The 71,698-nt window shown below is 37.3% G+C and overlaps 1 protein-coding gene across 1 annotated transcript; it reads right to left on the minus strand.

Annotated features, from left to right (window-relative positions):
- Window positions 1–4,069: 4,069 nt before the first annotated feature.
- FRK (fyn related Src family tyrosine kinase) lies at window positions 4,070–57,556 on the minus strand. Its single transcript, XM_085309119.1, has 8 exons — window positions 56,520–57,556; window positions 35,885–36,006; window positions 27,376–27,539; window positions 26,590–26,758; window positions 14,140–14,298; window positions 9,073–9,254; window positions 6,726–6,891; window positions 4,070–4,592 (listed from the first exon to the last, which is right to left on the minus strand). Exons 1-8 carry the CDS (start codon window positions 56,948–56,950, stop codon window positions 4,378–4,380), a joined length of 1,608 nt encoding a protein of 535 aa, XP_085165245.1. The 5' UTR covers window positions 56,951–57,556; the 3' UTR covers window positions 4,070–4,377.
- Window positions 57,557–71,698: the final 14,142 nt, after the last annotated feature.

Consider the following 71,698-nt stretch of genomic DNA (forward strand, 5'->3'; position numbering starts at 1 on the left):
CCTTTCTGATTGGACATTTTTAAGCTATGGCAAAATCATCTTTTGTAGGACCACATAAAATGATWTAGTTCTCAAAGAATAACTGAATTACATAAATAAAACATTATATAAAGGATGTCTCAGTACAATTTATGTGAAGTGAATTTCACAAGAACAGGTCTATTGTAGAAAAATTCARCTTATCTCTTCCTGATCCTTTTATTCTATCTAAACATAGAAATTTATGTCAGTTCAAAAAAATCTATTACAGTTTCTCATAACTGAATCTATTATTTTCCCTCCATGATCCATCAGGTAAAAACAAGTGCAATAGATAGCTCTAGCAGAACCTTGAACATAAAAGGCCTCAAGAATAGAATGAGATAAGTTAAACCCATCTTACTGTGCACTATAACTGGAAATGATAACCTTGCTCTTTAATTTAAATCAAGTCATAGCAAAGGCTTCTGACAATAATCGTTATCTAGCATATAAATAAAATTATTATAAAATGGATTGGACTTGGAAAGGTATAGTTTTTCTTGTGGCATTGCCTGTAAGCAAATTGAATTCTATCAAGGTTATCACCCTTTGTTGCCTTCTTCCTCCAGGCTTTCCCAGTAATGGATCTTTTTGACTGCAAATATACAAAGAAGGAAAGAACTGAGAACAAATATTTAATTTTCCATATTAGTCTTTATTTCCATTGCTTTGCTGATTCCATTCCTTTGCTGACTTTTCTCTTCTTTGTCAGGGGAGACAAACCCAAGGAAAAAGAGATCCAAAATCCAAGTTCAATTAGAGTGGCATCATCTAACTGGTATAATAAGGACTGGTTTTACAAACAAGCAAAAACAAGGAAGCAAGTGTATAGATTTATGCTAGAAAGAGTAACCATTGGCTCTCATAACAACGTCTGCGCTTTCAAACATGGCCTCTTGTTGATAGTGGCAAAGGGACTCTGCCAGGCACCAGCCTTTCTCCCAGCAGCTCCATGTGAGAAAAAAGAAACATCCTGCCCCACAACCTACCTGATTTCCTGACTGTCCTTGCTTTCAGCTTCTGCTAAGAAAGGAGACTGTGCACACACTAAGGAAATGATATAAGACTTGGAAGACAAGGGCTGGCTGCACCCCTTTACCTTCTCCGATGACTGACACTACATTGCCTCGGGGAAGCCAAACACATGCCTTCAACCCAGATTGGACAGAGCAGCTGCAATCAGAGAGCAAGATGTCCCAGCTGCCAGCTGTTGAGACTGGGGAGATCTTCTGGTCGTGGTGCTCCACGATGCCTCAGGGAGGCAGTAGCCTCAAAAATGATGACAAAATAAGCTAATTTAGTTGATGTAGTGCTGAGAATGAGAGCCACCAAAGTGAATCTGCATCATGTTGACACGCAGCCCTGCTACTTGCCCCCCATTCTGGGCCAGCACATACTTGAGGCAGCTGGAAGGTCCCTGCTCCATTAACCTGCTACATCTGTGCAAGTGCGCTGTGTAAAAGAGCAAGAGGAAAAATGGCATGATGCAGCAGCGGGGCAGCAGATGCTGCCAACCGCCAGCAGCATGCCAGGCCCCGTCACCTGCAGCTCGGCAGACAGCAGCGCCTGCTCCTCGCACAGCCCAGCGGGCTTCTGCTCACCTACAGCTTCTGGTATTTTCAGCTACATGGAGACAGATCTCAAGGCCATGTTTGGTAGAGGGAGCTTGAGATGACTATCTGAGTGTAGAACAAGTGGGTTAYTCTCATCCTCTCAACTGAGGCTCATCTCTTCTGGCTACCTTTACACTCAGCAGGCAGAAGGATGTCTGCTGGGATGATTAAGAGAAGAAATGTAATTTTGGTGCACTGATTCACCTTCTAAAAGAGCTTTATTTCTCTCTCTTTTGACTATCGGAGAAATTAAGGCGACAAGCCACCCAATCCAAGCAGGATGAAGAGCCTTTCTTTTCCCTATATGTTGTCTTAGGAAGATGTTTCCTATACAGACACACTWTCTTCAGAATTATTGGTGTTTCTTCAGTAGAGGCATTTAAGGGTCCTACAAGATCCAGTTTACTTCTACCCAAAGGCAGACAGCAGCACAGAGCAGTTTGGACCACTTGGTATAATTTGGAGTTCTGATTACTTTGCTATTTCCTTAATGCAGATTTTGTCTTGGCAACTCATCTTTGGGAGAAAAAAAAAAAAAAAAAAAAAAGACATAGACTTCTCTTAGTTGCACACCTCTCTGCTTTTTAAGCTTTTACGTCTTTTATCAGCATTTTTTTATTTAAATAACCAAATTCAACTTTTATTTACAACACTCTAAATGTTTTCAGTCTGAAAAATCATCCTGGAAATAGTTCCTGAACATAAAGATTAAAAGTTTGATGCAGAGATTTTTCTGAAAAATACCAACATTCCTATTCTTATTACATACAATTATTCCGTGAAATTTGCTAACCTCATAATGGTGCTAACATAGCTACTAGCCAGAACAGAGACACATGGATTGATGGAGGCTGGATAATCATAAATAACATCTTGTTGGGGCCATGAGCCAGTAGTTAGCATGAGCCTCAAAACAAACAGGGATGGTATTACAGCACGAGACTCTCCTTGGGAGCAAAGTTCATTCCAAGCCAAGTTCATTCCAAGCCAATTCTTATCAGGATGGGTTTGGCCAAGGTATTTAACCTCTTCTTTTAGAACGGATGGTGACTTTCCAAAATCACATGGATGTTATGACAGCTAATTAATTATTGCTGTATTATGCTTTACAAATGTAATTAGTATAGAGAGTGCTACCAGGGAGAAACATTACACATAAAATGAAGGTGAATAGAAATAGAACACTGGAGAGAATATAGGGATAGTAAGGTAGAAAGAGGAGAAAATAAATAAGGAATGGAGTTCTGAACAGATATTACATAAGACCTGTGTATGGAGGGAGGAGAAGGGGAAAAAAGAGAGGGAAAAAAAAAAGGTGTGCAGCCTTCCAAAAGTAGAGGGAAAAAGGAAATTAAAAAATAGAAGCAAGGCACTGAGATGAATGGATTTAAAGTATAAAAGGAAAAAAAGGAAATAATAAAGAACAGAAGTAATAAAAGTGACCCCACCTTTAAAGTAATGAATCTTTTCATTTATTTATACCTTTTTTAGACCATAGGCATAGACAACACACATTACTGATATTAGAAGAAAATGACAGCACACTTATACTGAGCACATGCGATGTGAACACAGCTATTAATTCCTGGATTTTGTTAAATAAACTGATGATTCATAAGTAAATAAGTGAAACTTGGTTCTCTAATTTCAAATTTTAGCTGATCTGTTATTTTACTTAATTTGAAGAGCTGGAAAAAAAAACTTCTAAAATCTGTAACTGTATATACAGAAGCAGAAGCATCTGGCCTCCATTTCCCAATGAAACAAAGTAAGTTGGATCATCTATTATTTAAATCTACTRTATTAAAGTTACATTTGGAGAAGATGGAAGCATGAATTGCTGATTCTTCTGCAAAATACCTAGACCTGCTCCAGGCCTTGTACTGGAGAAGGCTGGCAATTTGGGCAACAGAGTGGGAGGAAGTTCACTCCAAGATGTGAAGGCAGTCTTGATTTCATTAAAAAAATATATCTTTTCCTCCAACATTTCTCAACTTAATGAACTATAAAACAAATCCTTACACTTCAGTGGACAATAACTCATCTGTTGCATAACACTATTTGATATTCAGTATTAAGAATTTAATAATTTTTGTGTTCATTTTTGTAAGACAGACACAGTAGTCTAATAAAAAATAATTCTTTGCAACCACAAAACAAAAAATTTCCTTTTTTTTTACAACAAATGCATTTTATTTTCTTACATAGCAAAGGCACACATACTGCAGGTCTAAGCAAGGCAATTAATCTGGGTTTTGCCATCATCACAGTCACAAGGTTTTCCTTTTTTTAAAAAAGAAAAGTCTCAAAGCACAGATCCTGCTGTGCACAGAGCAATCAAATTCCTTCATAAGAACAAACTGATAGGAATCAAAAATCTAAGGAACAAAAAAAATTATTCTAATAAAGAAATTATGAAATGTTACAATGCTTACTGAACAACATTCATTGCATTTGTTCATTCTTGTGATCTGTTATTCAAAAAATAAATAGAAGAGAGTTTATATTTTAGAAGCCCCCACCCCTCCAGCCTTCTGATACTTAGTCTTGCAAAATACTTACCAGCAGCAAAAATCTGATGTATCTTTGAGTATTGACACAGGCATGAAAATGTACCAAATTCATTAATTTTATCTAATAACCTCTCGTTCTACATTTGAGGTTAAATTGATTTCACAGTGACCCTTCCAGTCAGGTTCATTGAAGTGATCATTAGTTTTTTCTTCAGTCCCTGCCTCAGGGTTCATTTTAAAATAGTATGTGTATCTGCATAGGATGAATCACCCACTTCAAAATAGTCTTCCAGCTGCCAGTGCAAGGTTTCGAACGTGGGCCGTTCTTTGGCCTCTGCCTTCCAGCACTGCAGCATGATATCGTAGAGCAGCTTTGGGCAGTTGTCTGGCTGAGGAAGTCTGTACCCCTTATCCAGCATCTGGATCACTTGGTGTCCTGTCATACCTGCAATCATTTTCAAGATAGAACGAATTTATTGGAATATTTAGGGACTACTTAGGCACACACGAAGTTGCATGTCCCTATCTCGGATGGATACGAGGTGATCAACATCCCACCTGTAAGGCATACACACATACAGGCAGAGTTGARAACAATTTCATGAAAAAATGACATGGAAATCAATAAAAGTTCCCAAATAAGCTGTTAAATAGCATGTCCAGCACTTTCCAATCCCCTCACTCTTCACTGCTGACTCGACGTCACCCAAGAAGCCTGTCAAATGGGTTTGTCTCAGTGAGAGCTTTCCTTCCACCACCCAGGCTTTGCCTAAATTATTCTGACATCTGTTTCACTTAAGCTGCTTCTTAGGCACTCTACTCCCATTGGCTCCAAATTCTCCTGAAACAATCTGTTCCTTTTTCCTGCTGATTTTTCCTCACACTTAAAAAGTTTTCCCTAGCATCAGCCCTAAGTTTTCTCTGATGTAGTTATCCTATAACATCATGCCCTGTCACCACCAGCCACGGAGAAACTATTCCTTTCTTTTTGCTGCATCTTTTATACACTAAGGCCATTGTTGTGTTTTCTTTCATTTTTCTACTCTTTAAACTAAATTTTAAACCATGTAATCTTTCCTTCCTTTTTTTAGATCTCTGAATGATATTTCCACTGAAATCTTTGAACCACATTGTCCAAACTGCAAATGTTGTTCCAGCTGAGACCTTTGCAGTTTATATAGTAGCAAACAATACTTTTTGACACATCCTAACAGAATTTTTGTTTTGTTTTGTTTCCACAGCCACTGTGTGCTTTTGGAAATTAATGCGACAATAAATGAAGCTCTATTAAGAYAATCAATGGAAAACACCTGATTTATATTCCAGCGTTCAAGGCCCACAGGCTACCGGAACTTGAACTTTCAGCTGTGATTCAACATAACCTTTTCTCTTAACTGATTACTGAGAACAGACTGCTAGAAGTGATATCAAAAAACCAAACAACCTTGGAACAAGGACATTGTCTACTGCAAAGTTACAGGCAAATTGTGCCTTTACAAGGTTAAATGTATTTTATATATAGCTGAGCATACTATCAACAACACAGAGAAGCATAGCATTACATATAACTTATATTTGAAAAGCTTATTTATCTATCTATATATGTGAGTATATTTACACACACATATGTATAAGTTTATGTAAGAAACTGTTGAGGATTTTTTGCTTTTGTTTATTTCTTCGAAATGATTTTACAGGAGGGAAGGGTGGGAATCAAAAAAAATTCTTTTTTTCCTTTAATGTGAAATGATGCTAGTTTGGGACCCTTTGAAATGTATTTTATGGTGAATGTACCAGCCTTCAGGCCTAAATGGATGCAGCTTTCTTCGTGTCAGTTTTTCCCTTGGGTTCTCCCCACCAGCACAAAATGAGTCACAGTCAATCATTTCATTGATATATTATTGGAGCCACAGTTCCTTGAACAATTTTTCAGACTGCTAAGAATACTAGCTACTCTCACACTATTTAATCTACTTTTTTGAGGTTAATGAAATTTTATGCCTAATTCTGGTGATCCTTCTCTTTATGAAGGGTCTTCACTACAATAGTCAAATATGAGAGAAAGAGGGGAAATCAGCCTGCTTCATTTTTTAGAGTTTTGCTTCCTGAAAAGCCTGTACAGCARTCCACACATAATATTCTGTCCTTCTATATGATATCCTAAAACAAAAAAGACAAATCAAGAAAACCTCAGCCTCCATCCCACAAAAAACAAAACAAAACAAAAAGAAATTAAAACCTCCGGGTGAGAAAAACCATCCTCTTTTCCACATACCMGCAGTTGGCATCTTTGCTCTGGTGCCTGAACGATATAGCCAGTTGGCTTAGGTGTCTGTGAAATGCAGGCTGATTCCAGCCAGACAAAACTTGAATGGCTGGTAATCACAGGCTTTGGAAAGCTTCCAGGGAGCCTGGGGCAGCCAGAAGGTCTGACCCACTAAATGGGCCTCATTTGGACACTTTTAATTCTCTATTTACATATTTAACCCTTTGGCTCTAGTTCAACATTCAATTTTTTTTTTTATCTCTTTTAAAGGAAAAAGTCATTAGAAATCATTCTTTAGGTAAAAATACTTACCAGCATAGGGCATCTTCCCATAAGTGATTATTTCAAATAGAAGTATTCCAAATGACCACACATCTGACTTAATGCTGAATTTATTCAAGCGGATTGCCTCAGGGGCTGTCCATTTCACTGGGAGTTTTGTTTCATGCTTAGCTTCATATATATTTTCATTTTCTACCTGTCATGGATAAAACAAAGCAAGCTTGACTTAAGATCTTGTTCAGCAAAACACTTAAGCCCCCCACCACCACACATGCACATACACRCATATCAAGCTAAGCAGGTGCTTAAACTTACCCTTTTTTAGTCAAGTGCTTGCATTTAAGAGTATTAAAGCAGGCATTTAATGAAGTCTTTTGTTGAATTGAAGCTTATAGCTGAGAAATATTGCTGTTCATAAGACACTTTTCTAAAGCATTTATCATTTCAAGTAAGCACATAGTGTTGGAATAGYTTGTGATTAATTATGACCTGCTACTGTGAATTCTGAATCTTGCAYGCAGAATTTCAAAAGTCTGCCAGAAGTGGCAGCGTAAGCATCCTGCTGACACTAGAGACCAAATAGCTTCATGTCTGGGCTTCGATAAATGGAGAAGGCAAGAGCAAGAGCTAATGAATTTTGGAACCGTTTTGTGATTTATTGCAGTGTTGAAGGGCCATTGACTTTGTAACAATCACTTAAGCAAGTTTCAAGACCAGAGAACAAACTCCAAGTGATTTAAATTAATATATTAGCTTACAGTGGCTTCAATTAATTCATGCAAAGTGAAGATGACAAACATATAGAAAATTATTTACTTTCATTTTGAGTTAATTTTCCTTAACCCATAGTCTCATGTCCTTAAAGCTTTATAGCACAGATATTCAAACTTTTTTATATCTCTGACTTCTAAATGTAGCTTACTGTACACCATTCACATCTAACCCTTGGTCAGGTTTTTCACATGTAAATGCAGACAAATGTGTACAGGTATTTTATTTTGTTTTATTTTAAATACAGAATGTATTCTTTACTAACTATAGTGTCCTATCCTACACTCTAAATAAGATCGTGACTGTTGATGTCTTGTACCTACGTACTGATACAGCTGGTATCATAATACTCTTCTCTGAGAACAAGGAAGGATRTGAATTAATGTTCTGTTTTACACTTCTCTCACCTACTACTTTGGGATCTTTGCATATGATAACATTAATATTTTGGCTTAGGAGTCGTAACATTCCCAAGGAAGTCTACCAAGATGACTCTATGACAGAGCATTTTGGAAAAGTTCCATTTAACAAGAAATGTCAACAACTAACTTGGCACCTCTCTAATGAGGACAGTAAGCATTGCAAGCATAGTTTGTTTAAGAGATATATTTTCCATATTAACAAAATGTGCAATCTTACATTTATGCATAAATACAAGAAYGAAAATTAAGCAAAAAGCAGTTTCAAAGTCCCTTGATGCCATCATCAAGTCATTATTTTATACTTCAATATATAATAAATCTAAGTCTGTTATGAGCCTCAATTTCTGCTTCTTGAATTGAAAAAAAAAACTACAAGGAAATGGCTTTCTTCTCAGTTTTTTCCTCTCATTACAATACCATAAATCAACAAAAATAATAATAAGACCTCAAAAATTACAGACTGCATGCTGAAATCCATAAAATATGGTAAGCCAAATCTTTCCAACTCTGTTCAAATCTTTTGAAGAAGTAGGAAATCTCATTTCTACACTGCAGCTATCTCAGTCATTACTTGGTATTCCCGATCCTGAAAGGCTAAAGAAAAATAAAAACCRTGCAATGGCAAAGAATTTGAAACTGCATCAGATTTAAATGACTGAGAGCTCACCTTATGAGCTCTGCTGTTGGCTGTGCAGAGGAATAAGATCTTTTTATAATGGCAATATGCATTCCCAGGCACCACTGAGGAAGTGAGGAATGGTTAAGGAAGGAATAGCTGTCAATATATTCTTAAATGCTTTCCTTTACCAGCTCAAAAATATTTGCCATAATTCCTGCTATCTTTCTCCACATGCCAGACACTGTCATTGTGGAAAAAGGTTGTGCAGCAAAGGGTATGAGCCTACCAGGTTCCTCTCTTGGTGCTTGAGTGGGAAGCAGACACTGGACTGCTGTTTAGCGGCTAGCGCAAAGGYGCAGGCCAGCTTCTGAACTTGCACTGGGTAATGCAAGAAGAGGATAGAAGGGAACACTATGGGAGCTCCTTTTAATTCCACTGGACATRCCTTTTGCTTGATACCAGCAATTCAGAGTTTACAGTTCATACTTCAGCTAATCTTTTCTATTTTTCCCCCAGAGCAGGAGTGCAGGAGTTCCAACTGCCAATTCATCTTCTCACCACCCACCTTAAAAACTCTTGCAAGTCCAAAATCTGCTACTTTGTAAATATTGTGTTCCCCAACAAGGACATTCCTGGCTGCCAGATCCCGATGAATATAGTTTTGAGATTCAAGGTAAGCCATCCCTGAAGCCACTTGAGCAGCCATATCTATTTGATGTGACAGATAGATCTGGGAGCCCGCATCATCTGTTTAAAAAAAGACAAGGATAACGTAACACTTATGGTATTCAGCTATAAATAATATGACAATTAGTTGGTCAAAATAGCCAACATACCTGAGAAGACCAAGCAATGCAATACAAAGAGCCCAATCAAATGCTAGCAACTGAGTAAATGATACTACATAAAGTCATGTAGCTAGTTTCATTACAATTGAGTAACAGTGACTCTCCCATCTCGTATGAAAGGGTAGATACTAAATTCAGCAGTTGATTTAGGCCTAGAAGAAGCTGTTGAAACATTCCAGAGAAAGTTGCATTTATCTACTGATAGTAATGCATGTTTTTGCCTTTCTAACAAGTGCACAACCTGTTCCAAAATGTGATTAAGAGCTAATGTCAGTACTTCCTGAGCATAGCCAAAGCTGACTGAAGAGGAAAAGCATGAAATGAGCCCTGCTCCCTGTTCTCCAATGATTCTTACCAGGAAATACATCACCAGCTGTCAAGCGTAACTCTCATTTTCACTTTCAAGTCCACTTAACTGCTTCACACTGCTGTCTCTGTTGCTGCCCCTCAATACTAATTCCTTCAGCTGCTTTCAAGCTGCCTGCTTCTTTTGTAGAACTTTCCAAAACAACGTGCATGCCGTAAGATCAGCAAGTCCCAGAAACAGAGACTTTGCAATCAGAGATAGGCTGTTCAGACGGAGCAGTAAAAGAGCTTTGAGCAGAACAAGTTCCACAAAYGAAGGAAAGAGCCTTAGGGCCATGAAAAACTGCAGCCATAAATAGTATGACGGATACCAAAAAATGTCATTAGAGTATAACATATTAGAATTCAGGGCCTTTATGGCACTTTGGGGGCAGATGAACTCATCATAGCAGAGAGAAGAATTCATACAGTTAGGCAATCTAGGTAAGCCAAATCAGTGTTACATTCAGGCATCAGCCATCCAAACCCAGAGCCTGMAGCACTGAAGCGTAAGTGTCAACCACTATAGCCTCTAATACTCAGAACAGCTTCAACTCTCTATTTCAAAATCTTCCCAATACCAAAAAGCTGTATTTGCTGCTGTATTCATTGGCAGTTCTCCTTTCTCACTGATGATAGTGAATGTTCCTTAGYGCCCCTGGGTTAAAGAAATAAATCATTCGTAGCTGGCAGCTTTCTGCTGCTTATTTTGAATTGATTTGTATTGAAAGTGTGTTAGCATTGTTTTGCATARCCTCCTTCAGTTCTGGCATTTTATCTGACCTAACCTTGCAATCACCCCTTATGAAGAGTGTGAAATTCTATTGTTTACTAATCTATTCTGCAATCTCCAGGCTTTGAATTTCCTGCTCATCTGGATGTTCTGAAATGAATAGGTAAAAGAAATGAATTTCAGATGATTAAATTTGCCCTGTGTATGTATTGTCCTACTTCCTTTTCGAGGTTAAACTCATTGTCATGATAATCCAGTACTGAGATTATTTACTTCTATTATTGACTCAGAAATTCTTTTCCTCCCCCATACATATGCTTAATAGCAGCCTTGACCTTTAAGAGAAGGAGAAAAATCAGGCTATGCGACAAACTATGACTTAACCATCAAGAAAACCCAGCATCAGGTCACAGAATAATGATAATTGGCAGGCATTTACTATTCAGATTGCTGAACAGAGATAAATCCATGAATGAAGTGTATGTTGCAYTTAATCAGAAGGTAACTAAAGATGTGCAATACCTATGAGAGGGTACATGAGTTTTGGAAAGAAGCTTATGTGACTCCCAGTTAAAACCTTCCCACCATGTGCCTTTCACACTGCTGCTTCATTTGCGCAAACTGAAATACTTCTTGGTGAGAGCAGACAAGGAGCAGACAGACTCAAGCACAGGTTCATCCAACCTCTGGCTGTGCTCAAGCCCACGCGCAGCTGTGCTGACCTGACACATGCTTGCTCCAAACAGGAACCCAAAAGATACCTTTGGCATGGCCGAAGGGTGACTCATAAGCCTTATGTTTAACAAGTTGTTTAAGTGCAGAGCARAAGAACACACAGAGGCACTGTGTTAAAGAGCAGGGATTCACCTCTAAAGGTGAAGTTGCAGCTGAAAGTCTGTTTCTTTGGATGAGGCCTGTTTGGGATCCCAGATCAGGCTGAACAGCTGCTTTTAGCATGTGGGCTGAGGGAGCCGGTCCCACTGCTAGAGTATTTCTGCTCTCCCAGGCCTGATTCTGAGCCACTGACATCCTGGGGCTAAGGAATGGAAAACTGGGGGGAAGATCATCAGCAGATCAGGAGGTGCAAGCTGTGCAGCAAGATAGAGGATGAAAGCATGAGTGAACGCACGAATCACGTACTGTTCTCATATAAATATTCCTAAAATACTCCTCTGACATCCYGGGATGTCTGGCCACCTAAACTACGCAAGTTCAAGCACAACACTGCATTAATASAGCTACAGACATTTCCAGAGCAGAGCTAGTTCTCATCTAGCTTGTTCAGAGCAGGGAAGAGCTTACATCTGCATTCATCTGAGTATATTATGCATGTTTGTTTCAAAGTGTTCTTGGGAGGAAAATCTACAACAAAACGGTACCTTCTGCTTAAATGCAACATACACTTCATTCATGGATTTATATCTCTGTTAACATAACTTCCACACTCAAAACCAGGCACTACTGATGAATTTATAAAAGCTTCCCATGACTTGTTYTTTATCATATAAAGAAAATGTAGCATCTCTATGTCATTTTTTACTAATATTTTTTGGCAAAACYATCTCCCTTATATGAAAAATTTAAAAATTATTACAGAAAATGTTAAAGAAGGCTCAGGTCTGCACCTTGTTCTAATCAATCAATCAGAATATTTCATTTAGAAAAAGACAGGTAAACATTCTCATTGGCAGACACTTGACAAAAAAGAGAAAAAGAAATTAAACAATACTTTCCCCTGTTGAGAACATTGCCTTGGTAATAATTCACCAAATTTCAAGACTGTGTCCCTGCTAGAACAAGCCCAAGGTCTATTACAATAAAAACATGCATACATTTATGATGACTTCATTCACATCCAACAGTGAAGAAAGTTTTCAGTTACATTTTTTCATACTGGTGGCACCTCAAGTGCCATGTGTAGCTGTGGTCATCARGAAGTATATTCACAGAGTATTCTGGGGAGTCACATGCCTATTACCATTACACAGCTGACTCTCTGTTGGAATATGATAGTCACCATGCACGAAACATTAACTTACCGTAGTGTTACCTTATATCACTTTTTCCAGTTCACCATATTCACCCATAGTGCAAACAGAATTAGCAGGAACTGTTTTCCTGGTCTTTGAGGTAGCTGAATCTCAGGAATGTCTATGAGGAGCTCTCCAGAAAATACAGATCATATCCAGATACAGAACTCTACACAAGCTTCAGATCTGTTTACTTATTGAGTAATAAGTAATAATTGATGACACTGGCTTTTCTCCACCAATATCTATTAGAACACCTGCACTTCTGCCTCCATCTCTTAGCTCTGTTTATCACCTTGTCCATAGGTCATCAGACAAAGAGAGATACCACTAGGCTGCTTTCAACCCGCCATTTTTACTGTTGTCTTGATGGCTGTCTAGACTGACTTTTCACAGTCAGTCTGTCGCAGGACTATAGCAATCAGTGCCTGGTACCAGATCAATCTGCATACGTGCCCTAGTTATGGCAGGGCCAGCTGCTGTGCATAGGCTAGCAACTGATCTACACATGGGCTGCAACACTGAGGTGTCCTGGATATGTTGGACTCTGTGCAAAAATAGAGGCCAATTATCACTTTTTCAGTAGCTTGATTCATACTGTCTTTCTCAGAGCTTTAACTTTCAAATAATAAATGTTTTCATGCATGGCAATCATTTTCTTGATGTGCTGGGCTCCTTCAACCAGATAAGCAGCACTCCGCTCACAAAGGCCCCAAAGATCAGAAGTTTAAGGAAATTTAAGTGCCTCACTACCTCTTGGCCATTAAATACCTACAAAACTTTACATGAGCTGGCCAAGTTCCTTGTAGCCTCTGTCCCCATAGTTCCTAACAGCCTCTGTCCCTCTAATGGATATTTCTTTAGTTGTAATTGTCCCTGGACTGAGCCTCCCTTAAGAAATAGTTCCACAGAGAGGATGGGGGAAGCTGTGTGTTAAGATAGATCCTGTCTATGGTATTTCACAGGGCTTTGTCTTATGTCTTCCTTCATCGAGGAAGAGAAGAAACTTGCCAAGGGAACTGGAGTGAACATTTTATCTTCAAAAGATCATTTTAGAGACATTTAGGATTTCAAAGACATTTGATAAACTGAAAATGGAGAACAGCACTAGGATTAAGATTTTCTCAATAGCTGGGATGAACTCAAAGTGCAATCATTATGCTAGTCTGTTCCAGGTTGTACAACTTTATTTTTAACTGTTATTTTCCTTCAAAGGAGCAATTTGAAGCCCTGCTGAGATAAGAGCCCTGATGTGAAAGGCAAGGGACAAACATAGAACAAAATCTTTCTCTGCCTTGTAATAGATTTCAAAGCTGTAAGTACATTTTGTGGAAATGTCTCCATCGCACGTCAAATATGATGTTCTTCCTTTCTGTATGCTTATCTTTTTATTCTATGCATGTAAGTTCCTACCTACTCATAGAACTGGGCAGAAAAATGTGGGTCATTATGAGGCACAAATCAAACTGTGAAAGCGATTCTCTCCTACATCTTCTAAAATAATTTGGTATGTCAAAAATTCATAACCCTTTTTCTTTTTTCCTCTCCCCAACCCCAGCAAATACTGCCACTTCTACATTAAACCAGAGTGTTGTACTTCTATCTTTTATGTTAGTTCATTTACTAAACTGAAAGCTGTGGCACCCCTTGAAAAGAGTTTATAGTTATTTGCTTACTTTGAAGGTATTCTAGAAGACTTCCATATCTCATCAGCTCAGTAACAATATAAATTGGATCCTCTAAAGTACAAACAGCATAAAGCTGTATTAGCTTTGGATGTCTCAAGTTCTTCATCATTTGTGCTTCCCTCAGAAAGTCCTTTGGATCCATTGAACCTGAAAGAACAACGTATAACAAAAGATAAGCTAAAGCTATTAAAGCCTTTCCTACCTGCTTGGCAGTCTTAAGGGAATAAATGAGAGTACTTTTGTCTCTGCAGGTACATTAGCATCTCAAATCTTCACAGTTCCTAGAGAAAACAGACAGTGCAGCTGCAATAAACAACTAACAAGTGAAATATGACATTGCACAGGCATAGAAAACATATGTGGTCTAGTCACCAGGTATATAAAGGTTAAAACTGTTTTTTTCAAGGTTGAAAAAAAGTGAGGCTAGAATGTTAGCTGATAAAACTTAAGCAAAAAACTTTGTTATTTCTGATTAACAAAATGCCCAGAAACAGAGGTAAGAATATCCAGATAATAAATATAAAACTTCTGACAAAAAAAATAGTGCTGCAATAAAAATTTGTGGAATTTTTCTTTTCAGCTTCAATCATCAAGACCKGAAAGCACTGAAATCATTTTAGCATATAAGGAGTACACGTGCGCATTTTTATATATGTAAATATAAATAAATGTTTATAATATATAATATATATACTGTATAATATATATGTTATAACATACAACTTTGTATAGAAGTGCCACAGAGTGGTAAAGTCAGTGGCAGTTAGGATTAAAACTTGCATATCCTGAATAGGTGGATTGATTTGAAAAAAAAAACACAAATAAAGAATAAAAGCTTTCTCTGTGGGTGATCCAGGAGCAAGCAGATATCATCAGTGCTTTGATGAACATAATTAAAATAAAAAAATATACAGTATTTCTTTACACCATATAAAAGTTGACTTGTCTTCATCATCAAGGATTACCTACAAGAAATCTGTCAGTTTAATCATTCTATAGATTTCTTCCAACTTGAAACCAAACTTTTTTCTTTAATTTATGATCTACTAAAAAAGTTATACTAGCTGAATAACTCTTTAAAGTATATGTATAAATTTCACAGAATCACACAGAATGGCTGAGGTTGGAAGGGACCTCTGGAGATCATCTAGTCCAACTGCCCTGCTCAACAGGGTCACCTAGAGCATGTTAGACAGGGTTGCATCCAGGCGGGCCTTGAAGATCTCCAGAGAAGCAGACTCCACAACCTCGCTGGGCAACCTGTGCCAGGGCTCCGTCATCCTCACAGGAAAGTTTTTCCTCGTATTCAGGCGGAACTTCCTGTGCTTCGTTTGTGCCTGCTGCTTATTGCCCTGTCACTGGGTATCTCTGAAAAGAGTTTGTCCCCATCCCCTTGACACCCTCCCTTCAGGTACTTGTACACATTGATRAGATCCCCCCTCAGTCTTCTCTTCCCCAGGCTGAAGAGGCCCAGCCCTCGCAGCCGTTCCTCATAGGGCAGGTGCTCCAAGCCCGTAATCATTTTTGTAACCCTATGCTGGACTCTCTCCAGTAGCTCCATGTCTCTCTTGTACTGGGGAGCCCAGAACTGGACACAGGACTCGAGATGAGGCCTCAGCAGGGCTTAGTAGAGGGGCAGGATCACCTTCCTCCACCTGCTGGCAACACTCTTCCCAATGTACCCCAGGATACCATTGGCCTTCCTGGCCACAAGGGCACATTGCTGGCTCACAATTGTGGCACATTGTGGTGCACCCGGATTCCCAAGTTCTTCTCCACAGAATTGCTGTCCAGCAGGTCAGCCCGCAACCTGTACTAGGGCATGCGGTTATTCCTCCTAGACGCAGGACCCTGCACTTGCCTTTGTTGAACTTCATGACCACTCCTCGCAGCTTGGTATCATCAGCAAACTTGCTGGTGGTGCCCTCTGTCCCTTCATCCAGGGGACAGTTGTGAATAAGCTGAACAAGACTGATCTCAATACTGAGCCTTGGGGAATGCCACTAGCCACACGCCTCCAAGTAGACTCCATGCCACTGATCACAACTCTGCCATTCAGCCAGTTCTCAGTCCACCTCACTGTCCACTCATCTAACCCACACTTCCGAGCTTCTCTAGGAGGATGTTATGGGAGACAGTGTTGAAAGCCTTGCTGAAGTCAAGGTACACAACGTCCACTGCTCTCCCCTCACCTACCCAGCCAGTCATTCCATCAGAGAAGGCTCTCAGATTGGTTAAGCAGGATTTCTCCTTGGTGAATCCATGCTGACTACTTCTGATCTCCTCCTTGTCCCCCACATGCTTAGAGATGACATCCAGAATGAGCTGTTCCATCACCTTTCCAGAGATGGAGTTGAAGCTGACTGGCCTGTAATTTCCTGGATCCTCCTTCTTGCCCTTTTGAAGACTGGAGTGACATTGGCTTTCTTCCAGTCCTCAGGCACCTCTCCAGTTCTCCAGGACCTTTCAAAGATGATGGAGAGCGGCCTGGCAATAACATCCACCTTCTCCCTCAGCACTCATGTGTGCATCCCATCAGGGCCCATGGATTTGTGGGTGTCAAGTTTGCTTAAATGATCTCTAATCCAATCCTCCTCGACCAACAGAAAGTCTTCCTTTCTCCAGACTTTCTCCCTTGTCTCCAGGCTCTGAGAWTCCTGAGGGCTGGCCTTAGCAGTAAAGACTGAAGCAAAGACTGTATCCTATATTATCCTTCATTACCAGGGCACCCASTCTATTCAGCAGTGGGCTCACATTTTCTCTAGTCTTGCTACTGATGTAGTTGAAGAAGACCTTCTTTTTGTTCTTGACATCTCTTGCCATATTTAATTCCAAATGGTCTTTAGCTTTCCTCATTGCATCCCTGCATACTCTGACAGTGTTCCTATATTCCTCCCAAGTGRCCTGTCCCTTCTTCTATACTGTGTACTTTCTTCTTCTGTTTCAGGTTTGCCAGGAGCTCCTTGCTCATCCATGCAGGTCTCCTACCCGCCTCGCTTGATTTCTTACTCATAGGAATGCACCACTCTTGAGCTTGGAGGAAGTGATGCTTGAATRTTAACCAGCTCTCTCAGACTCCTCTTCCTTCAAGGGCCCTAACCCATGGGATTCCTCCAAGTAGGTCCCTGAAAAGGCCAAAGTTTGCTGTCCTGAAGTCCAGGGTTTTGATCCTACTTATTGCCCTTCCATGGCAATACTACTACTACTACTACTATTACTTTTTCCATGCAGAATCCTGAACTCCACTGTCTCATGGCCACTGCAGCCAAGGCTGCCCCTATCTTTCACACCTCCAACCAGTCTTTCTTTGTTGCTTAGTACAAGGTCCAGCAGCACACTTCTCAGTGGCTCCTCCACCACCTGCATCAAAAAGTCATCATCAATGTCTTTCTAGATGAAGGTGGTTGAAGTCCCCCATGAGAACCAGGGCCTGTGATCATGAGACTACTTCTAGCTGTCTGTAGAAGGCCTCATAAAGTCCATTCGGTTTTACTTACTTGAAAAAAAAATTACTTTTACTCACACACACACACAAAGGAATCTGTCCTTATCAATAAAAATGTGAGGTTGGGTTTTAGCAACCAGATAAACAAAGATAAAAAAAAAAAAAAAAAAAGACAAATGACCATTCCCGTTACAAATCAATTAGATAAAACCTGTTACAATAGTGGCAAAGAAGTTACATTTATTTTAGGAAGTTTATATAAATGAAATATATAAAATATATACCATGTGGGGTTTAAACTCAATTCTTTTTTTAGTTTGCCGTTAAACACATGTGTTTTTAATGAAGTAGAATTTTTTAGCTTTTAATAGTAAACGTAGTACAAACAGCAGATTATTATAGGTAGAAATCAGGTGGCCAAAAAATTTACTAGTTAACATAAACCTTTATTATAATAAACATTTGTGTAAGAAACCAGTTTGGGAGTAAATTGAAAGAAAATATGGTTTTGATTTTTTTTGGGGGGGGCAACAAGTGAGTAAATGCTAAAGTCTTGTTTAAAAACAAAAATAATATTGATAGGTGTCAATAAGCAGCCGCTTTTCTCCTTCCCCTCCTCCCCTACTAGAAATCACTTCTAATTTAAGCCTACTGAAAGCATGCATATTAGCACTAATTACTTCCTTTCAGGAAGTATTTCCTAGAAGAATTGAGGAAGCTTCATATTGTAAGAAAAGCACAGATAATTTGGAAATGAGTTAGAGAGAAAGCTTAATTGTTTCTACCTAGTTTCCATTGGCCTAAGTGGTCCTTAAATATTTGATAAGCCTCTCTGGAGGACAGTCTGTTTGAAACTTTTGATAAACCTTCACAAATGACTTCAAAGTAGCCTTGTCTTCCGAATAAGTTTAGGCACAATGTATGGAGTACACTTGTTAGTGAACTTCAGAAATGATTTATTTGTAAAGGAACAACATTAAAAGGTGCAAGTTCTTAGTAACACAAGAGGTCGTTTGAGTGTAAACTGTTCATAATAATAGGAGAATGATTTGGGTATTTGACAGTGCTCAAGCAACTTTCTCACACACAAGTTAACTTATAAGTTAGTGTTAGGTACTGAACCAAAAGAAATAAAATAATCTCTTTGTTCTGATGAATTTCCCGAATGCAAAGCTGTTTATGCCACATATGTAGCAGAGATTAAATATTCAAGAACTGAAAATATCATTAAAATATCTGATAACTGTACCAAACCAAAGTTTATTATGAGAATACTGTCTCCTAAATAAAAACTGCTTTGGCAGTTTCCATGCAAAACAAATAAATTTGGGAGATGCCTTACAAAATAATAATGACAAATGCATTTGTCAGCTTGAACAGGTTGAAGGAATTTTCTTAGATAGGATTAATTGGTGATGATAGATGTCTACTTTATGTGCTGACAGTTGGAGAAACAAGCCAACCTAAACAATATTTTCCAGAGAATCCATCACATTCAGCCTAGGACAAAGTGCAAATCCTTGCTGCAACAATTTCCACTTAAACAGAAAAAAAAAGCCTCAATGAAAAAATAAAAACACAAATGTATAGTGACATGCTCAGCGACCTACAGCAAGACAGAGCTGTACAGATTCAAGAACAAAAATAGCAGTTTCTGCCTTCTAGCATTCATTTTTCTACCTGCTGATCCCTATATCTCTCTGATAATTGTGAGTCAACAATTCAACAAGTCAGAAAAGATGTTCCTCAAGGGAAAGACATTCTTGTGTTTTGTTTTGTTTTGTTTTGTCATTCACACATTCTTCACTATGTTTTCACCTTGGAAAAATGTCACAGATTTTTCCAAAGCAGAAATATCAATAAACAAATAAGACAATAATCTGAATGAAGGCATCGTGTTTCTACTGCTTTTTGTTTTGTCACAGTGATCATCAGATTGTTTAACGAGATCGATGGTTCTGAGCCTTCTGGCCTAGAAGTCAGTCATTTTAGTCACTGTAGCTTGGAAATATTAACGTTCTTCCAAGAAACTTTAATTTCCAGCCATGATGTCCTCAATGAGCTGTCAAAACATTAGAGCAACTCACTGCCAAAAGCTTAAACAAGGCTGCCAGTGACTCATGTAATGAAATTCTTCAATGTAAGATGGTTCATGACTATGCATTTGCAAATTCCCTATGGAAACTGTGTTCTTCACAGTGCAGCGGACACAGTGGCAAACCTGCACTGGTCAAACTTTTCACCTGAAGCCTAAAGTAATTGTGTTTTCAGTCACTCCCCTATAAAGTTATGTAGCTTCTGTTGCCTTTGACATTAGGATGACTGCATAAGACAAGTTTTATAGGTATTTTAAAATGTTCCCATGAGATTTTCATAGGAAAGAGTTTATATTATTTTTAATATAAAGACTATTTTGGAACAGGATWTAGGACAGCCTTAAAAGAAGTCTGCATAATCAAAGAGTAGATAGAGATGGAAGTCCATCATGGGCACCCGGTTCTCAGGAGCACCAGTTAGATAAAATATAAGCTCTTCAGCTTCTCCCAATACACCCAGGAATTAATCCTGAGAAGTGCTTTCGACTTTTGTCAACAGGAGTCCCTTAAAAAAACAAAAACAAAAAAAAAAAAAAMCACTCTCTTGCTGCACCATTGACATTTTAGCAGAGATAAGTCCTAGCTTGGGTATAGCAAGGACTAGTGTATGACTGAACAATTGGACAGCAGAGCAGAGAAGATGGACACTCAAATCCCTGGCTATTTATGATAGTTGCAGAAAGGGTGCAAGCAGCTCCCATGGCTGATAGGCTGCCTTATCAGTACTGGGAGCTTCTCTTCCCATGCCATTCTCTCCTGGTTGCTTGAGGGAGTAACAATAAGGTGGTGATGGGGAACAATATTGCCTGAAAATGAAGGGGTAGAGGTRGGAATATAAGAGAAGTCAAAAGAGAAACAAAGAGGGGGAGGTGGAAGGACATGATCACCATCCACATCCTCCACCATGGAGGGTACCTCAGGGCACAGAATGCTCTAATGCAACCTCTGAACAAAACACCAGGAAGTGTGGAGATGACACAACAGGATTGGTATTAATTAGCAGATCAACAGTTAAGATTTTTTAGCGTAATGAGAGCCTGTCTCACATTAACAAATGACATTTAGAATAACAAAAAGTTCTAAATATTGATATATTAATAAAAGATTTTAGAGATATTTTACAGGACTTGATATTAGTTTAATCAAAAGTCTCTAGTTTAATTATGAGTCTTGTGACTCCTCCTGCAAGGTTAATGGAAAACTTGTCTAAATATAAAGACCACGGACTAATCATTCTGACATTTTGAAGGGCTCCACAATCCACCACTGGCTCTGAAAAAAAGTCTTTAAAAAGTCAGGGGGAAAAAATGATTCTAGATCAATATAGATTTCATCTTCTGAGGCTTTCAGTAGGAAGTGTTAAACATTTTCTTTAGAGATGGAAACAAGCTTACAAAAGAAACAGGAAATCGTTGAAAAATACTGGTTCATTAAATCTGAAAATATCTCAGATTGAGCACTCTCTCTTACAAAATCTCCTCCATGGTCCTGGAGGGCTGTGTCTGGACCCCCACTTCCAAAGCCAGTGGGCCCGCACCCTGGAACTAGTTAACATTACATAACATTACATAATCATAAATGCAGGAGGGGTAACAACACTCCACATGGTTCAGTGGAGGAGAGCCACTTTCCATGACATCCTCACAAGTCCCAGCCCATCTGCAGTTCTGGGTCAGAGGGCTTTCAAGTTGCCCAACTTAAGATCTCAGAGGCTGCAGTAACTTGACATTTTTCTCAGTTTTGTCACTGATGTAAATTCCATGGAATTAGAAAACACTGCTGGTGGATGAATTCATTTCATCAACTGTAGGCAATTATTCAGACACCTAGGTCTGAGTTAGTTGTCTAGACTTTATAGTCAAATAAAAGAAACATGCATTAATGGCATATTCTTCTCTCACTGTAATGCAAATTTCTATTCTAGAGTCTGATTTATCTGACATGTAGGTACCTGTTTTTTTCCATTGGTTATAAAGAAAGATATCTAAGATTTAGATGCCTAAAAATAAGAAAATGTATCTATTATGCTAGGCATCAACATTTCTGGAAGGATGCACTTGTGAAATTTCCAGTTTATATGCAATATCAAAAAAATTGTCTCTTGCTTCAAATTGTAATGGAAACAGATTTCTGAACATTGTAGTTACTCATAAACCAGAAATTGCACATTTTTATCAAGTGGAAATTGYTTCAGAGAAAAGTCCATCACTGCCATCTCACTAGAATTCTAGGAGCTGGTTTTCTCCTATAGATTGGAAGTCCATCTACCTACGCGCAATCCATTTTAGGCCTTTTAACAGTAATAGCTAGAAATTAGAGGAAGTCCAGAAAAAACAACTTTAGAAATGAAGAAACKACCATACACCAAGAAAATATATCAAGTGTTTCTAAAGACAATTGAAAAATGATTTAACTCAGTTTATAAGTATCATCAGAAGGGAAAGAAAAAGATATTACATMCCAGGGAGCTTTCAATTTAACATAAGAAGACACAAGAATCAAAGAGCAGATGTCAGATAAATACAGATGACAAATTAACCCTACATTCTCACAGGCAAAGGTGATATACGATTGAAACAAATTGTTAAAGAAAGCAGAGGCACCTTTTCTCTGTACCTCTATCTCAGGACAAGAAAACTTCTAGCTATTTTCCAGTTAAGCACAAGCTGTATTTTGATTAAATCTAAATATTTTTTTCTAGGATGGAGGTGAAATATAATGACATATAACAGCAAAACATTCAGAATATGCATAAGCTAGGATAGATAGGCATTGAAAAAATGAAGCTCAGCCTGAAAACACCTATGCTAGCAGAATCCTTTCTGGGCTTCAGTGCTAGAAATCTACAAGGTGCTGGTTTGCCTTATGCTCTTCTATGTTGTTTGATATATCATAGGACTAATCTGCTCCTGTTAGAAATGAGGGCATAGTTCCATGCCACAATGTCTCTGGTTGTGAAGCCATTTATGAAGGAGTCAGTCTACTTCCATCTCCTATATTTGCCAGATTGCTTGTCCTGTCCACTCTACCTTCCAGTTTCCTGTGGATCTACACAGCAAAACAGTCCAGGAAAAAGACCTTGCTTTAAAATACCCCCATTCAACCCAATTTGAGGGCAATTTGGTTTAGATCAGTGAGGTAAGCATCAGGAGAAGAGAATTGTATAGTGTGTAGTATGTGAAGCCTGAGATGTTGGCTATGTGAATATTGGAAGCTTCAATCACCAGCATGTTACATGATGCATTTCTTTATTTCTCAGGAACTACCACACTTTCCATTCACTTATCACCTCTGTACTGAGATGAATGGAATCACCAGACTTAACCTTTATTTTAATTTTATTTGTAATAAGCTAAGCATTTATTACTTAGATTAGAGTGAGGGGACTTTGGGTTTTTTTTTCTTTAGTTATTGAAATGCTATTACTCATGCACAATGATAAAAGTAAGCTTTGGAAAGCTCATGTGCGTAACCGATTAAAATAAGGTACTCCAAGTGGAGAAGAACTTTGTATGGAAAAGAATAATTGCCTAGAAAAGTATATTGCAAGGTTAAATACTGTCACTTGAAACTGATCTACTTCTGTAAAGAAGCTAAATATTTCACAAAGTATGCTGATGAGAGGATCAGTAATACCTGTATAATTTATCAAGATGACTTCGAGGATCAAAGCCTGCACTTGAGCAACACGAGGTGTAATGCTCCCCTTCTTCATCATAGTATACAATCACAGCCTCCAAGCTACCCAGACATCACATCTAGGGGAAGCTTGTGTGTGCCGTAATTCAATATAACCCACCGTGAAATCAATGAGACTACTACTGTTGACCTCAACAGGAGGCAGATGGGAGTGAACAAAATAAAAATAGGAAAGGTATTGCTTAATCCACTCCTTTTTTCCAGCCAAAGTATACAAAGAATAACAAAGTTGGAGGGGCCTTCCCTCTGAAACATGCTAGACTGTGTTTAGTAGCAACATGTTTGCAGCAAATATTATCCATGATTGTTTATTCCACTGTAAAATTTTCGTTGTTAGCTAATATACCTACTGAAGAAGTTTGTGTGACCATTTTTGTTGTTTTATACTCTGAGTGCATCCTTAGAACATCCTATTAATATGGAAACTGAAAAATCTTCTTTTCCTGCTTACGTTGGTGTGGCAGTATTATACTCTCTGTGCTGTATCAGCAAGGCATTGAAAAGGTAATGAATTGAGCAACAATCAAAAAAAGGATCTCTATGGAGCAGACTGGCTTTAAAAACCCATTAAGACCCATTTCAGATACAAAATTTGATTTCACATTTTTGCTTTTCTTGAGGTGGAGTATTAGTATAAGCCAGTCAGCTGAGCAACATCAAAAAGAGAATAAAGGAGTCAAATTTCAGCTAAAATTCAACCCTCTTAACCCATACTGAGTAGTCTTTTCAGTTCTGCTTGTGTCCATTACTAAATTCAAAGCTTGTTTCTTAGAAAACAGATAATATGTACTGTCTCAACTGTGCAGAAGGAGAAGTTGAAGCAGAGTTTTGAAAAGAGTTATGAAAAGAGGGAAATAACTTTCCATTCTGAATATGCAATACCAGATAAATGTTAGTTTCACTTTTCCCCTACAGAAAACAGGTAGAAGTGTGTGTGTTACAATTTGGTACAAACTCAAATTATTTTGTTTGATGAGAAACAAATCTTTTTTAGAGTTCTAGTTATCACATACTTTATTAAAGAAGAAAGAAAAAGACAACCACTAAAAGAAAAATTAATGTCACAGAAACTTAAGATAGCTGGATTTTGATTCCAGTTTTATTTAAGTTCTTCCTTTAAATACTGTTTTAAGAGAATTCATAGTATAGGAAGAACACTTCAGCATCTTGCAATAAAACAGACTTATCCAGATGTTGCACTAAATCATTAAAGGAAGGTAAATTCAGATGGACAAATTAGATCCTTGTCTTATGGAGAAGAAAGGCAAGCAGCATATTGGGCTGTTTAAATAGAAGCCTGTAAGAAGTGAAGCTATTCCTTTTTTTTTCACTTGGTGAAGTGATGGTCACCACAGACTTGGTGAAGTCGCAGCTGGACACTGGTGAAGCTGCTTCCTTTTATCATCACACTTGAAAAAAAATGGTTGCCAGCTAGAAACAGCCTAGAGAATGTATTCTGAAAATGATGTGACTTCTAAAACACTTTAGATAGGTAAAGAAGAGAAGACTGAAAAGGAATGTAATAATAGTTTTCTAGTTTGTAAAGAGGAAGAGAATAATATGTACCCCATAACCATGGTGGATAAGGCAAGAAGTAATGGGTTTGTACTGCCAAATGAAAGATTCAGGTCAAATATGAGGGGAAAAAGCCATTTTTGATAGGAGTGATAATAACAATTGAACAAGAACACTTGGAGAGACTGTGGAGCTGCAGGAGTTGCTGGTTTCAGAAGTCTTTAAAAATAGGTCTTTCAAGTTTTTTAAAGAAAGTCTTAAAAAATAGGTTTTCCTCTCAGGAAAGGCATAGCCTTAGTTGTTCCTCTCTTAGGATAGAGAAATGGACAAAGAGATTTCAAGATGATTTCTGTGATTACTAGGGCAAAAGGGATCATATCAGTTCCTTGGAAAAGTATGCTGTCGAAAAGTATGTTATCTTTCACAAAAATTATCGATGGCCTTAAGTCTTAACAGTTCTTCCGCTTTGAGTTCAGCAAAGAAAAAAGTTTCGTATCTACTTTCAATTTGCAAGTCCCCAGATGCATACAGTATTCTTATATAAGATAGCCCTAAAATGTTTGCTTAAATTCCTCCCTATTCAACAGAGAATTCAGATAGGACTCAGCATATTTAGGTGATCCTCTGACCGGATAATCTGAATCTATTTTGCTTCCTGCAATATGATCATTCATAGAATCATAGAATCAGTAGGGTTGGAAGGGACCTCTGGAGATCATCTAGTCCAACCTCTCTGCTCAGCAGGGTCACCTAGAGCATGTTAGACAGGGTTGCATCCAGGCGGGCCTGGAAGATCTCCAGAGAAGGAGACTCCACAACCTCTCTGGGCAACCTGGTCCAGTGCTCCGTCACTCTCACAGGGAAGAAATTCCCCCTCACAGTCAGGCGGAACTTCCTGTGCTTCAATTTCTGCCCATTGCCTCTTGTCCTGTCACACGGGACAACTGAATTATTAATGCCCAACACAAGCTTTTTCAATTAACCATAACATATTACAATGTTTTCTCAATTCAAAAATATGTATATCATCCAGGCTATCCTTCCTATCTATGAGATTCTTGCCATCTGCTGGCAGACATTTTATGTTTTTGTTTTAAAATGACCAAGTTACTTTAAATTAATCAAAAATAAACAAGAAAAAATTAAAATCTGTATCGGTCACAAACGTGCACTGTAGGCAAATTTGAGGAATGAATGTTGTGGATCAAAAGCATATATTCAACCATTATTAGGATTAAAACACTTCYTAAATACAAGATTAATATAGTACATATCCTATGTTAACACAGGCATCATTATAACATAGCATCTAGCCACTAGAAGTTCTGCAGACTACTAATCAGTAGTAAATAGATTACTTCAGCTACAAATGAAACAGTTATTCAACTCCACACAAGCAATGTTCTACAAAAGGGATGGCCTTGCTGAAGTTGTGCTTTTATGTAGTAACTATCAGACAAGAATGTATTCAGCTGATAAAGAAACAGAGAATTGTATAAAATTATAATTCAAAATAGTAAAGTATTTCAAGATCCTGAGCTTTGCTAGACTATTTTTTTAAGTGCATATATTTTAAGAATGATTATGTTTAGGATTAGGCTATATTTACAATATATTTTTAAAAAATAAAGGAGTAACTTGCCAACATTTGACTTTATTAACATTTAAAAGTAATGCACATACCTGGTTTTAATGTTTTGATTGCCACAGGAGTGGTATTATTCCACAGTCCTTCCCACACCTCACCAAACTGACCAGATCCTAATTTTTTCAAGAATTTCAGAGAGTTTCGGTCTATCTCCCACTGATCCACAGTTTTATAAGACAAATCAAAAGTAGTAGGAATTTGTACCTGGTATAAGAGAAGAAACAATACAGTAATTTAAATTTTTTATACTTTTAATATAGAAGTCATTGTTAACCATGTCACATAAAGTTGTAACTGAGTTTCTTGAGAGCACAGATATATGATAAGGTGTGTTGGGTACATGAAGTACAGCCGCATCTTGGGTGCCTTTTGTTACTGAATTATTATTTAAGTCTAAAGAAAACATCCTGCCATTAAAAAATAAAAATTAGAAAACATCCCTCTAGCAAGCTCTTCTGAACAATGACGTATTGCTTGCCTGAACTTAGTGGTTTTGTCTCAGTAATTACTTATAGACAGCTAGAGTTATGAAGTTGGTGATTTCATCTCCATATCCATTTACAAAAAGGTATTCATAAATCATGGTTTGGCATATTTTCTCCTACAGTCACATGATGATTTGTTCAAAATGCCATGGTATTTTATTATTAATGTGTCAGCTTCAAGAATGAAACTGTAATGCTATCCATGACTTCCTGAAAATAAGCAGGTCATCACCACTTTGAAATGGTGGAAACAGTTATGAGGCTAACACCTTATAACAGATACCTGGAGAATTACCTTATAAAAAGTACATTGCACGATGTAGCATCCATTCTTACCTTTAGACATGGCTTCCTAAGTGTCACGCAGAGGCCATCACTGTTCTTACTGTAATAGTCAACAAACTCATTCAGAGTTTTAAAAGTTTTCCGTTTGCTTAGGAAAAAGCCTCCTTCATCCAGCTTTCTGATCCTGTAGTGCTTCACAGATTCACCATCAAAAACTAAAATGATTTAAATATATTAAGTTTCTGAGTATTATAGCAGTAGTACAGTATAGCTTATGATCAGCAGTTTCAAGCAAGTTTAAGAGATGTTAGGTTTCTGAGTGTGTTTGTAAGGACCTTAAAAATAGATTGTAAACACTTAAAACAAATTAGTTATTTTCAAAGAGAGTAATTACACAAAATCTCTTTCAAACCAAAGGCCGCTTTTAGATAGTTTAACATATCTAGTCTACTAGTCTTTAACTATTCAGGTCTGGAGATTCTTACACTATAACATTTGGTGCAAAAGTACATAAAAATACCTTGCTGCCTGAGCAGCTCATATTTTCCATCTTTTAGGACACCAAAACCAACCAGAATCATCTAATTTAATTTAATTTAATCAATTCTTAATATTTCATTATCAATATTAACATACCAAATAGTAGCTTCTAGATTGGCAGGCATTGTAGAGAAAACAAATACACACACCATACAGCCATGATCTTCTGAGGAGCACTCACATCTTCCATAAATTTTGAGTTTTATGAGTACTTGGAATATGTAAAAGTCTGGCCAATAATGCTCTGTTTTGAGTAGCTGATGGCTCCCTTTCTACCGAAACATCTTTTATTCTTATCTATTCTTTCTTAATCAAGAAGATATTTATCTCCTCACCTCCTCTAGGTTATTTAGGTGCACGTCAAGACACTAAGAGAGCCCTTGTCTATGACACTCAGAGCACTGTTTGGCAGTGTCAGAAAGTAGACTGAGCCTCTCTTTTCTGCGGCTAGTGAATGGGAGGATTAGCAGCAGACCAAAGATGGAGAAAAATTCACTGTCACCCACCTAGTCCATTATTTAGGGAGGACAAACCCTGTAATTGCAGTTTCCTGCTGGTCTGTCACATATGACTTAGAGAGGTCCTCTGCAAAGGAATATTAGAGGTTGCAATGGTTATAATATCTGAGTGGTAGCAGGAAGGCCGTTCTAAAGAGCTGGAAAGAAGTCTAGTCTCACATGTGGGGCAACATTTAGAGTGACACTCCATTACTGCGACCAATGGGCTTTCAGTGGGCAGTGGAGAGTTTATGTTACATCCTGAAGGATAACTAGTTTARCTCCTACAAATACCACAGCTCTCAGCTCTAATATTAACAGTGTTCTGTAATAAACCCAGCTGCTAATGAGGAATCCTGACTGTACAGAGCATTACTTAAGAGGGAAGAGGTTTAAGCAGTAGAATAATTTTTTTGCAGCTCAAATAACAAGATATATGCTTCCATGGAAGGAAGTTCTCTGATCCTGAGAGTTTCAAGCTGAAAATGTTCAAAGTTCAAGGAATGCTACCAAACTGTAATGAGATTAAGGGAGAGATAGTATCTGAAAGTATGAGAAACTTGGCTTGGATTTTTTCTACCCCCACTTGTTAGAACTAGTGTTGGAGCAAGCTGAAGGGACGCAGGTAGGCTGCCAGATTTAAGAGGGTCAGTGAGAGAATCAAGCCAAAAAGGAGAATGGGAATCATCTAGTGGTGAATTTGGGAAATGGCCATGAGAGGAAACAGTGGATAATGACCCAAATGTGAAAGATTAATTGAAAAAGAAGGTAGTAGCAACAGGTAAAAGATAAGGAGGAAAACTCAGGGTTTTATCACATCCTGCCGTTTCATGAAACGACACAGTGTTTTTCCACAACGAGTGGAGAGAGAACTGCAAAGGGGAGGAGGAAGTTCCATTTACCATCCCGGTCCTGGTCACCCACCRTTGCACCTTTTCCAGCGGGTCAGGTGCCTTCTTCCCCACCTATTTATTTAGGAGATCATTGGTGTAATCTTCTCAGAGCTCTCGCACAACACTAAGCTTTGAAAAGCAAAAGGGAGGCGTAGGGAAAAGGCCTTCTGCTGCTTGTACCTTCAGTATACCTTTCAGTAATCGAAATTCCAGCAAACTTATTTAATTCAGTCATGTTATTAGTGGCTACTCTTGGTTAYGTAATTAATTTAATAACAATGTGTTTCAATCTTACTAGCAGCCTCAGTCTGATACTCATATTTGAAAATCTAGCAAATTTATTATTGTTCTCCCCTGGAATTATCCCCACTGAAACATCCTTGATGTTGTAGCACTTCACTTTTCACTCTGCATACACAGAGTATGTGTTTAACTTTTATAAATTATTCTAAGAATTCAGGAACATATATCATTGGTCTTGAGTTAATTTTAGAAAGTAAAGGGGCAGCCCTTTCAGGTATCATACTAACAGAAGAATTCATAGCAACATGTGTGTACCAAATTACTAGTCACATATACAGTATAATCTCTCTCACCATTGCCTTATTAAATTCAAATGAAAATCTTCCTTCCTTAAATGCTTTAATGCCTSATCAGATGTTTTCCTACTGTAYTTTGCAATTGTCATCCCCGACCACCAGAGGGCATATAGGGGCTGTTGAAAATCTGAGGGAATTTTATAACTGCCACAGGTAATATTTTTAGGGAGAAGAATTGCCAATATACAATTCTGCATGAGTATCAAACAARAATATTTGTAACTATAACTTCAGAGTATAAAAATAACAACATCAACTACTTTTCAAATGTCATTTCCTTTCAATTTAACACATAATTGATATTTTTCAATTATAAAAAGAATGTAAATGCTTGTAATGTATGATTACTTAAAAAGTAATTCAGCAACAACACACAATGAAAATTCATTGGTTTTTCCAAAGTTTAAAGCAAAGTGTGTCTGGCCAAAAGAATATAAGGCAAACAGGATGATTGCATTAATCYAGTCTCATTTATATATCACAAGTGATATAGCTTGAGTATCTGATTTATTTATTAGCAATATTACAATTATTATTTGTAAAGTAGCTAATCTTTATGTAAGAGTTGGTTTAAAAGGTGAGTTCTAATTTCTTAAATGAGCTTTACACGAAACCCTGTGGCTGGCAGTATATAGGTTGGATGACATCAGCACAGACTCCTGACCGTATGTTTATAAAGTCTATGAGTAATGGTTTCTTCATTGTTCTGTAGAGATTCCAGTTGATACTGTAATTTGAAGCTACCAAATACTTTATCTCGATTCATGGTACTTTGCTGCTATTCAGGTTGTATTTTGCAATTTTGCATTAAGCCATGACTCAAACACTGTTTTTGATATCAAATTGAAATGAAACAGTGTTTGCAGACCAGCTGATCTAATCTCCTTATCACAGCCCAGCAGTGTGACTTGAGCAAGGAAATAATAAATGAAAAACAGTAGTTTCTCTGTAGTATTTACATCTTACCAGGCAGAACATTTCCTGGGGTTGTGGAGGAGAATGAYGGTTTAGCTACTGTATGATACTTTCATTGGCTTCTTATTTCTGTAAGATAACATTGCTATTTTATGATACTTTTATAGCTTTTTCTTCCYTCTAGATGAAGCTGGAATGTATGTGGAAAACCTGTAGATTTCTGCACAGATATAGCTTTTGCCTGTGATAAGSAGCTCAGGGGAGGATTAATTCAGTGTTTGATAATGGAGCATTGACTTTTTTTTTAAAAAAAAAAAAAAGGTTTTGTTTCGATTTGTACCACCTTGCCTTGTGAAGGATGGAGTCTGGCTGTACAAGTRCTGCACTGCACACATGCAGAGTTAGAACATGGTGCAACTCCTCCTCACACACATGAAGCAGGGTGACTCCGAGAAGAGCTAACTACAACCCACTCTTGGTCGTTCCAGTCATCCCTACACCCAAAGCAGACAGTTAAATGAAACAAGATCATGACTACAGCTTCACACAGCTTGACATGAATAGGATTTGAAGACTGCAGTGGTCTTCTCCTTGACTTGCCCTTCCCAAAACAATTGCAGCTGTTCATTTGATTTCTTCATGGTTTTGATTTAACAAAAGCATTCTCCTCTTCTTGCTTCCTGTCTTTTTAAGACTGAGCCAAGCAAAARTAGATTTTGTCACCCAAGGATGAGAATAAAATATTTTAGTGCTCCTTTCCCAGGGCTGGAACATTCAATCTTACAGTGGTATCAGCACAACAATATCCTCACCAAATGAATCACTGAGGCAAATGAAATCATCATTACTGTCAGAGCCCTCAACATCTCTCCTACCTACAGTCCTGTACCAGCACAGATATGCAGAGCTGCCAGCATGGAAGGAAAGAGGGAGCAGAGCTAGCCCCCAAGCCCTCTCCTCCTTACTTCTACTCCAGCCCTGGAGTGCCCTGAGACTTATATATTTTCTTCCTCATGCAAGGATGAGCCAGAAGCAGAAATATACATTTTAACAACAGAACCACGGCCAACCATTTTGCCAGGCCAGGAGTCATACTTGGTCTCCTTGCCCCAGGTGGAGCTGGGAGGAAGGTAGTTCATTAAATCACTCTCACCAGCACCAGACCCAGTGCAGCAGTGGCTGCTCTTGCTCAGCCTCTTGCTACAAGGATGGTTTCACCACGCCTATCAGCCTGCTGCCTTAAACAATTACCTACTTTTTCCTGTGCCTAATGTCAATCTGCCCTAGAGGAAACCACRCAATCTTTTTCAGGAGCAAGATAAAAAATACACACACACATACATATATATATATATATGAGGAGGAAATGCAAAGCATTTACATTGCTATTTAATGCAATCAGTCTTTTAGCTACCATTATTGGGGGGGGGAGCTGACTACCTCCTGCTATCTTTGGCAACAACACTCAATTAAGCTGAGCATATCTAAATTATGGCTTTTAATTAAAAAGAGGCAATGTCTAAGATGGCACCAACATGTTTAAAATTTAATACATTTTACACCAGATGCTGGAGTCATCAACATAAAAGACCTTCTGCAACATGTGCATTTTTAAAATGGGAAAACCTATTTTTAAAATGTCAAACACTTTAAAATGATAGCAACACATCTCAAAGTCCTAGCTAAAGTTTTATATGCTTTTCATTTAACCATTTACAGCTGAGAAAAAGCTTTCTTAATATAACTTTTTGTTTCTAATTTAAATAGTCATTTATCATCTAAATCATTTACAAAATGTGTGTTTTTCCATCATGGTAAGTTTGAAATTAAAATTGTCCTTTTAATGAAAGGAAGGGTTTATTTCTTTCCTTTTTTTCCCCCTAAAAAGATACATTGTGTGTCTCTCTCATTAACATTGTCTCTTGCACATTTCCCATATGTGTATGATCTGAAGCATGAAAGTCATAAAAATCAATTTATGCAAACTTGGGCAAAAATCTTCCCCCCTCCCTCTTTTTAGTTTACTAGTATTTAAGTGGTAGGCTGGATAGAGACTTGCAATACTTTCAGAAAGACCTGCATTCTGAAAGTGAGGGTGCCTTCTAGCCATTATCATCATACACTCTGGAATAAAACCAAAAGAACATAGCAGGTAGAGCAAACCCAATCAGTCCTACACAGAGTCCACATGGAAGCTGCTGTTTTGTGGCTTATGGTTATTTTATGCACTTAAAAAATTGGAAACTGAAATTAAAAAAATATTCTGCCAGATGAGGTTGTGTTTTCTCCCCTATCAGCTACCACCTAGATGGAAGCTATGCAAGACTTCTTAAAAGGAAAAGGACTGGATCACTGTTCTGCAAGGAAAAAAAAAAAAAAAAAAAAAAAAAAAAGGCACTGCTTTCCTGCCTTAGTTTTCAGCATCCAATAACTCCTGATGGCACAAAACAGATCCAGAAAAAAATGTCTTTTTCATAGCATCTGGTGAACTAAACCACCTTCCTTCCAATTAATTCCTCCAACAGTACAATGCACTTCATCATCTACTTTAGTAGACACTCAGTCTCCCAAAAGTGATGAGATTATGGACGTACAATGTCTAGATCATTATCTCCACTATTAGGTTGGAAGCAAAGAGCCTGCACAACACAAACAGATGCAATTCAGTCAAGCCAGGTCAGTAAACAGCAAATAATATTTAGCTCCTTCAGGATGAAGTAGTATGTCAAAGCTAAATTACATTCAAGTCTGGAAGGCTGCTAAAAGTTATAGCAGCAGTGGTGAATCATTTCATTAAAGCCCACTGTCTACAGACTGTTTCAAAACTTACTCTCTTTCATTGCCTGAACGAGTAGAAATGCTTAATAAATCTGAGATGGCACAGAACCTTTGTATACACGCTCAAAGGGCAACCCACGTTCCTTCGCAGGTTGGCTGCTGTAGCTGGACTCTTTCCCCACCTTATACGCTGTTCTCCAGTGCCATTCTGAAAAGAAGATTTAGGAAATCCTGGTGTAATTTCCTTATTAAAATGCATTAGTGAGAAGCAATCTGCTCTTTCCTTCATTAAACAAAGCTACGTCAACCAGCATGGAAGAAATCCACACTGATGATTTCATACCTTGCCTGTTACCACCAAGCACCAAATCTTCTGTTCTTAAATAAGTTTATATGGAAACCTGTAAAGGGTTTCCTACAAGCTTATTTAATGAAATCTAATATACTAAATCAGATAGATTATAGTTTCTATCCAGGACCTGGAAGAAAAAAAATTAAACAGAGACATTTAAGGATGATCTCATCCTATCATAGCTGTGGACTAAGATCTATTTTAATTTTCCTGGATTTTTTCTCTGCAGTACTTGATATTATTAGCAAAGTACTGCTGCCTTCATCTTGGAGCCAAGATGAAAGGTAAAGAATTAAGATTTAGAATCTTCTGTAGAAGGCTGCAGTTAAAAAATAATAAAAGGAAAATTGCATTTTTACCTATAGGTGCACAAGCACAAGTGTTTTCATTGACTTTTAGTAAGGTGTCATGTATTCAAGCGCCAGTATTAAGCAGATAATACGGGCATATCTATCCTTCCCAGCATACATCACAGTGTTATCAATCTAGCCTAGTCCGTGAATAAAATCAGCTCTCTGATGAAGAACAGTTGAACAAAATTGAAGCCATGTAAGATGGGCATAAGTTGGTAGACAGAGGGAAAACATTTTGAAGGGTTTGTAACTTTAATACATTCTTCAGATAAAAGGGTACACATGCAGCTGGCCAGTTCTGACACAGTTTGGGAATTGTCTGATTCCTTGCTGATGCTTATGTTCATATCAGCTCTTCTCAGCAAGAGTGAACTTCCTTGAGGGAAGGCAAGGGCCGTAGAATGAACTCTCCCAGAAATAAAAATATCCTATTTATTTCATAAACATCCTTGTATTTCACTACACAGGCAACATATATTTGTCTTGGCAATAAAAAACAACCCTCCTCTATTACCACAAGAGAGTACAGGTATGTACCTTTTTCTTATGTTTCTGGAAGTGAAGCCAGGCATGTGTCAAAAGTTCATTAATCTGCTTGACACATTTCCGTGTTATGCTTAGAAGATGAGTGACACATGATCCAGGCAGAAGAGGAGTCAGTATGAAAGAATCTGGTTATGCACAAGACACTACTCACTTCACAGGCGTAATTCTGCCTGTGACAACTTACAGTTTATTCATAATCATCAAGATTCTTTACTGGCTTATAGAATTAAGGTGTGTAGAGCTACTCTCATGCAATGCATTAAGAAGTTTGTAAGCAAGGTTATYTAAAGGTTTCTTGCTGTATTTTGCCAGGTATTCTCCCAGAGACAACATACTCTTGACTCACACTTGTATTATGGGTTTGATTAAAAGATGTCCAGGGAAAACCACTGAAGAATAATAATTTACTAGCTATAAGCACAAATATCTATTGACACAAAAAACGTGATGCCYGGTATGTACGCAAGTAAGCTAAATGATAGTTTTCATATTTGGTAGTCTTTTGGATTCCCATTAAGGACTTTAAATATATTTCAAAAATCATTTTCATTATAAATCTAAYTTTTTACTGATGGGTACAACTAATTTTTCAATGAAATATGACTCTTTCTGAAATACAGCTCTGCAAATCTTCCTATCATTTTGCTCCTGGAAACAAATAAGTATAAACCTAAGGACGTATTCTAGCAGAAATCTCATTTCCTTGAACGGCAGAGGTCTGACAACATGAGTTTAACTTCTATTCCATATATCAGTTAGGACAATACTGTACAGCTGTAATGTATTTCTGACATTTTAATTATGAAAATAATTCCTATTTCAAGGCAGCTGGAACACTGGAAGTAATAAGGACAAAAAAGTTAATTTGTGTTCTGAGCATATTAATAAACATAGACTATAAAATAAAAGTTAACAAAGACACAAATGGCTCTGCCAACTTGTCTTTTTATACCTCCTGAGAAAGAAAGATTATTATGAATTTTAATTTCATTTTCATGTATACTTTATCATGCTCAAAAATGAAAAAAATTGCAAACCACCTGAGAAACTTTTAAAATGTTGATTAAGATGAAGAACTAAAATATACCTGAAAGTGAGAATTCGCCTTTTAGACTTTCACTTTCTCGGATTAGGAAGGCTCCTGCCTGGTTTCCAGGATATGACAGTTGTCTCTCTGCATCTGCTCGTTTGATTGCACCAAAAAACCATCTAAACAAATAAAAATCATTAATTTTACCAATAAGTACAACATCCCAGAAAGACAATTTAGCTTTTATAAACATATTGTAAATTTACAAAGAGATAGTGTGTGGCATGTTAATTAGAACTCTAATAGTATGAGAAGAAAAAAAACAACCTCTAAGAACCTCACAACAAATTTATTGTTAGAAAATATCGCTTGCACATTTCAGTAAATTCCACTCCAGATGGAAAACCTTACCAATTTCAAGAAAGCTAGAGTTCAAAAGTGGTTGAGTGGCATTGTGTTCTCCCCCTCCGCTCGAACTACATAGAGGTAAAGGTATGTGCTAACATTCAGACATCTTAAAAGTCAGATATCCAAAAACAGCAACAAACTAATGTTTCAAAAGGTAAATCAAGCTAGAATCTCCCCCGTTCCACTTCCATATTGATATCTCAAATGCCTTCTTAGCAATTTTTCAGCTCTGCTGGTGTTAGATGAGCAAAAGCAATACTTCTCTCAAGTCACTGGAAACATCTGAACATCTATGTTCTTTGAAAATCTACTTCTCTTAAAATATTTGCAAAATTTTCCTTCTATTACTAATTACTTCTGTTACTCTCTCCAATGTACAAATACTATTCAAGCAACAGTTTTAGCTTGTTCATCTGACAGTGCTATTTAGTGCTTTTGCTGTTCTGTGTTCAGTGTAAATTAAACTGTAGTAAGAATGAGGTGATTCAGCATTTTCAACTGGGACGGCATTCAGCTTCCATCGAGCAAAGACATAAAGCTCTTTCCAAGATTAGCTTATCTGAAGTAAATGGTGATAAATAGTTATCAGAAATATGCCATCTACTCACAGCAGAAGTCCTTTTAAATGAATTATAGATACACCTAATATGCAAATTTTTAGAATAAATCAATGTATCACACAACACATAAGTTGCTTATTCAGCTAACTACTTTATTGTCTATTACTAGCAAAAAGTACAGACAGAGACATCAACAAATTACTCTAGTATCTCTAACAGTTACAATCATCAAAAGGAATGAGGGAAATTAATTAGAGTGTTGGGTGAAATGTTTAAAATAATATCCTGCTTGCATGAGCAAGCATTCAGTATGAGTAATGTTTTTTGTATGAATAAAGAGGAGATAAACAAAAGCAAATACAGATGGAGCTAACCCTACACTGAATATACTTTGTTAACAAAAGAAAATGAATCCCAGATATTCCGGAGTACATTCCAAAACTCTGACTCTAAGATGATTTGGATAAAATGTAAGTAGGCCTTGATACAAATTTGGCAAGCAGAGGGATCTGACAAGAAAGACACTAGGTGAAAAAAATCAGGAAGAATGTAATTAGTTAAACTTACAATAATTCTTTAATTAGACTAATCATAGATAACCAATACATGTGCAAATCCTTTACTGAAGTTCTGGTCAAACAAATGAGGAGACAGGGGACAAGCTAAACTCTCTAGCCAAATCCCAAAGAAAGTATGTCAGCTCTAAAAACCATAATTAGAAACTTTCTGAAACTTCTAAACATGCTAGCTCTGAAAATAACACCTGAAAACTAATAAACTGCATAATTTTAAAGAATTTGAACTGATATTTTTCACTTTGAACTACAAATATTCCTTAAGTAATAGTCTATCTGACTAAAATTTCTAATAAGAGTGTATAAGAAGTGTTTAGTTTCATATCTCCTTTCTCCATGGGTTAAGAGGAGAGCACCTTTCAAAAGGATTTCATTTTGCTCTGCAGTCAGAATAACTTCCARTGTAATGCTCTCAAGATTGAATTTTATGTTCATGATAGTCACTTATATAGTTTTCATATGGCCACAAAACACTTGGAAAAGRGCAGAAATAATACATCAAGAACTATCCATTACACTCCTACATTACTTAACCAGCACTTTCTAGTTACTTCAGTGTACTTTAACGGCACTAGACAGTTCATGAGAATGTTGAATTAGCAACTCATACACAGTTTCACCCTGAATTTCAGCTTGAAGTTAGACTGCTTTGCATCGTGATCACATATAGAATATATGTGTATCAACAAATTATCAGGTATGGCACTAGCGGCTCTAACTTACACCCAGATGTGGGCATAAGTTTCTATTTCTGGTAGGAGCTGTTTGATTAGCAAGAGCACAGCAATAGTGTTCTTCTGTCAGTGAGACCCAGGAACATGTTATCTAATATCTCAGCCAATGCTGCATCCAGCRCTCCACTCTTTCTCTCTTTCATTGTAGGATGCCAGACATGATCTTTTGGAGACTGTTTCTGGCCAATTCCCTAGAAATATTAATTTCTATCTTCCATCATAGCTCCCAGGAAAAACGTCATTAAAAATTCCAGGCTACTTCCAGACAACCTCTCGCCACCATATGTGGGAGGATTTTTAGGGGCAGAGAGGATGATCTTCATGTCGTATAACAAATACAATCCTTATTTGGTGCTGATGCAGATCAATGTTAGAATATTGGTGAGGTTTGCTGTAGTCATTCAGAGGGTATTGATCTCATCTGTTCATTTTTCTATTGCCAGTCAAATTCACTGGCAGGGTGTTGACCCAAAGGATCTTCAGGAGGTAGATACACAAACCATAGGAGCCTTTGTCATATGATGTTCCCACGCTATATCAGTATCATTATGAGACTTGTGCTCCTATATTATATTTTTTTCCTTCTAGCAAAGGAAGGGATATTCCCTCTTCAAGTTRAATTCTGGTCAATGCTCTTGAAGGACAAATTCTTTGGGAAAGAAAGAGGAAAGACGAGGAACCCCTGGGCATGGACTAGACAAAAAGTCCTCAGGGGACAAATCTTTCTGCACCCCAGCCTTCCTTGGGCAGCCCTCTTTAACACCCCGTTCCAACAGAATCTACAGGATTTGATTTTCTTCTAAGTCTTATCTTGCTTTTACCTCTGGGGAACCTTAGCCAAGGACTCCCAGCCATTGACCAGACAAAGTTTGTTACTGGAGAAATCTTTTGGCAGCCTATCTATTCCTTTGGTAGTCCCTTTATAGCCCCACTCCAAAGGGAACTCTAAGTTCATAACTGAGGATTTGGGTGCAACCCAATCACTTTGGGATTTGGACAAGCTCTTCACTGCCAAGCTAAATGCCAGCTCTGTATTTAAAACTATCGTGCTTAGCTTTCTTAGAAGTTTCATCAGATYATTCACTGCTCTTTTGTTATCCCTGCAGAAGACCAGCACTGAAAATGTTRTGGGTTCAGACCGCGTCATCCATTGTTATTAGGATATACCAGAGCACAGCTTTCCACTTCTATCCTCTTCCCTAGATTTCATATACACAGAAGCAAAGGCAGAGTTAACTGAACAACATCATATCTGAATTTGCTTTAATAACTAGCTCTAGCTCGGAAGAGGGAGGTTTGTTTCGTCTTTCCAYACAGCTCACAGGATATTGGAGGTAAGATATGGCTAAAAGCTGAGGTCTGTGACATAGTCAGTGCTGTAAGTACCCATCTGAAAAATAAATTACTGGCACCTGAGTCAACAGTAAGGTATAGCTACRTATAAAAACTGTAATAATTGGAATAGGATTGGGACCAGGGGAAAGAAAAGACTGCTGAGAACCCCTGTGGACTACACGTGACAAGTTCATTTAAAGAGTATACAGGTGCAACAGAACAAATACCATGTGACTGTGACTGTGATTCAGTCACATTAAAGTGACCTTCAAAAACCCTGAAGGTGGTAAAATGGGGAGTGTGATCCACCCTGGATCGGCACTTTGTGGCATTAAGGCATCTTCCTTCTGATTTTGCATAARTACTGGGATTTACTGGGATTTCATGGTAAGGTTAATCTCACAAAACTGCTAAATCTCAGTAGCAGTGAGGGTTTGTCATGATTCTTGTGATTCCTAACCATTTCTCCGTTATGGAAGCAGCAATGATGATAAAGAGGTTAATTGGCCCTTCAGCAGAGTAATTAGAGTATGCTAACTGTGTTTGTGACGTTAAACTAAAATAATAAAAGAGTTTCTAAACTAAGAGAAGAGATTAGACGTACAGAAATTATAGCATAATTCTAGGGAGAGGATAGAAAAATAGATACTGCATACATTGAACTCAAATATGTCCTAGCTTCTTCTGGAATGCAAAAAGCTCGTACAACTGCTAAATAAAATAGCTAAAAGCTTCTACAATATATAAAGTTTACATGTTAAACACAACAAAATCTACATTCATAGAAAGATGTTGGTGCAAAGTCAACAACTCCAAATTAGGAGATACCAATATTAAAATTGCTTTCACAACATCCACTCAGCCATTTTCAGGAAAATCCAATATGATATCATCTTTAATTACATGGCCATATCCACTTCTTCCTTGCAGTGTGTTAAAATGAGTGTTGCTCCCTGAATAGTTATCTAGTTTTTTGTTTTGCCGTTGTGTAGATCATAGAGTTTGTTTATTGTGCATTGTTTAGTGTCTGCTCTCAATACAAGTTATAAAATTATTTGAATGGCTAATTTCCTAGCAGCCTCTGCTATAGTGCTCATCGCTACAACATCTATGTGCTTTACAGACATTCATTAACTTCCTTTCATGGTACTCTTCCTTGTAAAATATATTTTATAGAGAATAAACTTTGCAGAAAGGGACAAAGGCACTAAGATATTATTATAAAAATTTCCTACTAATTTTGAATCTCCAATTTTAATTGCTTAGCACCTACCTTTCAGGGAATTTACCTCTGAACAGTACTTTGTTTATTCAGAGAGCAACATCTTCTAACTTCAGAAACTGTTTGGCAGAAGACAGGGATGGATACTAAGGGCTCCAGCAGYCCATCCATCCCTTCTGCTGGGAGAGCAAGGCCCCAGGCACTTGCTCGGTTTGCATCACCCAGCACTAGAATTTTGCAGCAAGTAGGAAAAGCAGCTGGAGGAACAGTCTTTGTGCTGAGACTGGAATATGCTTTTTCTACCCAGAATATCCAAAATATCTATAGAATGTTGCCATCAAGTTCTAACATTTCTGTTAGATTACTATGTATAAAGTGCAATTCTGTTTTCAAAGGCTTGGCTTGAAGAGAAATTTATTTAGATAGCAAAAAAGCATGCACCTTTAATATAGCAAACTCCCTTCCAAATATCAAGCCAAGTACACACACAAAGGATCTCCCAAATCATTCTGAGCCACAACTTTTGTTTTCAGGGAGGGAAAGAGACAGCCTGTGCCTGGTATCAGCCTGGAAAATTTACATCAAATCAGGTGAAGCCTGGAAAAAATATAAGCAACTAAACAAGCTCTTGTAACAGAAAATATTGCACTGTCTTAATTGTAAGATGCCCTGGTTATAAGACTAATGAAGTAATACAATTTCTCCAAGAGATGACATTTCAAGAAATTAGGAAATATCACTGCAAAGATCAAAGCCCTCCAGATGTACCATAGTTAAGAAACAGACATTCTTTACAGATGATGAATTGCACGCGTGAAGGAAAGCGTGGGAGATGAGCACTGGCTGCTTCAATTTTCCCTTTATAGTCAGTCTACACTGAACCTGATGATGGAGTTGGCAAAAATAGAAAATTCTGTTGTCAAGCTAGATTGTGCCTGCTAAAACTCACAAAAGATCCCCTATCTGAGTATGCTCAAAAACATAAGCATTAGCAGTCAGGCCACAGAATCTACATACTGATAGAGCCAAGATTATTCTAAGACTTGTAAACTTTCACTGTGCAGAGGCTAGAAAATCAAAGATCAGGTTTCTGCTCCTTTGGACACAGAATCCTTACTCCTTCCTTTCTTCTACAGGCTTGCCTGGGATTGTTTTTAACTCTCTCTATCCCTCATTGTCACTTATTATCAGAGRTGCAAGGATGGATGGGACAAGGATAAAATTTAAGAAAAAGGAATTCATAACTATTGATAGAAGAATGCATAGAACACTGCAGGAGGGAGGAAGGAAGCAGGATAGGAACAGGTCAAAGAAGAGGAAAAGAGGACTGCCAGCACTAACAGGCAGTACTCAAGAGAAAACAAATGCAAGAAAAAACTTAGATTTTATCTGATTATATCCCTAATGCCCAGGGATGTTACCTGTGGCTGCCTCAGCTGCAGCACCTGCTCAGGAAACCCTAGTTTTCAGAGCTATCCTGCTCCTGCAGGGAAGCGTCTTTGGCAGGGATYTCCTTATTGCTTGGGGAAATAATTTCACAGACCAACCCTTTCTACATAATTGCTCTCTACAGCTCTTCTCCCTTTCTCTTTCTTAATTTAATCCCACCACTCATGTTTCTACTTGCCTAAAGAATACTTTACCATTCATCATCATCATACACTTGTTGACTAGAGGTGACTTAAATAGACTGGCCTAAATCTTACTTATCAAACTACCTTCAGAAACAGATGAGGCAGACTAAGGCTTTAATAAAATGTGCAAATATCAGCATTAGGTAAATCAACTAAAATCTTAGCACACTGTAGAAATCATCTAACTTGAACAATCGTTCACAGTAGTTGGAAAAAATACTCATTTAAATTGTACATATATAGTCATTCACATCCGTTCYGATTACTTATTTCCCCAAGTTAGAAACTAGTTTGATCCAAGTGAAACCAGAAATTCAGGTTTTCAGGGATGACTATGCAGGGCAGCACATTAAACGTTATCCAGTCACAGTGAATGTCCTTCATACATAAAGATCTGAGTCAGATCTATTGCTCAGATCCTTGTTGCTGAACAACTTATTTCAAATCTAAATGAATAATATCTACACTATTGGACCCAAAGGTCCAATAAGGGCCATAATGCTTCTGAGTCATTTCACAGGAATAATAGGTGGAATAAGTTTATTTTTCTTTCCATTCAGGAAAACAGAGATGAACACATGAATAGTTCTAAAAGCTAAAAGCTCAGTCCTACATGACGTAATCAGCAAAGCTCTATCAAAACCAGTACAGCAGCATTATTTTCTGTTATATAAGTATGCAGAGCTCTGCCTGTGTGTTTGAAAGTAACAGTTTATCTGAGGCAATGTAATATAGGTCCCACTTGCACTTTTAGTATTTTGAGATCAACAGCATGTTTTTTTTTCTTTAAATAACTGTTACTGTGAGAAATATATAGTTTTGTAAAATAACAAATCATATTTTGCTCTTGTTTTTTTGGATAACATTTTGCTAATGTTCTTGTCACAGAATTATAACTGATTGGTTGGCATTTTTCCATATATACTAAATTTATRGTAGAATTGAGACAGCTTTCCTTGTAGAATGCCAGAATATAAGAGGAAATGAAAAGACAAAGAAGTAAGGGAAAAAGGGGAAAAAAAGAAGTTTTACTTTTCTGTACAATTTCTAAGGAAAATATTGTAGCTTAACTGTAAAGGTACTCAATTTGAATAATTTCAAATTTTAAATTGTTTTTTGTTTCCATTTTTAAATGGAATTTCCATGATAAAAACAAACTTTTTTATTCTTTGAGTTTAGTTTAGAAAGTTACCTGGAAACTAGACACAACGAAACAATACCCTACATTTTGTTTAACGCCATGTTAAATATTTTGATTTGATACAAAACTAAAATTAAGGATTTTATCTTCTCTTTGGCAAAAACAAAACTAAATAAAGTGAGAAACATTGCTGCTTCTCTCTTACCCTGAATCCATTTCTCCTCTTCTCTCTTCCTATACTTATTGGATCATCAACGTTATATTATTGTTGTTGTTACTATTATCATTATTATATTATTGTGAACACTATGACACAAATCCATTCATCCACATAGAGGATTTTTAGTCAAAATAAGGCAATTTTAAGCTATTTATCTAACATAGCATAGTCATTGTTTTGCTGGAAAACGTATCACACATAGATGCTTATGTACCACTAATTTGTAGAACATGACATTGTTACAGCACAGGTGATTTCTTCTGGAACTACAAGTGGGTGAAGCCACCACCAAATTTAGGGGAAACCTTAAATACTTTTTGGCAAGATAGATGTGGCATGTCATTGCCAGAAATACAGTTTTACATTTCTAGACTCAAGGACCAGATTTGTCACACTTTTCRTGGTGTAATATCTTTTTTAAAAATAGTCTCAGTTTTACTACTTGCTGAAAACTTGAATGTTAACACYGAATATTGGCTTTCCTTACATGAGCCCAATGACCGCAGTGCAACTGCCATAAAGTGGTGAAATACCTGCCTGTGCAAACAGACTGGCCTTGTTCACATCTGAGARCCAAAACAGGCCCCAGGCTGCAGTAGCAAATACCTCAGGGAGTCCATCAGAACAACCTGCAGGAGCAGGCTGGTTCATGTGCCAAAAAGGACTCTGCTTTAGTCTAAGAAATGGCTTTGTTTTGTACTACTCCGCTGGTTTTGTAGAAATAATGAGCTGTGCCCTAAAGAAAGGGACTATCAGAGCTTTAGGGCCTTCTGTTGTAATAAACTGCGTGGGATTGTTTGGATAAGGTAATGTTCAACATTGAGTGAGCGAGGTAAAATCTAGGGCTCACCACAGAAGTAGGTACTTCATGATACAGTCTAGAATAAATTATTTTCTAATAAAAATAAATATGAACATTAGCTGGAYGTTTGTCTACAAAAATTGTGACATGTTGCAGGTATAAATCTCTTCAGTAAGTACTTCAATAGGTGATAATTCCATTGTCTTGTGAGTCTGCTTGAAAGAGGTTATGAGTAACATTATGTTAAATTTTCTCTCTATGATAATAAAAGTTGATTATGCTGCAAACATAATTCAATAGAATTGAACTTGCTCTGGGATTGCTCTAGCAAACAAATAGAAACAGTTTGGAACACAATGTTCATGCTTCGTAYGGGGGATTTGCATTATGATAAAGGCAGTTTCTTTGGGCAGCAGCAGGAAAAGTGAACCAAATTATATTTAAAATTTTATTAGTCTGGCCTGTGCTCCAGGTTTTCCTGAGTTTTAGAAGTCAATAGGTCCCAGCCACCTAATCAACTGCTGTGTTGCAAGTACCTTAACAGATCCCTGCAAATGTCAGTCTTGCTGGAATCTACTGCTTTTCACTGCAGCTCTCCTCCCCATCCYATGCCATGACTCACCAGGRTATACAGCRTTAATCACAGAATCAGTAAGGTTGGAAGGGACCTCTGGAGGTCATCTAGTCCAACCTCCCAAAGATTTCCTGTTGCTGGCTCTACTGGGGCTTGAACCCAGGACCTTCAGCATGTAAGGCAGATGTGATAACCACTATACTASCCTTCTACTGCTAATCCTTGCTCCTGCTTCACAAAGTGACACTGCACTACTCTATGGACCTCATCAAGGACCTATTGAATTTGGAAACTATTTCAGTATGCCTAAATTGAGCCCTGTGCCTTTCTATACCTTTGTGCACTGCATGCACAGGCTGCAGGCAGCACCCTCTGCTCAGTCAGGGCTGGGACTTTCACTTCTCAGCATCATGCTSAGGTTAATGATGAGCTCAGGTGACATCTTTCCAACTCAGACTAACTCAGAAACATAACATTACAACTTTGGCTACTCTTGCACTTTGCAATGACCTTTGCCCTTGGAAGGACAGTATCACAGGGCCAAATACTTTAATATGGCCTGAAGTTCTTCCGTAAGAGAAAATAAATGGTAAGTGAAAATAATATTGTATCATTTTTGTTGTATTTTGGTTACAGAAGTCACTGGTATTTCTCCAGTTTAAGAGACCAAAAGCCAACTATTGCATCAAAGTTTGTTCCAGCAATAGATTTGTGCTTGGGTAGACACTTCATTGCATTTAAAACTTGTTCTAAAACAACCTGTCTTTGGAGTCAGGCTACCATTGGCTGTAATGGGCATTGCTTTGGGCTTTTTGTATAAAACATAGCCATGTAATAGYGTTTTTAAAAGACTGAAAATGTGTACCTCAGGCCCAGTTTCTGCTTCACAAAGTCTTCAAAGTAGAGCTGTAAAATCTCGCATCAGTGCTAGTATCTGTATGCACTTGTTAACATATAYATAAATAAAAGTACCGATATACTATTCTAACATACTTTAAAAGTAGCAATAAGTCTGCTATTCATAACAACTGAGGAACACAGCTGAATCCTTGAGGTAGCCTTAATATTAACATGGTACAGAGAACACTAATGACATCAATTGATTTAACATTATATGAAACTCAAAAGGACAAGAAAATGTTCAATCATACATTCACTTAAGCCATTACAGCTTCCAAAAGCACTCAATTGATTTTCTTGGGAAATTACYTTTCTTCTCACCCGGGCAAATTCACCTCAGTGCTGAGATAAGGCAGAAGTCCTTGGAAACAAGAATCATAGAATCAGTAAGGTTGGAAGGGACCTCTGGAGATCATCTAGTCCAACCTCTCTGCTCAGCAGGGTCACCTAGAGCATGGTAGACAGGGTTGCATCCAGGCGGGACTTGAAAATCTCCAGAGAAGGAGACGGAACTTCCTGTGCTTCAATTTCTGCCCATTGCCTCTTGTCCTGTCACATGGGACAACTGAAAAGAGTTTGTCCCCGTCCCCTTGACACCCTCCCTTCAGGTACTTGTACACATTGATAAGATCCCCCCTCAGCCTTCTCTTCCCCAGGCTGAAGAGGCCCAGCTCTCGCAGCCGTTCCTCATAGGGCAGGTGCTCCAGCCTTCTGATCATCTTTGTAGCCCTACACTGGACTCTCTCCAGTATCTCCATGTCTCTCTTGCCCTGGGAAACCCAGAACTGGACACAGGACTAGAGAAGAAGTCCCACCTAGCTGTGCAGGATGTCAGTGGTAGAACAAATTTTTCCATCCATTTCTGTACAAGCTCTCTCTTGCACACACACACACGCACACATGAATCTATTTCCTTAACCCYCTCAGCAGTCTGAGCAGACATGCACCTACTGCCTGGTCTCATATCAATGGAGAATAATTAGGCTACTCAATCTCTAAGGGGTATCAAAAAGGAATTGCAGAGTCCAAAACCTCAAGGTTTTCAGGACAAAAAGCATAAATGGTTCTTTCAAATGGTGACAAATTTCTTAATCAAATAGCTCTTCCAGTTTTTAGGGCAACTTTTCAAAGATGGCAGATAGGAAAGGTGGCATATCAAGGACAGTTTTGACTTCTAGAGGTAAAACTAGGCCACATCCAGCTCCATATCAGTGTGAAATCCACATATGTATCCCTCCAAGACCCACATACATAGTTTGCTTTGTAAGAGATGATAAAACCATCTCACAAAAGTATCTCAGCATCAAAGTAAACTTCTGGGTGATTTTTCAAACATTTTAACTCTAATGAGAAGACTTTTTTTTTTTTTACAGGTATTTAGAAAACTAATAATTATCTTTCCAAGTTAATCAAATTGTCATTATGAAAAAAAATATATGTGACTTTCTATTGATGAAAAAGATACTCATTCATCCATGTTACTAACTGAGAATATGTACAGAGTTCATTCATAAACTGTAGGAGCTTGGGAAAGGCATTCAATAGAACAGGAACAGGAAACAYGAGAARAAACTYCTTTACTGTGAGGGTAGCAGAGCATTGCAACAGGTTGCCTAGAGAGGTTGTGGAATCTCCTTCCTTGGAAATATTCAAAAGCCATCTGGATATACTCCTTGGAAATATGCTGTAGGTGACCCTGCTTCACCAGGGGAGTTGGACAAGGTGATCTCCAGAGGTCCCTTCCAACCTTCTGTGATTCTGTGTGAAAATAAAGACACTTTTTTTGGAATAGAGTGAAGGAGATTCCCACTAACTAGAAAGATCGATAGTTTCAAAGGGAGGATTGATTTTTGTGAGATCTTATCATTTCTGAAAATCATAGTATTAATTCCCAAATGTGAATTTCAGAATTTTTCTGTCTTCTTTTTTCCTTCTTTTGCAGTGAGGTTTGAAAAGTGGTGCTACAAAATTGTTTGCATTTCAGACAAGAAAAATATTATGTAGAGGAAGCTAATCATATAGCTGCTTTAGTGAGAGACAACTAAAAGAAAATGTTTMCTAACATTATTGTAGACAAGTCTAAAATGATAGATATCTCAGCGACTGAGTAGTCTGCACAGAAGTAATGAACAAGTCAATTAGTGCAATCCTTTTTGGAACCTTTCCTTGATATTTAATTTGTTACTCTGTTTATCCAGTTTTCATTGATTAGGATTAGTGTATCAGCATGGATAAAGAGTATGTATTTCTACCTGATCTTTATTTTTTTAATCTGATTGAATGTATTGGTGATCGATATTTGGTTTTATCTTTTGAAAAACTATTTCCAGACTATTTCCAGCTATCCTGGAGAGCTAAAAATGCAAAGATGTAGTTTCCTTTTCTAATTTCTTGTGACTTTTACGGTTTTCTAATAAAGTTATTAGGATGAAACTTGAATATTTACATTTAAGAAAACTCCCATAAAGAAAAGCTGATTAACTGAGCAGCTTAATCATTGTTTCTTAGGTTTTAATGCAAGTAGGGCCCTCAAATACATGTTCCATATAATGTTATTAAATAATGACTGAAAATTATACATATAGTAGCAGGTATACAGTCATATTTTGTCTTTTTTTTAATATCACCTAATAATTATATTCTTTCTTTGTTATATTTAYTTTGTTTGTACAATCTGAAGAGGAATAGAACATTTTATTCAGGAAAACATTTAAATTATAATTAACAATACTTTTTCTTCTACTCTGTTTTAAATTTAAAGCACAGGTAAATTTTGTRTTATCTAAACTGGGCTACTGGAAGACTGCCTCATTATTAATAATGTTTGCAAAAGGCATCTACAGTATGTCTACAAGATAGTAACAGGATATATTCAGGTCTTACATCTGCTCCTTCAGTAGAGGCCAAAATCAACTGACTACTATGTATCTYATATTGAAATAATTGACATATCTGCAACACAAATTAACTCATACATATTAAAGTAGATTAGGGAAGACAGCTGTGGCCTGTAAGTGAACAGGCAGTAGCATTATAAAGTGCTACTTTTTCTTTTTGTGCTTATTTCTTTTGAGCAAGGATTGGACAATCGTCATTCCCAGAAAAAAAATAAAAATAAAAATAAACAATTGTTTAGGAATTTAGAACTTTCAAAAGAGGATTTTTTGGGGTTGGTTGGCTGATTTTTTCTTTTCTTTCTTTCTTTTTTTTTTTTTTAATAGCTTGGTCTCTTCCTAAAACAATTGTGCAGTTTCAAAACCTACACTTTTGCTAAATACACTTGACAACAGGTCCATAATTAGACACRGCAGTAATGTACTCTCTAACACAGCTAATACAACAATTCCAACCTCTGGTGAAGTACAAAGGGAACAGATCAAAGAAAGCAGATGGGCTTGTGCACTTTTCACAAAATCTTTTCTGAAACAGAATAGCTGGGCTAGAGAGGCCATTGATTTGACCTAGCAAGGTATTTCCTTTTTTTTTTTTTTTTTTTTTTAGACTTAATCTTTTTAGTATAGGTTTCTTTCTACACAAAAGAGCCCCAAACTCTTCTATAACCAACAGTGCTTTTACATGTTACAAAATAATTCTTCACAGAGATACTTGACCTAGTTTGTCCAAAATCAGCACAGCGTTAGGACTTCTTAGCCTCGCTGAACTATCAGTTACTATTTTTTCTATTAAATTTGTTCAGAGATCACTYGGCTCTGTATAACTCTGTATTGTGCCATACAGCCATCAAAGACAACTACTGAGGYGACAGTAACTATTATACAGTATCTGGCATACATTTTTACCAATGCTATTGCTCAAAACAGACTAATCTAGGCTAACACACACAACGCTATTTCTATTGAGGCCAAAGAAAAAACATCAAACAGAACGACTAGGTTTTTCTGACCAGAATACGTCATTGTTTTTCTAAGAGGCACTTGAAAGGCCACCTGGGTTTCATAGTGCCATAAAAATACCTGTCTATGCTTGCAGTTTTTAAGTATATGSCTTCTTGTCTTCACGGAGCTCATTGACAACATATCTTCCATAATATAGTAATGGAAACCAGTACAAACTGATTATATTATATGTACATACTAATTTCAACTGTACATGAGATAGGAAAGCATTTATTTCTTCACTTTCCAAAGTTTGAATAAACAATGTTTAGAAATGTTTTAAAAAACATATTGCCAAAAAATGGATGACCTAAATTAGACAAGTTTGCATGAACTGCTCATCTGCAATTGCAGAATTCCTCATGATTTGCTGAGCAGAGATACCCATTTTCTGGACSTGGTTATAAGCATGGATGTGTAAACACCAATGGCACTTGACAAAATCTAATATTTTGCAGAGCTCTGTAAAACATCTTTTTTTGTGTCTTGTCAGTGTATCTTTAAACATTTAAGAAATGAGCAAAGATGGAAAAAAAAATGAGATATGCTTAAAGAGAGTACTGGAGTGTTTAGATAAGGCTAAAATGTTAAGAGAATAAATTCAGGCTCTTTTTCTAGGTTTCAATCATTTCAATTCAAGAAAGGCATTCCTTTCTTGGATGTGCATGGGTTGTTCCAAACTTTGGGTACTGCGAATGCCAGGTACGCAAAGTTAAAACGCACTAAAAGCACGATCTCCTGGCTTTGGAATGCACACCTTGTCACAGAGCTTTTTCGCATGGTTTTAAAAGTATCAGTCCTTTAGATTTGCTGTGTGTTTATGTGTGTATGCATTAACAAATATATATATAAGTATATTCATTGAAACAAAAGACTTTGAACATTATATAGAGTTCATATATAGCCATTTCCATGATTTATAATAAATACATATTTCAATGACAAAGAATCCTTTTCTACAAAAAACTTTGAGTAGTTTTGATACCTAATGTAGAAGGGTCCAATAATCTGAGAAAGCAATCATGTTAGATTTGAGAAGTTTTTAAAAGTTCATTTCAGTACAAGGATTTGCTGTTTCTGATGGTGTCCTCAGGAGTTTGTACTGTAATATAGAAAGAAATTACTAGTGCGGGAGCGAGGGAGGGAATGCAGTCAAACCGCAATGGATTGCATTCAGATTTCTCAAGTGTCCTGCAGAATCTAAGCTTTCATTTTAAAAAGAGCCCCCAGCCCTTGTGGTTCTAAACACCACTTTGACAAAATGACTCACATGAACCAAAGAAAATTCATAAGCTTCAATTTGCAGAAAGTCTGAAACAGGTCAGCACAGTGGTCGCTTTATTGTGCACGTATACTAACCCAGATTTAGTCAATGCATGAAACAGTTAAAGCAGACTCAGGTCAGAGCAAGTGAAGGAATTAGGGATATTGACAAAAATAATTTACAAGTTGTTTCTCCTTTCCAAGAGGTGCATACAAAGCTCATTGTGGAATTGASTGGTGAGGTTTCCTTGATTAGATCTGGGCCTCAGTTTTCACCAGCTGGGAAATATCTACATAAGGAACCGCTCTGAAGTCAGGAATGTTTCTGAAACTGGTAACGGTTAAAAGTTATTGCAGTGATCTTCTTTGACCTAACCCACTCTGAATTTGTGCGGATTTACTTCTCTCATCACAGCCCTCTTGCATCAGTAATGTTGGGATGAACACACACTATGTAGTTAACTTCGAATAAATAGCCAATAGCTCCATCAGGATGGCTGGAGAGAGTCCCAATAAGTATATTCTACCCTTCCTCTAAAAAACAGAATTCCTGTCACTCCAACACAGATTTTTCCTCCTTTTTTTTTGTTCATTAAAATTAACTGTACAGCTGGGCTGTATTTGTTTTCCATAACAATTTGCACTATGTCGCTTTCTTGTTTAGTTAAAACAACCAGCAGTAATAGAATAAGGKCAGGTGAGTGTGTTACTATGGTTGCTGTTTATAGTGCAGAATAATAGCAGACACAAAAAGAGCATAGAGAAAGTAAGGACACATTCCTTGCCAAGGAAATTAGTATGTTTTATTTATYTATTTATTATTCTTAATATTTTGTTTTTTATAATTTAATTCAGATTTTGGTGCTAATCAAATTGCTCTTTGTGATCATCTTTTACTGGAAATTAAACTTAAAATATGTGATTGTATCTCCATTTGTTTTTTATCTTTTACTGAATGATATACTTCTAAACCCCAAAAGAGGAACATTCCTCTCCCAAGTCATCAGATGTGGCAGACATAACCTCAGTCAAACTTGCCTGGATATGAAAAATTTCTTTCTGGACTGTGATGTTGACTGCTACCTACGATGKGAAGTGAAGTGCTAAGTGTTTTTATAGCAGCTAATCTATCATTAGCATAGGCTACCTCTGTTCTCACATCGGCTGAGAAAAGTAAAGAAGAATGCATGCAGTTATGGATGTAATTCCTCAGGAGGTGAAAGTTCCCTGTGCATGTACCTCATCTGCAACTGCGGTTTGCGAGACAAATGCTTTCTGCCCACTGGTTGACTTTTCCCAGCTAGTCCAGGCGCAGCCAGAACACACCTGTCTCCAGAGACAGACCAGGTACAACCCCTTTGCAGCCCCTCCGCTGGGCAGGATGTTGTTAGGATAAGGAGCACTGCAGGTGCTACAAGTGATCAGCTATGGCAAGATGCTTTACTCGTAAATATTAAAATGAAGGGCCCTGTTTCCTATATCTATCCAAAATATCCTTTGTGGTAGAAGGTGGGCATTTCTTTGGGTGTATTTAATCTTATGTATTATGTAATCTTATCTATTATGTATTTAATCTTACACGTTTACATTGTGGCGGGCAGAATCCAAACCACAGAGTTATCCTTTTTTCCCTTTCCTTATTCACRTAGGATGATACTGATTTCACTGGAATTGTTCATATTGAAAGGGATTACTCAAGTCAAAGGAAGGAAGCAAGAGAACCTTGTTTTTAAATGGGATATCATGCACAACTAGTAAGTGTTTGACTTTTGGCATATGTTTTTTATAAATAAAGATATTAGCAACCTGCAATATGTACATCTCTTCTCTACACACAATTTCTATGAATAATTGRTAGAAATAGTCTGAGGAAAGAAATGCAGTAAAAAAATCTCATTCTTTACCAGTTTTTCTTTAACATTCTGATAGACAAGATACATGAACATTCCCTTTGTTATAAAAAGGCTTTTTTTTCCCCCACAAAGTGAAGATATTAGATGTCCTTTCTTTCCTTTTATCCAATTATTGTTCCGTCTTGCCAGAACTACTTTAGTCATACTGGATGGAGTCAAAGCAAGGTAATTTCCAAGAACAAAAACCGTTATCTAAATGGAGACAAGATAGCAAAGTTTCTTACTGAAGAAGAACTTTCCTTACTGAGGAAAAGCTCAAAAGCCTTTCTCCCTAAAAGAATTCACAGACACTTCAGAGAGAAGACAAAATTGGCTGCTGAGGCACTTGGACAGGAGAAGCAGCAATTATCTAGCATAATCTTCTGTCAGAAAGGAAAACACAGAACCACATGGATTTACCAGTCCTTAACTGAGTCTACAATATAGATCATGTCAAATTATTGATAAAAAGGATCAGCTRTAATTTGTTGTTTATAATCCTGAAGGCTACAAAACAATCTGAGATGTTTATTAAAAGAACTTTGACAGTTTTGAATGCAGCTTTCAATAATATGTTGGCTAAACTTACATACTGAGCCTGTCATCTCTAAGTCATTCCCTTCTTAAAGAATATTTCATGTCCTTTTGTCCCTTTACTTTAATGAACTTATGGGGCATCCATGCACGCATATGAATTTCAATGTTTTCAAAAGTTAATATAGATTTACATAGTTTATATGCTTTTCTATATACACAATCATGCTAAAGTCAGTCTGCTAAAGAAGATTGCAAATCATACAGTTTGGTTTTCTTCCCAAGCRTCCTAAGACTGATACCATGAATCAAAGAGCTGAAGTGTTAATAGCAGTTGCATTTTGGAAGAACCCCTTGCTTCAAGCAAGGTTCATTTGCTGACCTTAATACATAAATCTGAGATTATATTTACAAATATATAATAAAGAAATAAAATAATAAACATGCTTTCCATAAAGTAGCTCAGCTGGGAGAGCATTATACTGAAGATCTAAAGGTCCCTGGTTCAAGCCCAGACTTCGGCAAGGGGAGTCCTTGTTGCTCCTTCTCTGGAGACATTCCAAGCCTGCCTGGATACAACCCTGTCTAACATGCTCTAGGTGACCCTGCTTGAGCAGGGGGGTTGGACTACATGATCTCCAGAGGTCCCTTCCAACCTCAACCATTCTGTGATTCTATGATCTGTGTGCAGGATGATCTATGTGTGTATCAAGAACATATGAGAGATCAAAGGCTCCTTTTCCCCCTACAACTGCCACTATGCAAGTCAGATTGACATGAGTAAATTTAATATTTTAACACTGAGCYATGAGCAAGGAGATAACAGGAAAAATATTTTTTTTGTTTGTTTCTTTTCTTTAAAAGAATGACCCTGCTTGAAATCTAGGGATTTCTGCAGCACCAATGCAAAGAGTGGATGCTACYAAATCAATACTTCTGTTTTTCTGTGTTCATCTTGTCTATCTCACTTACAAATACAAATTTATAAAGTTGAAACTCAAAAAAAATGGAAAATGTCGACTGGACACAACCCTAAGCCAACTGGTCTAACTTGATGTTGGCCATCTTTGAGTTGATGTGAATGACTCTCAGAGGTCCTTTCCAGCCTAAGTTAGTCTATGATTATAAGAAAGGATATTTGTGTAACTTGACAAGAAGAAGTCTTGTATACTTACTTCTTTTTTTTGAAGGTCATCAAGGCCAACTAAYCTAGCAGGAAATCTGTGTACCTGAGAAAAGACTACATGCTTTGCAGGATTAGTTTTGGTACTACATTAAAACCATGTCAAACYTTTGGAGAAATGACTTCATTCGAGAGAGGGAAAGCCTTCCCACTTCTTCTTCTCTATTATTTTAAAAATCTATAAATAAAAATTTGTTGTCAAAACTTAGTCTTTACTAAAAAAGGAGATGTATAGAAAGACTAAAAGAAAATATTTTTTTCTGTAAAAAGAAAAAAAATAAAAATCAGAGATTATTCAGTAATGTATTTTGGAAACATTTAACTCCATATCTGTTGCTGGAGTTCTAGAAAAATCGAGGCATTTTAGAGCTGATACTTGAGGCTTTGTTGTATAGTTGAACAAAGTTACTTTCACAGTCTTTCACAGCAAGCAGAAATTTTAGATGACTTGYTGAGAAAACTAGATTCTTGAAAGAGAGTGAAGGTCAAACTGAGTTGAATTATAGCCTACCACCATTTCTCTAGTGGTTCAGAAAACCACCTTCCCTGCAGATTAATTTCTGCAATTGGAAGAATTCTTCCGAACAGGACCACTGAAAGTGTTGTCCGCCTGATCACAGAAACAGAAGCAGCTGGTCACTTTCTGGAAATTAMGGTCTCCAGGTTACAGTTGCTCTAAGATGCCTCCAGCACAAATCTTAGAGTTGATAAAGGACTGGTATAATCCCATCTGAGCCAATTTTCCTAGCCCTAGAAAATACAGTAGGTGGATCAGGCCAGAGGTGATGTTTCAGGTTCAAAGTTGCTTTAATTGAAAAGCTGCARCATTATTTCTCTCAAGTTTAATATAAATCTTTGGATGTGATGAGTAAAGAGATATGCAGAGTTTCTATTCAAAATTAATTCTGAAGACTAAGAATGCTATTTCTGYTGTCCCTTTGCACTCTGATTTTGCAGATACATACTTCTGGAATTGCAGTCAGTGCTATTTTAGCAAATGCTGCCCCTGAATGCAACACACACAAGTAACTGCCTCCTAGACTAATTCAGACCCTATTCATCCTCACTAGGGAGCTAAGTAACTTATTTCATATGATTTCTGGTCCAGTTCTGAATATCAGGTACAACTGGATATGCTTTGAAGGGGCAGACTAACATGGGCTGTGTAATTAAACTCCATGAAAYTTTAACAAATCTAATTTGCACTCCTTTGCTATATCCACTCTTTTTTTTCCCTTTTGTAGTACTTACTTGAGTTATCTTTATTCTGAGAGCAGGGATTTGCCTGCAGATAAAAAATGATTGAGTGGAAACCATAAGAAAGTAAGACAGATTTTAGAGACTCATTTGTAACAAGAATCCACAGGTATAAAGGTAGCTCCCTGAAACTCTGACTAACTGATAACACAGCAGTTAGACTAAAGGCTGTTTAGGGCAGGGGTTGTTTCTTTTTACTTTCTGAGAAGCATCTGACACACATTCACTATGAAACCAGTAACAACAGTGAGCCCTCACACTGGTAACCAACCTCATATTCCCAGATGATTTTTAAGCAAGAAATCAGGGCATATCAGACAGGGAAATAATTTAAAACCAAACAAAACCCTCAACACTTTACCTCTTATAATTGATTTTCTTGAAGCTACAGTGCCTTCTCACATRCTCTGACTAGCTCTATCACTGGTAGGACCACTTGAAGGCAAGGAGATCAAGTGCAGCAGGGTCCTGCTTGGCAAGAAAAAAGGCCATAACAGTCTCCTCCAAACCAGCTTAAACTAGTGGAAAAAAGACTGTAGTGTATGTTACACAGCTTACTTACGGTTCAGCTTCGATGCTCTGGTCAGCAGCTATGTAGTTGGCAGGGATGTAGCCCTGGAGCTTGCGGCCAGGACAGACTGACCCCCTTGGCAGGAGGAGCCTAGCATACCACCAGCCCTCATGGGAAGCATCCAGCACTTCAAGCTTATCTCCAGCTCGGAAGCTCAAGTCCTCCTCAGTGCGAGCCTCATAGTCAAAGAGTGCCACAAATCTGCGAATATTCACCAGATGCTGCTCAGGCAGTGGAGGCAAAGGCTTATCTTTAATCTTACTGTCTCTGTCCTTCTGCACTGTTTGGAAATCATCTCCCACCACGGCAAGGTTGGTGAAGACTTGGCCGACCTTCTCATCCTGCTCACTTTCTCCTCCTGAGAATATACAAGGGGCCCAGGGCTTCAAGCAGATGCAATGCTTCCGACAAAAGTTTCCCATCCTGCTGCTCTCCTTCTTTGTGCCTTCCTCTGTTTCTTCTTTTCTTTCACTTTTCCCCTTTGCAATATCCTTAGATCATTTTTTGCACCATCAACACTTTAGYTCTTTGCAGGATTTCTTCCTCCCCTCCTCCTCTGGCACAAAATGAAACAACTCTTGCCCCAGCTGAACCTTCTCTCCAAACCCCACTGGGAGCTCATTACAGGCAGCTCCTGATTCAGGAGTGAAACCTGAGCGTTCAAGCGCTGGAGCACATGTGGAGGGAATTTCCCACTTCCTCTTCTGAACAGGAAAGCAACAAAAGAACTGTATTTGGACTGAAGTCTTGGAACAACAGAAGAGCATGCATGGATCCTTTTCTCCCCCAGCAAAAATACATTCAGAAAATCTGATCCAGGAGTTTTCTCATTTCTTACTGCTTGTGATGGGTCCTTCCTTATCTGAAACAGGGTTCTGCCGTGTGATCAGCGGTGAACTTCTGTACAGTCTGTCTCAGTAATGATTAACCAAGCTAACTGGATTGTTGCCTTAGCAGTCTCCGACGTGGACAGCTTGAATATTTCTTTTTGTTTCCTGGTTTGCTTTGGTTTCTCTTCTCGGTGGGAATCCTTTGCACGCCTGAGGCTGGCAGGCGCCCTCACCTGGAGCACACCTGCTGTTTCTGTTCCTGCTTTACACACAGGCATTTCCTCCTGCTGAACGTCAGGGCTTTGAAACAACAGGCCTCTGGCTATTTTTCTTTTCTTTTCTTTTCTTTTCTTTTCTTTTCTTTTCTTTTCTTTTCTTTTCTTTTCTTTTCTTTTCTTTTCTTTTCTTTTCTTTTTAAAAAAGCTGGTTTGGCACTTTGTATGAGGAAAAATAAATATGTGGGATTTACAGTAAAACAGCAATAATTCATTCCTTATTCCACATTTTAAAAAAAAACAAAGTCACTAGCCAAAGCATTACTCTAGGGGGTTGGCTAATTATACCAACAATATATAAAAAAGATGGTGGTCTTCCAGTCAGCAAGCAAGCCAATGGAAACTAAGCTAGCCAGTACATGTCCATTTCTGAAGCACCTGTAGACTGACAGACAGATTCAGTATGGGTGTCTGGATGATGCTRCGGCAAAGCAGCCTGGAGAGCTATCTCCCGCATCCTAGCAGTGCTAGTCAAGCTTTATAACAGCCACAAATCACCACCTATATGAGGAACACACAATGCTTTGAGCAAGAAGCAGAAGAGGTTGCCTGTCTGCATCACATGGTGGCATTTTGGTAAGAGGTAAAATAGGGCACACAAAACTTACACAAAGACATGTAGCTTCCTGGAGACAAAGAAAAGCAGCTCCATCAGTTTGTCTGTCAGCAATAATCAGGGTTTTCCTTAACCATTTTCATGTTTCTCAGCTCTATTTGCAGCTGCTGATTTCTGATGCTGTACCTTACTAGAAAGAACAAAATAACTTGGAAACTGAGGCTGCTGTTATTTCACCATGTCTGTTAGTCAGTCCTTTGAGTGAGTGGAGACCAGTGGTRCGGGCAGAAGCCTTGCGAGGGACTAGTGGGAGGCATGTGCGAGAAAAGCCTCCCCTGTCTGTATATCTGCACCAAGTGCATCTCCACTTGCTCCTCTTCTGCAATAGTGCAATGGAAACTGAATAGAGAAGAAAATATCATACACACCAGCTGATCACTGAACCACATAATCTGTAACAAATCCTTTGGGTCCAATGAAAAAATAGCACATTACAAAAATTATATTCAGCTTATGAAATGTCACACAGCAACTCTTAACCACTACCTAAATTAACCAGAATACAGATAGCCAAAAGATATTTGCTTTTTGTAAGTCTGTTGGATAACATCCAAAGATAGGAAAGGCCTGTTTTGAAAGGGAAATTATTTTGATTAGTCTTGTTTCAAGAATTATCTAAATTTACTAAAACCAGGGAACATTAGAAAAGATATATTAAATAATCTCTTTTTTTTTCTCAATTTTCATATATGTGGATTTAATAGGCTTTTCTTGTGATATGTTTCATGGTTCCCCTAACATAGGCATTAATCTTGCAAAGATTTGCATGTACATTCACTGCACAAAATAGTTCCGTCATGACAACGGAGCTACTTACCTAGTACAGAATCAATGTCATGCACAGCTCTTTTCAAGATCAAGACCCATCTTTGCACTCAAGTACCAATATACACACTGAGAATCCCATTGAATACACTGAGACCACTCATAAATATTTATATAACTGTAGCTAAAACAAGACTTGAGCCTGCAAACATTTCTGTGTATGAATATCTTATCTCAAATAATCCTAGGCATTAAATTCATCTTCTTTTGCAATTTATGCCCTCGCTTGGCTTTTCTGAAAGCAGTCAATAACTGTAAACCAGATTTCTTCCAAATCAACCTTTCAGGATCAGTTCTATTTATGAAGCAAGCAAACTTTAATAAATAGCCATGAGATTTGTTAATGAGATTCAAGAAACCAGAAAAAAAGAGGAGGAAAAAAAAAGACTATGCAGAGGAGCCAACTTTTGAAGCAGATGGATAATGGGTCTGCTGAGAAATGCTGTACAGATTCCAGAGCCTGTGTAGGCTGGAACTGTGGTTCATTTCAAACAAGCTAAATCCTGGTGGCCACACTGGAGCATTGCATTTGCAAATGTCTTTTTCTCATCGTAGTGATTTTATTGAGGATTCTCTACATTTCTGAAAATAAAGCTGTAGTCTATATGTTTTAGAGAATGTGTAATCTTATCACAGGTGAGGAAAAAAATGAACATACAAAAATGTTTTTATTGTTTCACTGAAAAAAGATCTGTTAAATCCAATAATTTGCATACTGTTCAGTTTTGAACAAACTAGGATAATCTTGTATATTCAACAGCTTTTGAATATAAACTATTGTCCAAATCCTGTGTGATGTCACTGCATATTATTTGACAGGATAATCTGTGCAGCAGCTTTCTCTCTCTCTCTCTCTCTCTCTCTCTCTCTCTCTCTCTGTGTGTGTGTGTGTGTGTGTGTGTGTGTGACTTTTCTTTTGCTTTTCCTTTTTTTTCTTCCTTCACTCTAGTATATTTTCTTCCTGAAAAAGGAGACCAAACAGATATGTATTACTCACTGGCCTTCTGTATCTTTATTCTTTATTTATTTTGAAGGCTGAATGCCAAATCAGAAATTGTCCATATAAATAAGCTACTGCCTGTATAGAGACCGACAGGTATATTGATGAATTTGATTAGCATAAATGCTTTGAGAAGGACACCAGAGTCTCACCTCATTTTTACAAACAACAATGGCTAGGGAGAAGGATGACTTTATTATGACCAGGATGGCACATTTACGGTATGGAACTGAAATTTAGCATTCTGGTCCCTATATTAATATTAAAGAAATCATTAATATTGGAAGTAGTTTCTTGAAATATGCAACACCTGAAAACAAAGATGGATCATTTTCCATCTTTGTCTGACAGGATCATATAAACTTAGATTTTAGAAAAGGAAAAGAACATACTCAATCAAATAGTCCATTTCCCTCTACAGTGTGTAATTCCCCATTGCTGTTAAAATAGATTTCCTTACACCATAATGAAAAAAAATCCACATTTTGGTTCGAAAGTGACACATACCTGAAGTTAAATTTTATGTTTTGTGTGGTGCTTACAAGCCCTCAAATAAGTAAGACTTGCAAACTTTGTATAACACTTGTGATCCTTCTGTCATGCCTCTAAATTCATTAAAGTTCTAATTTACTTAAAGTCGATTCTCTTTAGGCCTACTTTATACTACAAAACATCTATGGTTAAACACAGTGGTGAAATGTATTTCTCTTAGTTGCCTGAATGGGCAGAAGAATAATGTGTTATGTTATGTTTTAATAAGCCTCATACAATCCTAATCTGAAACACCGATATTAATTGAATTGCTCTTGGAATGAGCTACTGCTCCACATGAATAGAGGTAAAAGACTGAATCATATTAATACACAATATTTCAAAAGTCTTGTTTTGATATAATTTTTACTTTTATATTATGCTTTCAAAACTTTATTAGTTTTCATTATAGATATTTCCTATATTTATTGAAGCGTATGTAATATTTATGGAACCATTGCTATAATTATGTAATAACTTAGAGTTTTAGAAAAAATGAACTCCCCTCCACCTCCATTTCATAAAAATTCAGCTCCATATTTCAGAAACAGGGACTGAACATCACTGAATATCAGGCTTTGGTACTGATGATACATGGTGTTCAAAACAAGTCCCCTATGTCTTGCAGAGAATTACAGTCAGAACTGTATTCTCTGCTAGGGAAAATGAATATTCCAAGACAATATCAACCAACAGTCTTGTTAAGAAATATGAGCCAATCCAAACTGGAAACTAAAAAAAGACAGTGTTTTTTGTCTTAAATAAGATGAGACTGCTACAGAAACAAATATTTTCCTCTATACTTGATTTCAATTTTGTAAATAGAAAAAAAAAACTTTGTGGAAAACTGAGGAAATAAGAAAATATAAAATACAAGAATGATGATTAAATAATGTATGAAACTGCTGCCCACAGTATCATTTTTTTATGTTGTGCAATCATTTTCTAACCAATAGTTATAGTGTTGCAGCTAATACATTGGGTAATTTACATCTTTGGAAATAATATATTTCTTTTAGAAAAAAATCCATAATGCATTGTGATCAAGCAAGTCAAAGCATTTTCAATAACATGATCTTTAAAGAAAAAAAGAAGAAAAGGAAATACATAGTGCATTRTGTGTGTGTGTGGTAAATAATTTAAGTGATTAAAATTTTTAAAGTTGTGTTGGTTGTTAAAACAATAAATAGAAATGAAGCACGGGGGGCGTTTATTATAGCTGTCTTTTCAGCAATATTTCTTTTAATTTGCATGTTAGAATGAAACACATTACCACTACTTTGTAGCTTTTTTATAATCCTTTTAATCAGCCCTTCCATTTTGTTTCTATAATTTGCAAATTGCCCTTCTTTTCAATGAAAATAAATTATGTATGTAATTTTACTCTTGACAAAACTGTTTATCCTTATTGATTAATCATGTTCCTCTTTTGGGTATGATCTTAAACCATAAATCTACAAAGACATAAGGTTAGATTTGATCCTGTATTTTCCAGTTTTAAGTTGTGTGCATTTGTAATGAGAAAAAATCTGGTTGTTTATTTTCATAAGGCTGATCCAATAATCTATCTCTGCTCTAGAAAGCATTAAAAGTACATTTTCAAGTGCTTTAGTGATGAGGGTTGCTTATTTATTTCCCGAACTGGGGGCTAAAACAAGCTATGTCTGGCAACAAATGAACAGAGAGGAATTAGATTCTGCCAAGAAGTGAGCTAATGTATGTGACTTTTTCTGTTTTTTCAAACAATCAGATCTCACTCTTCCTAAGTTAAATGCAAGTTTTGCTGTTATCTTCAACGGGACCTGACTGAAGTCATTATTTTTCTTTTTATCATACATTATTCTAAATAACATATAGCCCATAGTGTTAAAAACTGTAAGGTAATTTGTTTTCTCTGAATCAGGCATTCTGAATAAAATCATTCTGTAGTTTTCTAAGGCATGATAAATATTTCTGATCAAATCTATCTCTGGGTAGGAAAAATATGATAAGTGGATGATCAAAGAATTCTCAGTGAAGATGATTCTGCCATTCTTCTAAGCAAGTCTCTTCTGAAACTGATCCTGTTATGGAGATTTGGAGTGTATCTTTTTGTGGAGACTTCGGGATGGGACAAGCTCATTTCTCACATAACTCTATCAACTTCTGCCTGCTATGCCGTGGATGACTTCTGAGCATGGTTTTGCATCTTTACCTTCGGAAACTGGAATTCCATCAAGGCAAGATGAAAAGTCCAAAGACTGATACCTAAAGAGGGATGGATGAAAAGGAACGTATCAAAGCACTGTACTCAGTTTCACTTGTGAATGAAAGTGTGCTTTCCACAAACAAAATCAGCACCCTGTCCTGACCTCTGTATATGGGAAAGGCAGCATCTTACAAGGAGCCAAAAACTACAGTAAGAATATATTGCTATACCACGTAAAGGAACACACCTTGTAAATTACTTTATATGACTGAAATCTCAAAAAAAAAAAAAAAAAAAAAGGAAAATACCAGTTATTAAGTTTACTTTCATTTTTTTCTGCAGGGCAAATGGTACCTACACAAAATCCTCCACACTACCGTAAATTATACATACACTAGGACTTTATGAAGCTAAAATTTCACTTCAGGAAAAGAACTTTTGTCTATATTCAGCTCCTATTGTGTGCCAGAATGAAACTGGTGTACTACCCATCTAGCATCTAGAGTGACACTAGGTTAAAGTGACCTTAGCGACCATTCAGGAAGGATGTACAGCTATACCTTTCTCCTATGAAAAGTAAAGTCCATGAGGAAAAGGAAGTTATAATCTTGGGGTTTACTTCAAAGCAGTGCTGGGAAGTTGCCCGGCCAAGTTAAACTTGGGAAAGTCTTCTAAACCACAGTATAGTCATGGCCAAAGGTACGATTAATTTAAAAACACTATCTTAACTATCTTAACTATCATCTTCAGAAGCATATATTCAATCTGAGGATAATTGAATACCAATATTTAGGTGGATAAATTCTGTATTTGATCCAATATAAAAAGTCTTAAAATTAGTTTCATTTTCAAATGCAAGGACCAATTTCTTTTTTATTTTGAAATCAGTGACAATGTTCTCATTGCTTTAACTGAGAGCAAGACTTCGCCTTTACCCTTAGTTCATGTATCATCAATTATTTCTTTATCAGGAGTTTTTGACTTAGGTTTAGAATTGTCCTTACTGAGACTGTATAACATCATTTCCTTACTGTGTTTCAGCATCAATTCACCTTATTTTCCTTTTTGTTCAAAATATAATTTTTCACAAATGGAACTGATGATACTTTTCCCGAAAAAAATTTACATTCTTACTTCTCTTCCTTTCCTTTTGTTTTTGTATTCTTCTCTCCCTCCTTATATATTTTCTATATATTTTCCTACTACTTCTTTCCTTTCTGTTATATTCTGTCTTACAAAGGTATGCAGATGTTATACATATTCCTATATAGAAGAAGCAAGTATCTTCAGTGATACTCACTTTTACTGATCACTTCTGGTATACATTGCTATTGCTGTAGAAAAAAATAAATTACCACCTTTCTCTAACGAAGGTTTCTCAAAATCATATTCCTCTGTCTGTTTTTACTGCTTAAACACCTATCAGGATTCCTCCCTCTGAGAATGGCATGAGGCATAACATAACAACAAATAAGTAAACATGAATATAGCATTTTTCTAAAAATAGATGGTAAGATGTTGACCTTCTTCGCAAACTTAAGAGAAAACAGTAACAATCTTAAAAAAGTTATATCAAAATGATGGAACCTTCTTGAGGCTTAGGGTTTTAGAAAGTGTTCTTCTAGATTCTTCTCTTTGTTATCAGAATCTAACTCAATCTTTTTATCTCTTCCTCAGATCCTAACTAGATACCTTCCATAGGAAGAAGCAAAACAGCAAATACCAAATATAAATTATATTCAAAATAAGTTCTTAAGTATGAGATTTATGAGTATCACTACTAGCATTTTACTGTTGAACTTCCAATGAACACCAYTCTCAGGTATACTCAGTATACTCAGTATACTCAGCAATGAACAAATACAGAAGAAAATATTTCTTAAATAGAAAATAAATGACTCCTCAAGAAAGATGGCTATCTTACTGTTAAAGAAAGGTTTGATCTCTCTGCTCATTACAGTGATAGATTTTCATCTTGAAAGCCCTAACATGTGTTGGTCATTGTAATGAAGTAAGTGACTTGTGTATTACTTTGAAAGCACAGATTGCTATGTTAAATTAATTGGCTTCATTATTTCTGTACTGAGCCCTAGTAGGCCTAAACTGGATCAGTATGTCCAGCTTTTGATTCTGTATTCCAGAAAAAGATATGGAGGTGTTTAGCAATGAGTGAGCAGTGAATGAGTATCATTCAGTTTGAGAATGAAAGGGGGTCTCAGAAACCCTCAGCTTTTAAGAAARGACTGTAAAGAAGTCAAAGAAGACAAATAGAGACTATGAGAAAGCATATAGTAACAGCCTTCATGTAGATGAAAGGTTGATGCACAATGATATGGCTGTCATATATGCTAGGAACAGGATGAGATGCAAGCAAAAAGATGCATTATAGCAACAGAGACTTAGTTTTGACACTAAGGGAAGAGAAAAAGACAAAAAAAGAGAAAAACCAGAAGTGTTCTCAGTGTAAGGATTGTTAAACACTGTAAGAAATTGCCTCGGAGGCTCTTAGCTCCTTTTTAAAAATAGGTTAGACAATTGACTATCGGGGATGTTTGAAGTTTGATTGATCCTGCTCCAGGCCATGAAGATAACTGTCTTCAGGTCTTTTCTAGTCCCATTATCTTTAATTCTAAAGTTTTATAGTTGTGCCATTTCCCACTGACCGTTCAATAGCTCTGGTCTTTTGCAGGCTGTGTATTGAAATACACTAAATTTATCTTTCATGTAATCATTAGCAAAAGTGTCAGGCTTGCAATRCATGCCAGTAATGTACTCAAAAAGCTGAAGAATCCTCAAAATGTCTGAACTAGACTTATTCCAGTTTTACTCATGAAGGAATCAAGGCCATAAGTTATTTGCACATGAACACACCAGGAATAAGYGGGTTATGTGGACTGAGAACTTAGGAGTCCTGACTCTCTTTTTCTTATGCTTAAAATAGGAAAAATAAAACAATAGTATTCTCAGATAAATAAGTAAATACAGAAGAAACAAGGACATGTCAGAGAAGCTATGTAGTTCCCTCATCATAAAATACATACAGGTATAGTTTCCAATAAAGTCCATATTTCCAGTACAATTTATTTTGACTAAATACAGCAGGGGCTCAAAAAGAAAAATCTTTCTAAGTACCTTTAGACAACTATTCAGGATTTTAAAATACATACTCACTAAAGGTCTAGCAATCACTCTTGGCTATTAATCACTCTGCCAAAATCATTGATTTTCATTTCCTTCTTTTATGTTGCATGGGAACAGTCTGAACTAGATTACAAGATCTGAGAGAGGTGATATGGACAATAAGCCGGCTTTTGAAGGTCCTCAGGGTATATGGAAGCATACTGAGCACCTGGTGGATTACTGTCTGTTTAACCTTCTAATGAACTCAGGGTTTTAGGTTTGGAAATCTTGTCTGTTTAGTAACATGACCCACAATTCCATGCTAGTGAGACAGAAAATATACCGAGTACAGTGCTGAGAGGCCAGAAATAATCAGATGCCCCACTCCCAAAAGAATGCTACAAATTGCATGTGTGTGGTTATATTGAAAAAGTTAATGTGTCTGTATTTTGTGCCTTATAGAAAGGTTACTGAACAATCCAATAAACAGCAAAGCTTCTGAAATCACTAGAATTCAGTCAAATCTCAAACCCAGATCAAGTCAATGTTCCTTAGGTTTCTCTATCTTGTACAACGCAAACTAGGCACTCCATATTTTACAAAGGAGTGCCTTGAAAATTATGTAGTATTTGGTTAAACACATAGAAGACTACTAAAGAAAAAGCAAGTGCTCACGACTTTTTTTCAAAGGAAAGGTATTATTGACATCTCTCATTCACACAAGCGCAGAATCAGGACATTCTTGAAATGGAGTTATTAGATATAATTCTTCTAAAGTATCGCTCTGTACTATACCACTTATAATAAAAACCACATTCTCAGACTATTCCTGCAACAGTTTCTAAGAAAAAAAAAGTCCTTCTAAGTGTCCTAATCTTACAAATATAGAACCAGATCCTGCAATCTTGTTTGACTTGAAGAATGTGAAGAATCTCACTAAAGTATCAATTCAGAAGAATTCCAGAAATGTGTTGTACCTGTGTGACTACCACTGCCGTTAATAATAGCCCATATCACTGAGATTTGTCTTTGYAGCTGTAATTGCAGGATCGGGGCCTTATTCCTTTAGTATTTGAATGCTAGATTTAGGCTCTCTAGGCCCTTTAAGTTAAATAAGTACAACATTCTTATGACAGAGCAACTGCATCCTATTTGAACCTGATTACTACATGTAGGTGAATAAGCAGAAGGGTGGTGGCATGTCTTCAGGAACTGTCTGCAGGATGGGGAGTGTGTGGCTTTTCAGGGATGGTTGTGTGCTAAGGAAGCAGGAAAGGAACTAATGTGTGGGATCTGCCTGAGGAGGGACTGAAGTTAGGGCAACAGCAAAGCTGATCTGYGGGCAACCCCTGCAGGACTGGGGATATGGGGGAGAATAAGGGGAGAGCACAGGAGATGTGAACAGAGAACTCCCTGAGCTGGACTGGTTGGACGAGTCTGAGAAGCGGGCTCACCTCCTTTTGCCAGTCCAAGACTGAAGTCATAGCCCTCAAATGGGGATTTGTGCTGTGCAGGGAGTTAGTCCATAAGGAGAGTCAGGCACGCTTTAGTGGTGACAGGGAGCCTGGAGTGCCAATGCCACTGTTAGTGCAAGATGGGAACACTGGACCAAGATACTCTTCCACCTTCCTGTGTATTGAACATCTTCATGGATTAAAAGCTAAATCAAGTGGAGAYCTGAAACTCCAGCTTTTACTAGGAAACTGAAATAAAAAATAAATTAAATTGAAACCTCTTTGGTTTGACTTATTCTGCTGCAAAAGTGTTTTTATTTATTTTAAGCAACAGCCAAAAAGCTAGAATATTCTGAAATTACCTGTACATAACAAGGTTACTTGTCTAGAATGAAAATACTTCACGTTTGTTCAAATTTTTGTTGTGTTTTCACATATCACTGATGCATACTCCTCAAAAGCAATATGAGGGGTGTTTTTCTTTTTCTATCAAACTCTAATAACCTCTATCTAAATTGGCAAATAGCTGAAACTGCATAGTTAGGAAACAAGCAACTTGCAAAGTCAACTTACACCGCTCTAGGAACAGATTAATGCAGTAATCATTTAATGTTGTAGGGATGTTTCATTATTTTGTAATGCTGCCCTCTAAGGATGAAGAAAATAAAGTGCTAGTGTATCTGTCTTGTTTACAGGCCTAAAACTTTTGTGTGATTGTCCAGATGTATTTTAGGTATTTAGGCATTTAGGTATTTGACATGGTTTTACTGCCTGTAAGTAGGTTACTAGACAGTTCAAAGCTTCTTTTGTACATTGTAGTACACTAACACAATTCTTAAGCTCTACAACTACAAAGCGGTAGGAGCTTCTTCTTTTCTGAAGGTAGGGATGAGGTACAATGAGAAAGAAAATACAAATACCATTTTGCATTTTTATAAAAGCATAAGAGCTCAAGCTTCCCAAGTATTTCCTGCAGATCGCTGAATGTGAGTGCCTCAGCACAGGCTCGAGTGTGCCTGTTCCCCRTTGCCCTCGCCAGAGGTGGCCCACGCCACCCCATGACTTGTGGGGTSAGCATGGGGCTGTGCTTCCCCTGCCGAGGGCCTTGCCCTGCCTCTGCTGTAGTCACCCGTGGTGCCCCTGCCCTCGCAGGCAGCCGCTGTCCTCGCCTGGGCCAGGGCCCCTCCAGCTCGGGGTACCAGTGCGATCCTCCAGCAAAGGAGTAACTAAAAGAGAGCTGCAGAAGTATTCAGAGAAAAACACTGATTTTTTTGAAACACAGCCCTGAAGTGGCTGAGCACACACCATTGCATTACAGATAGAGGGAATATGACACTTCCAGTCACAAAGAGAAATTTTCAGATACTAAAGAGTATATGCTCTCAGTTACGGTATATCTTTATATACCCTAACTTGGAAATGCGTCAGTAGAAAAAAAATGCACTGCAGAGGAGAGGAGAGGAAAGGAAGGATTTGCTTGTTTTCTCTTTTTTCTTTTCATTATGGGAAGTAGCCTATACTGTAAACAATTATGCCTCCATTAGCAATGGCAGGTTAAAAGTTTTCACTGTTAGGACAAGATTTATGAGTTTTACTAGTGGATTATTACCACATATTTAGAACATAAGAGTAATTACTCTGAATCATAAATTGACCATAAAGTGAAAAATCTGAAATATTTTCACTTAGGACCTGATAGCACAAGAGTTCAATCTCAAATCTGCAGACTGAAAAGCTCMCTATATGATCAAACTTTAAACACAGAACTAAAAAAAATAATCTAAAAGGATGCTGTTAATACATTAAGTTAGCATACTTGCTAAGGAGGATTTCATTTAAATTCTCTCTGAAAAAGATCCTGGAGTGAGATATCAATGTGTTTAAAGGACTCGTCTGAAAGGAAGAAACTGTGAAACAAAGCAAAGTTTTTAAGACTAGACAAAACTATGTGGGTTGTCAGTTAAGACTAAACTGTGTTGAGAATTTCCTGTTTTTAAGCTGGTGCTGTCAATACTGAAGATGAAGGTGATATTCTGTAGTTTATTTTCTCTTCTCCCTGGACTGAAAACCCATTCTCTTCATTAAGATTTTCCATATTTTTTGTTATTATTATTCTAATTTAATCTCTAGTTTCACATACTAAAATTTAACTCTGAATCTCTCCACTGGTGAGTATTGTAACACAAAGTTATTTAGGATTAAATATGATTAGAACTTTTGTGTTACATATTCCAGGATAGCTTGTCATTACTGCCAATACAATTGTGCAGTACTCTCAAGTTCTATGGATGCTCAAGGATCACATTTAGCTGACAATAAATACAAAAAAGCTATTGATTTTTGATATATATCYAACTGTCTTATTACTGCATTAGTGTGCAGATTCTTAAATTCTGTTTCATAGTGTGCTTTCATGTAAGATATTTTTACAAGTATAGCAAGCTAAAGTGTCAAATTTAAAATGCTATAATCTAAGTATAACTTTAGAARAAGCATAAGGTCGAGGAAAAAAAAGGAATAAGAGAGCTCCCCCACTGAATCAAACTTCAAGACAGACAAACTCTAAGTTAATGTGAGGATAGTGAGGAACAATAATTGTGGATGAACTCTTGGAACTATGGAAGTGAACAGAGATTGTGGCCACTGACTTCAGTGGGGCACGAATTTTCTCYGTGTTTCTTAAAGCAAGCAGCTTTAGGAAGAGAGACTGTCCTGTGCTTAGAGTTCCCAGACTCTGGCCTCATCCTGCCATTTGTGACCATATATTTGTGGTGTATGTGTGATCCTGGGTGAATCTCTCATCTTCATTTTCACACCTGTTAATTTGAGGACTATTTATATGTCAGAAAGTGTATTAATGTCTGTAGAAGATACAGAGATCCTTTGATAAAAGCTGGTATACAATAGTTTGGGCAGAATTATGTAACCCATTTCTTTCCTACTCTGGCACTTTAAATGCTTATCTTGTCCCACTGCTAGCATTACCAATTTTTATTCCTAATTTCCATGTTTTCAAATCCACTTTCTAATCTGAGGCTGAACTTTCGCTGAATTTTTATGCCTATGTAGTAGGCAATGTTACTTAAATTTCTCAYTTCTTTGTCTGACTAAGCATATCAAATTGCATTTTTACATATGCATATATTGTATCACATCGAATTATTTGAATTTATTTCCAGAAGTCTTTGATTCTGGAATACAAAATTATCATTCTCATTGCATCCCCCTGCAAAAATTATCATTAAAACAAAATTTTGGTCTTTTCTTTTCAAATCTCTATGCACTGCTGCTATGGTTATGCACCTCAGCTTACCTACCAGCAAAGCACAATGCTTAACAGCTCTATCCTTGAAGGCAACTCTGGAAAAGTGGACTTGAACTARACATTTCATAACAATTGCTGTCAGTGGAAATATTTTTTTTTATATTTTTGTATTCTTCTATTTATAGCCATACCAAAATCAAAAGAGAGAGAGAGAGACTGACATTCAAATTAATTGAACTGGAATTTTTTCCTCTTTTGTGAATCAAAACAAAAAAGTTTGGGTGACATCATTGTTCTAAGGAGAGAAAAAGAGTTACAAAAGAATGAGGAAGACTTTTGAACAGCATTGCCAAAGCCAGATCTCTAAAAATCCTGATTTTGGCCTCACTTGTATACCATTTTCAAGTTCAATGGTAGAAAACAGCAGTCTATGTAACTCTCTTCTGCTCCCCTTCTTTTCCAAATATGTTACYTTCTTTCACCTAGTACTTGCATAATTGTGCTACAGTAATACTTGTTGAGATGATATTTATCAAAACATCCATGTAACTCTGTTAGCTGGAGGTCAAAAAGACCCAAACAAAAGAAACAGTGATACTATAACTGGCTATTAGGTGTTTCATGTGAGTCAATACTGTTCTTTAGRTTATTCTTTCTTACGACCAAAGATGACAGCAGATTAAAAGGTAGTTTACCCCCTGGTTTTTGCATTTTCACAGCTAAATATTTAGCTTGTGTCTTGTGTATACCCTGTAGGGATTTACACGTTGAAGTGAGCRTTTGTCTACTCATGTAAGACTGTCTTCTATCAGGCATAGAAGGGGATGGCACTGGCCGCTTGCCCTCACGCTAAGCAAGACCAGCTCCCTTCTTCCCTCCTGCTCCTCAGGTCTCACCCTCTACATGCCCGGCGCTTGTGAGGCACAGCCTTGCACTGCCRATGCAAGGAGGCCAGGACCGGCCTCCCCGGGGACATCACCACAGCACTTTTAACAGCCTTTTAACGCCTGCACCCTGTTTGCTGGCGGGAAAGAGATTATTATTATTACTATTATTATTATTTAAA

The sequence above is a fragment of the Rhea americana genome, unplaced genomic scaffold (genome assembly GCF_003343005.1).
Source record: "Rhea americana isolate MKP2758 unplaced genomic scaffold, rheAme1 scaffold_290, whole genome shotgun sequence".
Lineage (NCBI taxonomy): Eukaryota > Metazoa > Chordata > Aves > Rheiformes > Rheidae > Rhea > Rhea americana.

Coding starts and splice junctions, on each gene's coding strand:
- FRK (XM_085309119.1), bottom strand. CDS start 56,950: ATGGGAAACTTTTGTCGGAAGCATTGCATCTGCTTGAAGCCCTGGGCC. Junction 26,759..27,375: donor TTAGGAAGCCATGTCTAAAG/GTAAGAATGGAT, acceptor CTCTTATACCAG/GTACAAATTCCTACTACTTT. Junction 4,593..6,725: donor TGGGAAGATGCCCTATGCTG/GTAAGTATTTTT, acceptor AAATGATTGCAG/GTATGACAGGACACCAAGTG.